Consider the following 60,948-nt stretch of genomic DNA (forward strand, 5'->3'; position numbering starts at 1 on the left):
AAGATGTGCAGAGAGAGAAGGATTGAGAGGAAAATAGACCATGGGTGCTCTCAGACCAAGATCAAACAGCTGGGAGCTGTTGCTGTGAACCTGCTTTTCAGTGATGAAGGATTCATATGTTCGTTCAATCCATAAAGAGCTCCAGAAACCTTCAGAGTGTGAGGGAGCTCATAGCTATGAGAGAACGATGTTTTGTTTAAGAGAAATACTGGCACCCATCTCAGTAACACTTGTTTCCCTGAGAGCCTCTGGAATTGTGACCTCCATCAGTGGTGTGATGAGGTTTTGGGGCTGTTTAGCCACCTGCAAGCTTCAGAAAGCATTTTGGTTAGTCACTTATAAAAAGTCTCTCTGAAGTTTCAGGGCTGTGAATAAACTATTGAAATATATATGGGAAGAGAATACATAAAGGAAGAGAAACAGTCTGTCTAGAAAAAGTTGCCACATACAATCTTGTCAATAACAAAGAAGGTTGAATTACCAAATCTGGTGAAGTTTGGTTAAGATATTAAATTAGAGGAAGATTTGATCAAGATCCTTTTATTTCCACAAGAGTATTTTCCACGCCTCTCTTTCTGTGCAGAGGAGAGGGCTCCTGATATTTGGATGAATAGAGTTCAGGGATATAAGCCAGAAAACACATACCAGGAAGAGGCCCATCAGAACGGATATTAATGATTTCATCTAAATTTACTTTCAATCTCTCCAGGTTTTCAATGTGCAGAGCAAGAAGCGGGGACAGCAGGGCCAGCACAGCGGTGAAGAACAGAGGACTGTTGTGATGACCAGCTGGAGAAAGAAAATACACAGTGAATCTAGGAATGTGAATCCTTTAGAGGAGAACTGATGTGTTGGGTTGTGGGTATTGCTGGTACCTAAGGATACTCAGGAGCTACCACAGGAGGGATAAAAAAAGCACAGGGACTGAAGACCTTGGAAAGAAAGGCAGGGATGCCCAGCTGCACACAGAATTCATCCCATCCCACACTCACCCATGCTGTCTCTGTTGGGATCCTGTGGAGTAAGGAGCAGAGTAGGTCTGGTCTGATGGTAGCTTTGCCAACCCTGATGTTATATAGGGCTCATCAATGAGGTGCAGCAGCTGATCAAATAGCAGTATTCATCCATTCCTGGAAATTTATGGGCTGTTTGTCCTCTGCAGGCACTTCTGCTCATGCACCATCTGTTGTGTGTCTGTGGTAAGGGTTCCCAGCTGCTGGGGTTCACACAGGATTCCACGAAATCAAGAAAAGCTCCTGATAACACCTTCCAGGACAATGGCAGGGGCCCCTGGGGTCAGCCAGCAGGTCAGGGTGGAGGACCTGCTGGTGTTGCCCAAGCACTGGATGAAAATGGGTACTGAAAACAGACGGGAAGAAAGAAGACACTCCAGCCTCCTGCTGAGGATTTACCAAAATATCCTGCACAGATATGACCCAACAGTTGCAGCTGCTGCCTGATGCACTGGCCATGAGAGAATGGAGATGCTCTCTGAGACAGCACACGAGCTGCGGTGATGCCCACCCACCCACATACAGTGGGGGAGAGCAGGTCAGCAGAGCTCTCCTGAGCCTGTTTCTCCCCCTCAGGACATATGGGATAAGGGTGGGGAGTGTTGGAACAGGGGCACTATATGACCACCAGGTTTTTGCTCAGAGCTGCCACAAAGCATCCAGGGGTCAGGGATGACCCCTGGGAAAGATTGCTGACCTTGGCCCCAGCCTTTGCTGGTGGAGGGAATGAGGCATCTGCCTGCAGCCCAGCTCTGTTTGTCAGTGAGGTGAGGTAGTCAATCCAAACAGTAGAACTCACCTGTTCCTGGAAATTTATGGTTTGTTTGTCTCCTTCCACAGACAGCTTTTCTCACGTGCCAGCTGTTGTGTTTCAGTGATAGGAGTTCTCAGCTGCTGGTGTTCACACCAAATTCCACGAAACCGACAAAAGCTACTGGTAAGAGTTTCTCTCCGGGTATTAATACTTATGGGGTTTGAAGCCAAGCCCTGTAGGGACAGTCTGTCACCTGGCCATGCCAGAAATCTCTGTTAGACACCCTCCAGATCTGTCCACCCTCACCTGGTGCATCACTCGAGGGGATACTGTGCTCTGACATTTCACATGGGATTGCACACACAGAGCAGCAAAAGGGGCTCATCTGCAGCCCTGACCCCTGCTTCCAGTGCCATATATAACCAGGGACTATAGCATTTGTCTTAGACACATTTCTGGCAGGCCAATTTCAAAACAGACGAGAAAGGTCTTCCCAGCCCTTCTAGCAGCACTCCCCATGCCACACAGGAGCAGGGCTGGCTCTCTGCACCCACCTGGGCACCAAGTGCAGCCCCAAAGCCAAGGTGCCAAGCTGTGCCTGACATCCCAACCTGTGGGCGCTGGGGTGGCCCTGGCTACTGTTGCCCTGTAGCCCTGGTTCCGTGCCTGAGGTATTTTGGTTTTCTGAAATTCTTTTCCCAGAGAATTTTCTGTAAACAAGAGAAATAGTTTTGTAACTGTAACTTGCTATTCATTCCTTTTCCTAGGAGGTACTTCTTCTTGATGTCCCTCTGGTCTGATCAATGTGATTGAAGAAGTTTGATTTGTTTCACCAATCAAATTGGTCTGTGTAAAATAGTATAAAAAGGAGACACATCCCCAAAATAAAAGAGTCTTTTTAACCTCCTGAATCTCAGTGTCTGTGTCATTGTGGTAAAAAACAGCATCAGTTACTCCTCAGTGACATCCTCATCCTACAGCTATAAGGGAAGTCCCTGCAGCTGGGACCCCATGATGAGCCCCTCCAGCCCTGCAGACCCTTGAAGTAGCAGTGTGGCCTGGATGGCATGGATAGCCTTGAAAGTGTGAGTCCAGCCAGGGTATCTTGAGGACACAAGGGAAGCTGAATCGTGGAAGGAGGGAGAAGAATGGACTGAGCCTCCCACAGATGGAGACCTGCAGCTGTCCCCTGCTCCTCCCCTGCCTTCACTGTGGGAGGGGGTTCCCTGCTGCCCAGGGAACCATCATCTCCCAGCACAGAGAGTGTACTGGAGCCAAATGGACATTCAGTACCGGTGACGCTCAGGGGTACAAACTGTTCCACCAGGACCACAGTGGGAGCTGGGGGGTTGTAGTAATGCAATCCCTACACACCTAGCAGGTGTTTCTATATAGAGGAAGTTTAAGGCTCACCCCTTAAGGTAAAGAACCTAGAGTCTTCCATAGCCTCCTGACAAGGATTGCTCGGGCCAACGCAGGGGCATGGATTGGGTTCTGAGAACGTAACTCAAAAGCCCTTGGTAATCTTATTGGCTGTTAGCAAGGTTATCCCTTCTAAAACATTCAGTATTTAAGAAAGAACACAAAAGAAAGAAAAGGCCTTTTGAGATGTCTGAGCAGGGTGCCTGAGGTTTTCTCAGGAGCCTGTGCACCGTTTATTCTTTGTTTTCTGCAACATTTTGTTACTTTGTTATTTTTACTTTATTAAACCCTCTGATTTACAAAGCATCTTCGAGCAGTTTCGCTAATTATTATAGCCATTTTTCTTCAAGGCTGGACCCTCAGAGAGCGTGGAATTAAACCCAGAGGAGGTCAGACGGCAGGTCAGGGAGGAGGACCTGCTGATGCCACTCAAGCACGGGATGAAAATGGAGACTGAAAGCAAAAGGGAAGAAGGAGACACTGGAGAAACTGTTGAGGGTTTACTGAAACAGCTGGCACAGATGTCACCCAATTGCTGCTGCCAGATGCACTGGCCACAAGAGAATGGAGATGTCCTCTCATAGAGCACCTAGGCTGAGGTGAGGCCCACACACATACAGTGGGGGAGAGCAGGTCAGCAGAGCCCTCCCAAGACTGTTTTTTCCCCTCAGGACATATGAGATAAGGGAGGAGTGTTGTGGAAGGGGCACTGTATAACACATCCCGTCAGAGAGTTCAGAGTTGCCACAAAGCATCTAGGGATCAGAGATAGCCCCTGGGAAAGACTGTTGACCTCAGCCCCCGCCTTTGCTGATGGACAGCACAAGGCCTCTTTGTCTGCAGCCCAACTCTGGGGCTGATGTCTGGGCAGCTCTGCAGGGAGAGGGCTGAGACAGATCCAGCTGTCATAGAGGTGTCGTGTCATGCTAGGAGCTGGGGACTTTTGACAAACCACTTGCCATAGGTGTTACTGTCTTTGATCTCCAGATGACACTAATCTTCCTTCCAGTTCATGCTCCAGCCCTTCTGTTTGCCTTTCCTCCCTCCTTCAGTTACTTTATTGACCTGCAGCAGTTGGTGCATCTCCAGGAAGATTTGAACTCCTAGACACATCCAATGAATTGCAGGTGATAAATGCCCTGCAGCTGGGAGATTTGGATTACTTTATTTTTCCTCAAGAATAAAATCTTGAGGCCTCTTTGTGGAATCTTCAGTAAAGACAAGACACCAGATTGTTACATGCAGTCATAGGTTGGAGACAGAAATCATGACTTGAGTCCTCTTGATCGTAAGAGAAGCAGCCTGTTTTATTGTTTGGAGCCTTCTTATATAGGTAATTCAAAAATCTCAGACCTAGACAACTGATTGGTTTGGGCCTTAACACCGCCCAGCTCCCTAGCCAATGATACATCTGCATTTAGGGTTGGAAAGGATTGGTTGAGGTCTCTGAGTTTAAATCTATCCTATCATCGTTCACCTAGGGACTTGTTTATTGAACTAGAACAGCCAAATTGTATTTCTTATTATAGCCAGATTTATCTGTCCAGCTACAGAGTAGCCGTACTGTGACACCAGATGGCCACACAATGATTAATGCTGTGAGATAATGTGCTCACACAGAGGAGGTGTGTGTAGGGACAGACTTGGGAGTGAAGGGACAGGGCCCAGCATGCACAAGGACACATTCATCTGACTGTGATTAAAGCCTTCACACCTGGAAGAGCTGCAGCTGCATGGACCTCACATCTCCAGGTCCTCTATGGTGATAATTGACAGTGACACCAACCCATTGCTGGAGTTTGCGCCATCATTATACACCCAGGAACACCTCACAGCTCACCACCCCAGCTTTGGTATGTTCCAGAACAGGACAGATCACCAGACCCTGCAAATGTGGCCATTTTCCTCCCCAGCAGAGCCAAACAGGCAGCCCATGATGGAATTTTACTCTTCAGGCAGCCTCTGGTGCATCTGGAGAACAGCTGCACACACAGTCCAAATGCAGGACTGCCATCTGCTGGGCACTGGGAGACAGTATACAACAGCCTCGGAAAACCATCCTGGAATAACTCAGAGCTCTTGAGGCTGAGAAGATGCTGCGATGGGCAGGTACCACTCATGAAAAGAAACCCAACCTTTGGGTGGCTTTGCAAGCAGCTGCAGGTCAATGAACGGCTCTCTGATGAGTGTGTGTTTAACCTGTGCCAAGAACTACATACAATTTTGCAACCTGAGAAATGACTGGGGGACACCAGACCTTTACCAGTCCTGTATTGACACCAGAGGGTTGCCATGCCTCAGATCCCAATGGTTTTCTATGGAGGAATAGGCATATGGCTTCCATGGTGGATGTGTAGGCACAGGCAGCTCAATCTCCCATCCCTCCCTGTGGTCCTGCCTCCCTCAGTTCCCTGCCCTGCCTCTGGCTCCCCTGAGGCTGCTCCCTGCCCAAGGACTAGCCCTGTGCCTACTGCCCCCCTCCCTGCATGCTGCCCTTCCCCAGGGTCAGACCTCTGATGTGAGCCCAGTGTCAGAGCTACGAAGTGGCCATATTCACCCAACACTGCCTTTCAGCTAACCATGTTCTTCCCAAGTTATACTGCTCCAGAGGTCTGTATCTGCTTCCCATTCTCCCACGGTTCATTACATTCCAGTTTTCCTTCTCCTCCCCACTTTGCCCTGCAGCCCAGAGAGGCAGACATACACCACGCAGAATTTCAGCTCAGGGACTCTAATTTCAGCTTAGGTACTCTAATTTCTGTCAAAATAACATGGAATGAAGCCAAGGTGAATGTGAAGTACCACAAGAACCTGTTTCACTGGCTGTGAGCTGATTGCACTTTCAAACAACTCCTACAGCACCTTACAGGGGTAATGGGAATCCTCAACAACCATTCTTACACTCACTGATGGATTTATGACATCATGTATCTGTTCCGGCACTAAATAGAATCACGGGATGGGATAGGCTGGAAGGGACCTGAAAGATCATCTTGTTCCATCCAAATCAAGGACAGGGACACCTTTCACTAGACTGGTTTGCTCCAAGCCCCATCCAGCCTAACCCTTCCAGGGATGGGGCACAACTTCACTGGGAATCTGTTCCATTGTACAATACTACTACTACTTCCAACAACAATAATGTAAGACTGAACACTTATGTTCCAGCATGATGCTTCTTTCCTGCCTATTTACAATGCTGTGGAAAATACAGTGGTACCAGCACTGTGCTCTGTGCTCCATTATACAACTGCTGTGTTCCAGGGATACTCACAGCACAAACTTCTTCCCAGAATTACATAACACCTCAAATGAGTGTGCACCCAGGGAAGTGAAATGCTTTTACTACTTCACCAGCAGAAATGATGGGATCCTCATTTCCATAAAGCAATCTAGTAAACACATAATAATAATCTGATTACTACATCTACAATCTGGAGAATAAAGTGTGAGATCCAGTTACTCTCCTGTCTGCAAGGGAAATGAATGTCACCGTTAATTCTGTTGCTCCAGAGCAGAACTGGTCCCAATTCATTCATTCCCTTGGGCCAAATCACACAGCATAAACAGCCCTCCACATGAACGGGTAATCTTAGTGTCAATCTGCCTGACAGAGGGCATGGTTACACAGTGTATTGGGGAAAAACATTCTTCCCTGTGAGAATGGTGAGGCCCGGGCACAGGTTGCCCAGAGAAGCTTGCCCCATCCCTTTAAGTGTCCAAGGCAAGGCTGAATGGGACTTGGAGCAACTTGGTCTAGTAGTAGGGATCCCTGCCCATGGCAAGGGTTGGAACAAGATGATCTTTAAGGTCTCCTCCAACCCAAATCATTCTGGGATTCTATCATTCTAAGCAGTTTTCCAGGGCTGCTGCTTCTCATCCTGAAGCAGCCAGAACAGGGCTGTATAATGCAGACCGAGTCCTCATTGGCATGAACTACACAAACTCAGGATCTCTAGAATAAATTTGCACTTTAAACACAAATCAGCTTTCCCAGTCCCAGAAGTGGTATGATACCACCACTTCTGCTTCGACTGCTTTATACAGGCAGTGCTCGAGCTGCTGCCTCTCCAATCCCCGGTAAGCGCTCATGCCACAAAAACTCCCTACTAACATTTCCTGTGAAGAAAAAATAAAACCATAAACGCACAAAATCCAACCCACAACTCTCGAATTTTTGTCTTTCCTCCATTCTCAGGAGCAGCATACACGAGGTGGCCCGGCCTCCCTCCCCACTGCCACTACAGCCCCCAGGCCGTGACTCCCGCCTTCTCTTCCCCCTCACCCGCCCCGGAGGCCGGCCCTCCGGAGCCGCCGGTCCGCTTCCCCGCAGAGCGGAGGGACTCGGAGCCGAGAGGACGCAGAGAAGCCCCACCGGCGGGCCCGGCCCGTGCCTTCCTCAGAGGGCGGCTGCGCCCGCCACACAAACCCCCGCAGCCCCACAATGCCCCGCGCCAAGCGCGGAGGACAAAGCCCGGCGCGCGGGCTCGCCTCGGTACCCGGATAGGCGCGAGGAGGGGCGGTGGCCGGAACGCGCTCTGATTGGCGGCCGCGGAACTGGAGGGGGCGGAGCGCGCTGTGATTGGCCGTGGCGCGGCAGGGGGGAAGGGCGGATAACGGGGGGCCACAAAATGGAGCCGCGCACTGCGCCGCCACTTACATAACGCGACCTCTCACCTCGCCGCGCCGGCGGGGCGGGGCAAGGCGGCGCGATCGACCGGCCGCGCGGCCAATCCGCAGCTGGCGGAGCGGGCGCCCCGCCAATAGACTGTCGGCGCCTCGGCGCGGGGGGTGGGCCCTGCGGGGCGGGACGGCGGGGTCGGGGCGCGCGCGCGGGGTCGGTCCCGCCGCCTGCCGTGAGGGGGAGCGGAATCTCCCGCCATTTTTCAACCGTCCCGCCCGGGCCCCGCCGGGTCTCACCATGGCGCCGCTACTCGGCCGCAAGCCGTTCCCACTGGCTAAGCCATTGCCGCCGGGGGAGCCGGGCGAGCGGTTCGTCATCCCCCACACCCAGGAGGCCTTCCGGACCCGCGAGTATCCGCTGCACCGGGGGCGCGGGGGGGATGGGGCGGGTCCCGGGGCGGTGGAGCCGAACAAAGCGGTGGTGGGGCCGAGCGGGGAGCGGGACCGTGAGGGGAGCGCGGCGGGCGCTGCCCCGGGCTCGGCGGGGTCGTTGTTCCCTGAGGAGTCCCGGAGCCTGTTCCAGGCGTGGGGGGGAGGGAAGCGGGACAGCGGCTCCACGGGGCTGGAGCGGGCGAGGAGCGGAGCTAACGGGGACTGTCAGAGCGGGCTGTGAGAGCAGTTCACGCACTTCTGGAGCGAGTGCGGACGTTGGGGTCCCGCGGGCCACTAAGCACACTGACACCAGAGGCTTCCGTAGTCCTTAATTTTTCGAGCATTAAACAGCAGCAGGAGCTCTCCTTGCGTACATCCCAGGCTTTCGTTCTGAGCGTGTCCCTTCCTGGGCTGCTTTTGCATAAAAACCAATTTATTTTAATTTTTTTTTTCCTTGCGTGTGACAGCTCTTGATCGCACGAAGTGGCCGTGGGCCAGGCAGGTGACTGACAGAGCTGCGCGTCAGCAGAGCCGCTGTCGGGGTCCGCGGCGGGGCTGGAGGGGCAGGATCTCGGCGCTGTAACGGGCAGACTTGCTTCTTCACGAGGCTGGGTCGGTGTTTGTGTTATAAACATCAGGATCTGAGTTGAAAAGTAAGGAAGTGCTGTAAGTGAGAGGAAATGCATGGATCTAGGAAGGAGGTGTTGGCAGTGTAGAAGACAAAGGGGCTCCAGGACTTCCACAGCCCCTGTGTTGAAGAGTGTCTTATTTCTGCAATGAGAAGAACAGGCAGAGGAAGCCCCTAGGAAGGATTAGGTGGCTTTTGAAAAGGAAATGCATTTCTTGAGTGCAGGTAGGCATCGTTAATGCACTCAGCCCAGTATAACAAGATTAGGTGGAGTGTTGGAGACTTGGTTTTTAATTGTGTTTCAGATTAAAACATTCAGTCCGTGACACCAGTCTCCTCTTTTGGTGTGTGCAAACTGAAAGTAGCTCTGTCATCCACCTGGCCGGGCAGTTCTTTCTCTTTCCCTGTGAGGAGCGATCAAAAAGACAAGAGTTTAAGCCTAAATTACTACTTTTATAAAAGAAAATGTGGCTTTAAGGGTCATCTGCCTTGTCAGAATAGCATTGGGGAGTTCTGGGGCTCCTTCTGAGAGCACCATTTTGTTGGATGTCTCTTGTGGATCTTGTGAGTAGGTGGAGGACATGTTTCTACAAACACTTGAGTGGTATTAAAATGAAGAGGGGGAAAAGATAATTTCTCATCCTGAGAGGGGAAAGTGTTAGCTGTAGGATCACAAGAAAAAAAGAAACCAAGGCAAGCACTGAGGTTCTAGAGAGATGGTCTTTTCTTGGAGGAAGTACTTCATGGGGTGCTGTGGGAGGCAGCCTAGCATGTTCTAGAAAGTTCATCTTGGCAGACATCATGAGGCTAAAAAGAGAAACCAAGCAATGCTAGGTTTCTGCTTTGCGTTGTTGACTGTGTATAATGTATGCTAGGCCAAAAGTGGAACAGAAAATTGCAAATGAACCAGTGAGCTGGAGGGAGATGTTACCCAAGGAAGACTTGGAGGTTTTTTTGGTCACTTCTATTTAACCTAAATAGTGTTGAGGAGGAGTGGCTCTGAAAGATAGGAAGGGCCTACTGAGAGTGTGCCAGCAGGTACCTAGGTCTGCATCCAGTGTCCCTTATGCCAAAACCTGACAGCATTATTTTATATCTTGGAAAATTATTGATCAGCTCTTCTCCTAAAGACTGTAAGTTTTTGTACTGCACAGTTACAGTGAGGCATTTGAAAGATATCAAAAATTCTTCAAGCTTTTTTTCGTTGTTATGATTTGCAGCTGCTGCAGATTGGGCTGCATAATAAATGGAGACTGTGGTGGTGCACATGAGGAGACACATCTGCCCCTTGGGTGTGTGTTATGGAAGTGTTTGGCAGCAGTGGGAGTGGAATAAACTGGTCAGCAGAGCTCAGGTGTTTATTTGGGCTTCTTTTTCCTTTGTGGCTTTACGTGGCTTCCTTTGACTGCCAAATCCTGCAAAAACCTTCTAAGAGAAGTCCTGCTGTGTAGAGCCCTTTGCAACCTGGCAAAGCCTTGTGCCCTGCTAATCATGTGGGTGTGGGGATTGCAGATCATGGGGCAGCAATGCACAGACTCATCCTTGCAGGAGCTCAGTGGGGTCTGTTCTGAGCTACCTGAGAAGTGTCAGGAAAATACTTTGCATGTGTGGGGTCCTGTCACCAGTGCAGTGGGTGCTGAGCATTTGCAGTCTCTCAAATACACAGTATGTGCTGTGGTGAACAGTCAGCTCAGCTGCGGGAATGTGGGTCTGCTGCAGCATGGTTTGGAAAACTGCTGCTGGATCAGGAAAGATGCTGGGTTCAGATGCCAGCCTGGGCTGCTCCAGCCAAAGCTTTCCCTCACCTTCCAGTGCATGGTTTTGGGAAGCTGTATTGTCTCATCTCTGAATAAAAGCCTGCTGTCTTTCTCTAGTTAAAACTTGTGTATCAACATAGGGAAGAAGAGGGTTTGGACTGCATTTGGCAGGGTAAAGGCTGCTGGTCACATCCTCACATGTGATACTGGCCAGGTAAACTGCCTGGAAGGTGGCAGCACCAGGGCACTGTTGTGTCTTCTCCAATTGCAGGAGAACTTCACCACACATCCAGAGAGTAGCACCTTATAAATGTACCCGCCGTTCTGGGAAGTTTACCTTCTTGGCTAATATAAGTGCAAACAATTCAGATAGAGTGAAACTTTTTTGGAGCTGATGTTAGTGGTCTCGCAGAAATTACTAACTGAGGAAGAAGTAAACTTTTTATTGTCTCAGCAGTTGTTTTGTGCAGTGGTAAGCTTGGTTACTTTTAAACATCTTTCTTTAAAAGGGTCCCTTTTTTCTGCTGTAATTTCGTTTGTACTTTAATTTTGCTAACTTACAGCATTGGGTGATCTGCAGAGGGATGCAAACAGATGTGATGTATTAACAGCTACACAGTGAGTAGTCAGTAGTTTCATTTAATATACATGTTAATTATAGCTTTTTGGGCAGTGTTCACAAGTAGCTTGTGTCCAGGGTTTTTTTATTTATTCCTGTGTTGGGAATTTCTAGCAGTGGAGGCTCCAGCTGTGTAGAGAGATGGGTTGGTTATGGCATACCAGGGACATGATGACTTGCAGTCCTGGATCAGACCTCCTGAACAATCTGAAATTTCTTGGGTTTGTTTCCAGCCCGATTGGAGAAGACAAACAGCATCTATGTAGTGGAAAGTTTGACTTATAGTAAACTTTGCAGAAGCATCCTCCTGCATTTTGGCTTTGTGCTGGCCCAGGAATTCAAAGCAGGACCTGACTTGGAGGTCTTGGTAGAGCACAAAGGCAAGGTCAGCACTGTGGGACAAGTCTGGAGCCCTGGGTAAGGAGTGTGCCCACGTTCAGTGTTAGATAAGCTGACAAGCTGGAGATGGAATTAAATTGCATGGAAAAAGCAGATCTGAGGTGAACAGGGAATGGCCATATCTGTCACTTCTAAATTCCAGACTAGTCTGGGAAATGTGAGTCCTGATATGGTGAGGTTAAGCCTATTCTCATAGGAAAGAGGAAAGCATTCATAGGGAAAAGTCTCTTGGATCTCCCTACTGATATGGGAAATGATGTAAGGGGGGAAAAAAGTGTCATTGAGTTATTCCACAGATGCAGAGAAAGAGGCCAAGGGGAGAATGCAGAGGGATTGCTGGATGAAGCTGAAGATGACCCGGTCTCCTGCATTTAAGCTCCTGTCTGCTTCGAGAATTGGGTTTGATTTTAATGCTGTTCTTTGTGGGAAAGGCACAGGAATAAAGAGTACTACAGGTGCAACTTAGTCATTATTAGTGATTAATTGAATTACTGAATCGTAGACTCTCAGAATGATTTGGGTTGGAAGAGATCTTAAAGCTCATCTTGTTTCACTGCCTGCTGTGGGCAGTGGCACCTATCACTAGACCAGGTTGCTTCAAGACCTGTCCTGCCTAGCCCCAGGGATGAGGCAGCCACAGCTTCTCTGGGCAACCTGTGCCAGTCCCAAGTTGCTGTAAATTCAAAGAGGATTCCTGGTTTCTTGTTTGATTTTATTTTTTTTTTTCTCTCCTAGCTCAGCATCACTACAACAGGCATCACAGTGACACTCCTGGCCTGGTTGGTGAGGCTTTGCAGATGAGCTCCCTGTGAGCTATGATTTTTCTTTGCCTCTGCTCCACCACAGTGATCACACTTCCTGCCCCTGAACCCTAATAGAACCTCTAGTTTCTATGAAAAATTAAGCATCTTTTAAACCCCAGGGAGGGTAAGAATGGGCCAGAGGGCTCGAATGAGGCGGGGTGGTGACTTGTCAGGTCTGCTCTTCTGCTGAGGAGCAGGAGACTCCACAAGCAGGACAAGCTGGGAGACCATGGGTTTTCTGCTGGATTTTGCAGTGTGCTTTAGGAAAAGGGAATACTGTGGCAGACTCTTGTGGAGTTGACTCTGTTACTGGTTAATATCCTTGCATAGTGCTGCTTGCTGTGTCTGCACATTACCCGTACATCAACACCCATAATGCAGCTGCTGTACCTTGTTATGCTTTACCTTGGGGTTGTGAGGAAACGTCTAAGGAAATTTGCTTTGCTGGAGTTGTAATTCCTAATAGGAGTCTTAAAAAAGGAAAAAAAAAAGGTTGGTCGCACTAAAATCTTCTTGAATGACGAAACGTGTGAGACACACTGAGCACTTTGCTGTGGCTGGTGTCTCTGCCTGTGCAGGAGTGTAGAGCAGTCTGCTGCTCCCAGAAGACTGCGCGAACTGGTGGTGGTGCGGCAGTGGGCTGAGCTGCGGCTGCACCCAGTGTGCCTTATGCTTCATGCTGCCTTTGCCACTGGAGAGCATGTGCAGGAGAAGCAAAAGATGCTTTGCTTGCTTCTCTTAGAATTTCTCCTCTTAACTTCCCATTAGAAGGCATGTTGCAACTTGATCACAGGGCGATTGGTGTGGATTTACACCACACTGATAATTGTACCTATGTATCTTCTGTCCATAGCGAATATGAAGTAGCTGCTCTCTGTTTATCCTGACCATTAATTACCACTCAGGTGGAGCAGAGAGAGCAGCCAAAGAAGCTCACTGTAGAGTGACTAATGCTCTCTGCACCCTGGTGACTTACCCAGGCACCCTTTAATCATGTAATTCCATCTGGAATAGCATAACCTTGAGGCAGGTTGTGACACAGGAGTGTTGGCATCTGAAGGGAGCCCACAAGAAAGACAGAGAGGGACTTTTTACAAGACCATTAAGTGACAGGACAAGTGGGAATGGTTTCAAATTAGATAAAGTTTGAATTCAATATTAGGAAGAAGTTCTTTGCTGTGTGGACGGTGAGCCCCTGGCACAGGTTGTCTAGAGAAGGCCAGGTTGGACAGGGCTTGGAGCAACCTAGTTTAGTCCCTGCCCATGACAGGGGGCGTGGAACAAGATGGACTTTTCTGTCCCTTCTGACCCAAACTGTTCTGAGATTCCATGAAGCAGGTGATGTAGTAAGTGAGAAAGATCCTCATGTTGGAATGTAAAAGGCTGCTCTTGTTGGAAACCAAAGCAAAAAGTGACCTTTCTAGGGATTTCAGTTTCAAGTGTTTTTTTTGGTTTGGTTTTTTTTTGTTTGTTTGTTTGTTTTTCCCCCAAAAAGATCGGGGGTGATGGGTAGCCTGGTAATTTGCATCTGGATTTTTTAACACCACTCTAAGGCATTGGTAGTAGCAGTGCCACAACAGTTATTGTCAGGGATTTAGCAGCAATCTATGCTGTACTTCCTGCATGTGTCTGCGACATTGATTGTGCTGTTTTCCAATGTATCAGCTCAGAAAAGCTGAAAAGTAAGCTAGCAATACTGTGAAACCTTCAGCCATCTGTGTTCTCCTTGTGCAGTGCAGCTGACCTATTGGTGGTCTGGAATCTTCTGAGCCAGGATGAGCAGGACAGGCATTTTGGCCTCAGAAACCACTGACACATTGGATTTAGTGCAGCATCCTCATCCCAGTCACAGGGTCAGACTGTACTGAGACTCTCCTTAGCCTTTGTACGCTCCCGTTATAAGAGTTTAATTAAATTTCATTGGTTTGTGCTATGGTGGTTGTGCTTTCTACTGCATAAATCCTGTTTTCCTGAGCTGCCATTCGTACAGAGAGTATGAAGCACGTTTAGAGCGATACAGCGAGCGGATCTGGACGTGCAAGAGCACAGGAAGCAGCCAGCTGACGCACAAAGAGGCTTGGGAGGAGGAGCAGGAGGTTGCTGAGCTGTAAGTACCAGTGGAGACGTGGGTTTGTGCCTATCTTTAGGTGTTGGAGCATAAGAGTGGGCTTGGGAAGGTGTGTGGCTAGTTTGTGAGATGAGGTAAGAAGCTATAAGGAGATCTGGGGATTCTGGAGCTGAAAGCAAATTAAGTCCAAAATTTACACCATCACTAATGCAGTTGGGTAATTTACTTATTTAGTGCTGTATCTTGGTACAACTTGAACCAAAATAGTTCAGCATATAGCTCTTGGCATATTTTAAACCCCCTGGAGTATTTGGAATATTTTAAAGGGAAAATTAACAAATCTTGAACAATGTAACATCAAAATAGAATAAATAGAGTCTGTTGAAATGTTTGAGATCAGCTAGCTCCACACCTGTAATTATTTTCTCCAGATCTGCATTAGAGTTGTTGCACTAAATAAAAAAAATGTAGCGAGATTTTGGGGAGTCTGCTCTACTTGAAACAACAAGAGTCCTTGCTCTGTGCAGATTGTGTTCGTCTAGGCTGCTGTGGCCCTGACCTCTTCCTCTAGCCCACAGAAATCTTTGGATGAGGTTCAGCATAGCCCTTGTCATAGAAGTGAATTTTCTGTAAAGGTGCAAGTCCTTGCCTCAACCAACACATACAATTTACTGTGTGATTACCAAATTGTAGGAATTACGCCATACAAGTGTAGTATTTCTCCATTCTGTCAGCTGATGACTTGGACTTTTGTGACATTTTTCCCCTGTGTCTAAACTGTGGAGAGTGTCAGTGGTACCACCGAAGAGGTGGAATTTTCTGCTGGCTCTCTTCATGTTTCTGATCCATTGGCAGAGTTCACAGCCTTCTCCTAAGGAGAAATTCACCATCATTTGTGGTTAATCGCAACCTTAAAGTCAACGAGTAAGAAACCCATTTGCTAATAGTCCTAATTTCTTTGAGGGGTGCTGCATTACTGCCTTCAGGCTTTGCTCTGTGGTGTTCTTGTTTGAGAGGGCAGGAGCAGTGCAGAGGCAGCTTCATGAACTTAAAATCCTGAGTCAAAACCTGGTGGTCTACTGCTACTTTCTTTTGATTATCTGTGTTGGATTGGTTGACCACTTCTGGAAACATTAAGAAATGTCAAAGAAATAAAAATGTGAGATTTCTCAAAATTCTCAATAACAAATTGAATGAAATGAGGTGAAAAGCTTCCCAGGCAGTATGTCTGCTTTAATACCTGACACTAAGCTGCATAAAAAAGTTCATTTAGACAGGTTGCTAAAGGTATAAATTTGCTTATGGCAGTTGTAACACAGGACATATAACTGAGGGTTCTCAGCCACGGATCCTGGAGTCTGGGGAGCTGAAAGTGCTTTGAAGAAATGCAGTATTTTGTTCCTCCTTATGGCAACTTGAAGCAGACTTTACTTTTTAGCCAGGAGGCTTTATACAGCATATTCCTTAGTGTCCCTCTCAGCTACCTGAGGTCAGCTCATAGAAGGGAAAGAAGGGAAGTAAATTTATCACAGTCCTTTCTTTTCTTGGAATGGAAAAATTCGAAGATCATGATGTGGTGAAACACACAAGATATTTTTCTCTGGCAAGATAACTTGATTGTGTAGACCTGCCCCTGTCATTACTGCACTGGCAGTCTGTTGGGGGAGAAGGAAATGCTAAATCTTCATCAGAATCATGGTGTTATTGGAAAAAATCATTTTAAAGTATCAAGCCCCAGGATAATTGCATCATCTTGATCTATATTTAATATCTAATAGAGAAGCAGTAATAACCATCATGAATGAGTTCACACTCAGTGGTGCTCTTCACGAGTGTTCACAGTATTCCTTCTGGGAAGGACCAGGATAATTGGGATTTTCAGGCCAGCTAATGCCTGGGGGAGTGCTGGGAGAAGGGAAGAGAGCAAAAAGCCCTTGGATGTTTGCATGCTAATGGGGCATCTGTCTCAAACATTGTCCTGGCTGTTAACAGGAATTTCTGGGACTGCGAAATGAGAGGATACTTTGCATTTGGGCTTTTATTCCCATAATAATGAGTAATGAAAACTTCTTCTGTGCTTGCTCAGCTTAAAGGAGGAGTTCCCTATCTGGTATGAGAAACTGGTCCTGGAAATAGTCCATCACAACACCGTGTCATTGGAAAAGCTGGTGGATGCAGCTTGGTTGGAGATCATGACCAAATTCGCAGTGGGAGAAGAATGTGACTTTGAGGTGAGGATATGTTTTCCATTTTATCCTATGCTTCTGCGTAGGGCTAATTCCAGATAGCTAAAGGCAGGACATGGGAAGAATATGTTAGCTACTCAAGTTATTAGAAGGATATGAAAATTTATTCTCTATAGAATCTCAGTGGCAGCACCTGCTTTTGGATGGAAAATGGTTCTCTAAGCCATATTTCTGGTGGAAGGTGTTCCTGTCCATGGCAGAGATTTGGAACTGGATGATCTGTAAGAGCCCTCCAACTCAAACTGTTCCAGAATCCTGGAATAATAGCAAGAGGAAAATGACTGATAGATGTGTGTGCATGGGAAACAGACAAAATTGTTACATTGCTTAAATATATAAGGATCTGTGATTTATATATAAATACATGATTTAATTAGAAGAAATTAAAAATTATGATCTGTCATAATCTTTTCACCTGACACATTGCCAGAAGGAGCAGTATTCTGAAACAAGTGGAGCTTGAAGTCAAAGCTTAAAAATCTTTAAGAAGACTCTAAAGATTTGAAAATTCCCTCCAAAACTGGTAATGTTCATGAAAACTCAAACTTTTTGAAAATGTGGAGGAGTTAGTGTTGTGCGTGAGCAATGTTTAGGACATAGTCTCTGAAGTGGGGTTGCTGAGAACGCACTTGCCCCTTGTACACATACTGTGTCTTTAGGCTGAAGAAGCAGCATTGGAAAATGTTGCAGGTTGGGAGTTTAGCTTTTAGGTCACCTTAGCTGGTGTTTTTCCCCTTCCTCATAGTGTTAAACCTGATCAGCTCATCTGTCTTGTTCTAGTTCAGTCTTCACCAATATTTCTATGCAGGTTGGTAAGGAGAAAATGTTGCCTGTAAAAGTTGTGAAAATACATCCCCTGGAGAAAGCTGATGAAGAGGCCTCAGAAAAGAAGTCTGATGGAGCCTGTGATTCTCCATCCAGTGACAAGGAGAACTCCAGCCAGGTAGCCCAGGACAACCAGAAGGAAGCTATGCTGAAGGAGGATGACAACAGGAGGGATAGTATGAGTAAGTAGAGAGACAGGATGGCAGTAGGTAGCACCTGGTGTTGGAGTTTGTGTACGTCTCGGGGTTGGGCTGTGAATGTTTAAACAGTGTTATGGGGTGAAAATCCAGGAGTTGTCCTTGTTAGTGGTGGATTTGTGAGGCATCAGTGCTGTTGGCTTTCAGCTGTTCTTTCCTGATTTAAAGCAGAAAATGTGCTGTCATTCTAAGGTGTAATACCAAAAGCGGTGCATGAAATGTATAAACTTCTAAAGTGTAACAAATGTATTTTAAAAAAATGAGGGGAACAGCAAAGGTTTGTTCAGAATTATAAAGTTCTGGTTTGATGTTCATTCTCAGAGGAAACCTCCCTAGTTCTAAGGTGTGTTCTTTTTGGAGTCAAAGACAATCTCTATTGTTAATTAATTAACATTAATTAATTGCTCTAATTAGCAATCTCTAATGCTCTTTGTCCCTGGTTGTTCAAGTGGAGTTTTTTCATTTCTAGTTTATTCTCTTTCCAATTTTCATATGTTGAGACAAAATAATTTTTTTTCCCCTAAGAGTTCAAAATAAAGCATCCTTTGAAACCTTGTTCCTCTTTCATATGCTTTTCCTTGATGCAGAGCTAGGTAACGATGTCCAAAGTTTTAACTCTGAGGAAGTACTGTTGAAAGAGAAAAAGAAAACAAACAAAAAACCTCAAACACATTAGGTTTGTCTTGTGCAACTTCTTAAAATGGAATTATAAGATTCTTTAAAACAGATTACAGAAAGTGTTTTCAAACAAACCAACCCCAATCCCACAACATAGTTCTAACCTGGAGAGCTTTATTTTAAAGTCTCATAAATAAATAAACTGTTGGCATTTGTAAATAGTGGCTCCAGCATATGGGAAAGTGTGTGTAATCTCCTCTGATGTGCGGAAGAGGAAACTGAAAATAGCCCAGCCACCAAATAGCAAAGTCAAGAGTGGAAAATAAGTTATACCAAGGTCTAGTCCTGAGCTTAAAAATGATCAATTCTTTCTGATGAGTACTGTTTTGAGCTTTTCTGATTTTACTTCAGTACTCTGTATAATCAGGAAGCAAAAAAAAAAAAAGTATTTCAGAAACAATCTGGCCTTATACACATCATTTGAAAACAGGGTGGTGCTTGGAGAGGCGCTAATGATGCTTTATTTATTTAGATGTGTATTTTTTAATTGAGTGGTGGTTCTCTCGAGATGCCCTGTAAGAGGCATGGGAAGTAGCTTTTACTTCAAAAATGCTCAGTGATCAAATTTACAGCAGCAATTTTGGATTTGGGTGTTTAAAAAAGATTTACCATGATCATTTGTGCATTGGTGTGATATTCCAGCAGCTGTGTGCATTGCCAGTGCAGCACTTCAGGATTGGATAGTGGTGGAATGAGGGTTCAGTCCCTTATTTCAGTCCCTGATTCAGTTGGTTCTGGCCTGTGTGCAGTCACCTCTGTAAGCTGGGACTGTCCTCCCCTTTCTGGAAAAGATTAACCTTAACATTTTCCAACTCAAGATGCTGGCAGAGTCAACCTAAGCAGTAAACACACATTCTTTTAATTCTTCTCCTTGTACATATACCGTTATTAAAAGGATATTTTATTGCTAATGCTTTTATATTCTGGGTTATAATAGAACATAGGTTCATAGTAACATCATTGAAACAAATTATTCCAGAGTGTTTTAATGTAATTATGTAGCATTTCTTAACAGTTATACCACGGGCTACAGAAGTAGGAAATGCTGAGTTGCATCCACAGAGGCGAGGGGGTTCTCAGCCACTGACCTGGAGTTTTCTCTCTAATTTAAAGTGTTCACATGTGGCCATGTGATGTGAGTTGAAGTCACTACAGTAGAGTGATTAATTGGAAGCAGTAACAAGCTCTGTATAATTGTGATGTAAGAGCTGTGTGTGCCTCTGTGTGCAAGAGGGGGCAGAGCAAACCTTGGCAGTTCTATTAATACTTGTGTCAAACTTGCTGAGTTTGTTGGAGGAGAAATGGGGCAGAGAAAGATAGTTTCAGTCTTTCTGCTTAGGCGTCTACTCTCCTTCAGAAGCTAAAAATAAGGCTTTATACTGGTTTTGTTGCATCATTTGTGCAGTTTGAAGTGACTTTATATATTTAGTTGCTTAAGGAATGAACTCTGGGGAATCTGCAGGAGCAAGGAAAGGCTAGATTGTCCTGAAAATTGATGGTGAATTGCTCAGGGCAGTTTCTGTAGCTTGAGCTGGACTTGGAACCTGTACTGCTCTGGAAAATCTGACACATAGTGAATACAGGAGACAATGCAATATAGATGCTTTAGAAACACAGAATCGGCTGTTTCGGAAGGGGCCTTAAAGATCCTTTCATTCCAACCCCCTTGCTGTGGACAGGGACACCTTTCAAGTAGACCATTTTCCTAAGAACTCCATCCACCTGGCTTTGAACTCTTCCAGGGATAAATGTGTATTTTATTACAAGAGAATGCAACAACAAATGAAGTTGGCTCTTTTAAATGAACTTTAGCATGGAATGGATAGTAATTTCTTATTCCTCACCCAGATATCCAGGTGCCGTTTGACGGAATCCTGTATATAGAAATATATGGAATTCCATATTTGTGAATCTAGAAAGTAAATCATAAAAGAGGTCACTTGGGTTTATACTGTGTTAGGTATAATGCTGCTGGAGCTTCAGTGCTCTATTATGTAATTCTAAGATCTATATTTAAGTTTTATTTAGGTTTAACATCAATTCATGTTCTCTATTTACTTAGTAGACAATTGCTCTCATCCCTCATGCTTCCTCATGCATTTGTTTTCTTTGAATGCTAGGAAGAAGTTCTTCCCCTTGTAAGAGTGTTGAGGCCCTGTCACAGGTTGCCCATAGTAGATGTGGCTGCCCTATCCTTGGAAGCATCCAATGCCATGTTGGGCAGGGCTTGGGAGCATGCTAGTCTAGTGAAGGGGGTGGAATGAGATGAGTTTAAGGTCCCTTCCAACTTTGGACTATTCTGTGATTCTATGGTAGCCACAAAAATAAAAACATTTGGGAATTACTTTCTTCTTAAGACAAAACCAAGTCAGTGATTCCTGCTATGTAAGGATTTCAAAGAAGGCATGGCAGAGGCAGACAGGGCTGTTGGCAGGAGTTGCTTAAGCAGGTTTACTTGGTTGGGTTATATTTCCCCTTCCTAAATCTTACAGACATTTTCTGTGTTTGCATAGGTGGTTACAGCTTACTGTCTGCAGAGATGAGTTTAAATGAAGGTGGTCCTATGTACTCCTTCAAGATAGGTGTTACCTCCTTAGTTCAGAGCTGGTCTGGGCCTCCATTCCCAGCCTGTGTCTTCAGGCTTTTTCTAAAACCCAGATAATGAGAACTAGGGTGCCCCATCCAGTGGTGGTCTGGATTTTTTAACTTTTTTTTTTTTTTTAAACTGTAATAATAAGACTGTGTCTCACTTTCTTTTATCAGATGATAGAGCACGTAGGTCTCCTCGAAAGCTTCCCACTTCATTGAAGAAGGAAGAAAGGAAGTGGGTTCCACCTAAATTCCTGCCACACAAATATGATGTCAAACTGAAGAATGAAGATAAGGTGAGTTGTCTGCTTGAGGCCTTTCTATTATAATATGACTATGCAAGTTTAATTAATCACCGCCAGTGATTATACAGCACAATTAAATACTTTCTGCCAGAGTCATGGCATTGGAAGCAGGATAGCTGTCTGTGAGGCTGATCTGCCTGGCTGTTTCTATCTGTAATTAGGTTTTGTGCATGGAAACACTTGGTACCACACACACAGAGTCACAGAGCTTTATTGTGGTTGCTGTTAAGTGCCTCATCTCTGGTCAGGCAGTTAATGAGACCAGTGAAATCATGAGTGGGAGTTGCTGCTGTTGTCCTGACTGAGCTGCTCTGGGTTGGAGGTGGCAGTACTTTGGTAAGCTCTGGGTAGCTGCAGCACTGCTCTCTGCTTTTTGTCTGCTCTTTGATAATTTGACAAGCAAGGCAGTGCTGGCCTCAAAGAGCACCATGTGCAGAGGTGCTTCTCTGGTCTCAGGAAAAAAATCTAACATGAATATGTAAAAGTTTTAAAGTCAGTAGCAAGCACAAGCTGGAGGGAAGTCAGAGATAAAACAGTGGGATTTGGCAAAAAAATCTGCATCATAAACTCATGGTTTTTAGTGTTTTGACTATCTCATTCTACCAATCTCTGTGTGTCTCAGTTCTGCAAATTCTGTTTGGTTTGAGTCTTTCCAAGAAAGCTTTGAATGACTGAAGAGTTTTTGGACATGAAGCACTACAATGATCTTGGTTCCTTATAGCCATATGATCTGTATCAATAATGTGGTTAGAAGTTAATCATTAACAGTGTGTCTGTTATGTCCAAGATCATCAGCAACGTTCCAGCAGATAGCTTAGTTCGTACAGAGCGTCCTCCAAACAAGGAGATCCTGAGGTACTTCATCCGTCACAATGCGCTACGTGCTGGCACATGTGAGAATGCCCCATGGGTTGTGGAGGATGAGTTAGTCAAGAAATACTCTCTCCCCAGTAAATTCAGTGACTTCTTGCTTGACCCACATAAGGTAAGAATTCCTAAAAGTGCCTGCTTTGCATTCCCATGCATTCCTTGGGTCTTGGCAGAGACCTCAGTGTGCTGTTTGGATTTTAGAATCACAAAATCATTAGGGTTGGAAAAACCCCCTAGGATCATCAAGCCTAACTGTTACCCAGTACCACCAAGGCCACCACTAAACAATGTCCCCAAGTGCCAATGCCGCATACCTGTTAAATCCAGAAAGGAGCAGAGCAGGAAAACCTACTCTTTTAAAGGTTGACCTTTTGAGAGGTGACATGGCTTGAACATCTGAAACAGTGGTCTGCTTTGAAAATTTGTGATGCAACTGCCTTTTAGTTTTTCCAAAAGTTTGCATTACTTGTCTACAAGTAAAGACCTGATTTCCTGGTGTAAGAGAAATGAGAGAGCTACAGTCTTTATGTGGTGGTGTCAGGTATTGGGCCCAAGACCTGGATACATGTGACTTCATGAGGCCTGGTTCATGTACAGGGCTACATGGAGTGATGGCAGATACTACAGATTTAGTACTGAATATATCTATAGCTTGAATGGGTTCTTCCAGCCCTTTCTGCTAACCAGGCAGATATAATATTAACCAACTAAATGCCATACTGTGAAACGTACTGTTCTAAAATCCATCTTTTGATGTAGAAAGCACTGTTTTGTTCATTCAGTAAACTCACTTTTTCATAGACTCTGTCAAGTGTTGTTTTAAAACTAGAAGATTAATATTTGTTCAGGACAAGGGAGAATGACTTCAAACTCACACAGAGTAGGCTTAAATTGAATATTGGGGAAAAAATTCTTCCCTGTGGGGGTAGTGAGGCCCTGGCACAGGTTACCAAGAGACGCTGTGGCTGCCTCATCCCTGAAAGTGTCCAAGTCCAGGTTTGACAGGGCTTGGAGCAACCTGATCTAGTTGTAGGTCCCCTGTGGCAGGGATTGAAGCAAGATGATCTTTAAAGTCCCTTTCAACCCAGGCCATTCTCTGACTGATTATGATTGCAGAAGCCTGTTACCCTTAATGCAATGAGCAATTTCATTAGAAAAAACATTAAAACATGGACAAAAATAATTGACAGAAAAAAGATCTAGATAACATTTATTTACCTTTCAATACTAATACAACATCATTCTTTCTTTTATTTTAGTATATGGCTCTCAATCCCTCAACCAAGAGGAAGAGCTCTCGGTCACCTGACAGAAAGCTTCCTAAGAAATCCAAAGCAGATGGATCTTCACTGGGACAGCCACTGAGTCCAACCCTGTGGTGCCATGTGCATTTGGAAAAATCTATAATTGGCTCTCCACTGAAGGTGAAAAACTCTAAGAACTCAAAATGTCCTAAAGAGGGGCTGGAAGAGGTGATGAAAATGGTGTCACCTGCTAAACTTGGTTCTAACTTTCACATTCCAAAGACAAGCCGACTAGGAAAGGGCAACAACAAATCCTTGGACAAAAAGCAAAGAGGCAAAAGGGTTCTGAATGGGCAGAAGTCATCAGGGAAGACAAAGTCTCCCAGGAAAGGTTTGAAGACCCCCAAGATGAAAATGAAACAAATGACATTGCTGGACATGGCTAAAGGTACCACTAAGGTGTCCAGAGCTCCCAGGAATTCTGGAGGGACCCCTGGATCTTCCAGGAAACCCCAGAAACACCTGCCTCCTGCAGCACTCCATCTCATTGCCTATTACAAAGAAAACAAAGACCGGGAAGACAAAAAAAGTGCTCTTTCCTGCATTATCTCCAAAACAGCTCGGTTGCTCTCCAATGAGGACCGTGCCCGTCTCCCTGAGGATTTGCGGGGTTTGGTGCAGAAACGCTACGAGCTCCTGGAGCATAGGAAGAGATGGGCCACTATGACTGAGGAACAGCGAAAGGAGTACATGAAGAAGAAAAGAGAAAAGCTGAAAGAGAAACTAAAGGAAAGAGCAAAGGAGCGGAAAGAGAAGGAGATGAAGGAAAAACTGGAAAAACAGAGGAGATTTGAGGACCAAGATCTGAAAGGGAAGGCATTGCCTACTTTTAAACTGGTTGATACTCCAGAGGGACTTCCTAACACACTTTTTGGGGATGTGGCCATGGTGGTGGAGTTCCTGAGCTGTTACTCGGGGTTATTGATGCCAGATGCTCAGTATCCCATCACAGCAGTGTCCCTGATGGAAGCCCTTTGTGCAGAAAAGGGAGGCTTCCTGTACTTGAACAGGGTACTGGTCATCCTCTTGCAGACCCTGCTGCAGGATGAAATTGCTGAGGATTATGCTGAGCTGGGAATGAAACTTTCTGAAATCCCACTTACTCTGCATTCCGCTTCCGAGTTGGTTCGCCTGTGCCTGCGCAAGTCAGATGTGCAAGAGGAAAGCGAGGTCTCAGATAATGTAGATGAAAGTAAGGATTCAGCAGCTTTTGAGGATAATGAGGTACAGGATGAATTTTTGGAGAAACTGGAGACATCGGAGTTCTTTGAGCTAACTCCTGAAGAGAAATTGCGGATCCTTGGAGCGCTGTGTCACCGGATCCTAATGACGTACTCGGTGCAGGACCATGTGGAGGCCAAGCAGCAGGCCTCAGCTGAGCTGTGGAAAGAGCGCCTGGCTGTCCTGAAGGAGGAGAATGACAAGAAGAGGGCAGAGAAACAGAAGCGAAAAGAAATGGTGGCCAAAACCAAGGAGAATGGAAAAGAAGAGCATATGATGGGAAGAAATGAAAAGAAAAAACACGAAATCATGAAAATAGAGCACCGGGTGGAGATCGAAGCAGATGATATGATCAGTGCTGTGAAGAGCAGGCGCCTTCTTGCCATCCAAGCCAAGAAAGAGAGGGAGCAACAAGAAATACAAATGAGAGGTAAGAAAATATACCTAGCAAGTAGAGTGTTTTGTGTGTTGTGGAATAATTTCATGGCAAAAATGACAGCCTGTTTTCAGAAGCATTGTCTGGTTTTAAGGGATTTGCTCACTGGAGATTTATAATTCATCTGCTGTGGTTCCTATGGCGGCTTAAACATTGTAAATTTAAGAAAAAACTAGTTTTTTATCTGTGATATCTTTTGTTCAGTACCGTTCTAATTATGGCAGGCCCAGAGGTTGGACAACACAGTATCTTTTTTAGGAACAGAAAACAACTGAAAATTTGTCTTGCATCCAAACATCCTCAGGTTCTTGGGTACAGAGAAGATATTTCCTGCCTAAAAGCAGTTCCTCCTGCTGCTGCTGGCCCTGCTGCTGTTCCTATGGTCAGGTTGTTGTCAGCAGCCCTTCTCCCAGATCAGGATTTGGGCAACAAATCACAGTTCACTATTTCTTGCTTTAAAGAACTAGTTATGGAGCTGCAAGTATAAACTGTCCACTTAAACCTCTAAATCATGAATTGCAACACCAGACTTGGTCTCTGTGTAAGTAGTGCTGTTTGAGGAGTGTGAATGTAAAGAGAGAACACTTTGGAATTACTGTTCAGGGGTTTTATTGGTTGTAAATGTGGCTATAGGGCAGATAGAAGTGGACAGTGTAGCTCACCTAGGTAGTTATTTCCCTTCTGAAACAAGTGAGGGATAAGCATCCCCTAGCTTTTGCACCTTAGCTGGAATGTGAGAGTATCTGTTTTGGGAGACCAGAAATCACAGAATGGCTTGGCTTGGAAGGGACCTTAAAATTGATCATGTTCCACCCCTGCTTTGGGGGCAATGACACCTTCCACTAGACCGGCGTGTTCCAAGTCCCATCCATCCTGGCTTGGCACAGGTTGCCCAGAGAAGCTGTGGCTGCCCCATCCCTGGAATTGTCCAAGGCCAGGCTGGACAGGGCTTGGAGCAACCTGGTCTAGTGGAAGGTGTCCCTGACCACAACAGGGGCTGGAACAAGATGATCTTTAAGGTCTCTTCTAATCTAAACCATTCCATGATTCTGTGATATGATGGGTTTTATCCAAGGTTTCTTCAGCCCAGTCCATCCTTACACCTTGACTTGTTCTTATATATACATATATTTTTTATTATTATTATTACTATTTTTAATTTTTTTTTTTTTAGAATGGCAGGCAGAAAGTAAACTGAAGAGTGTATGGTTGTAAAGAATTTTAACTAAAATCCCCAATAAAACTGCTTTTTTTATTCCCATGATGTAGTAAAATAAAAGACAATATTGATGTCTGCATACAATAAAGGAGAGCTAATGCTGGTCTTTGCTGATTCTAACAGTGAGGATGGAGAAAGAAGCAGAAGAAGAAAGAATCCGGAGGCATAAAGCTGCTGCTGAGAAAACTTTCCAGGATGGAATTGCCAAAGCCAAACTGGTGATGCGCAGGACCCCAATTGGCACTGACAGGAATCATAACAGGTGGGAAAAGAAATGACCGTGAGCTTCCATCTCTGCCCCGAGAGAGGGGCTGTGTCAGGTAACATCCCCCAGGAAGGGATTGATAGGGAGAGTATATGGAATTGTGGAGGAGAGAGAAGAGGAAAGTGTGTGTATATGTGGAGTGTAGTGACTGGTTATGTGCCCGGCTTTTTGAAGCCTTCCCATGGAGGTCAGGACTAGTGGAGGTTCAAGTGCTGGCATTGGGTGCTCAGAAATCTCATTACCATATTTTCTTGGTTTTTTTCATTATTCGTTGCACAGGCATACTCTTGGAATGGATTCTAAGCAAAGCTTTCCCTGTTTCTCAGCTGTGCTAGCATAAAGATATGCATTGCATTCAGCTTTTAATGAGTTGAGCACACAGATGCTTCTCCCTTCAATCCAAATAAAAGTGTGTGTGTGTTTAACTAGCCAGAAAAGAAGACAGGTACCTATTAACACACATTTCTTACAGGTACTGGCTGTTTTCGGATGAAGTTCCTGGTTTGTTTATTGAGAAAGGCTGGGCACATGACAGTATAGACTACAGATTTACCCTTGCCCACCAGAAAAAGGAAGATCTGAAGAACTACAGCCCTGGAGGTATGGTCTCTTGAGGGTATTTCCTCTGCTCTATCTGACTGTTTAAATGGAGTCATGAGTGTTGAAGAACTATCTAGTCCAAGTATTTTCACAGGGATCCTCTGATTTAAGCCTCCTTTTAATTCTACAAACCTGCACACAGGAGGTGCTGGTGATATTTCCTTTCTGCTGCTGCAGGTCTGGAGACTTGCCTGCAGTGTCCTACCTAAGGACCATGGGATACGGTCTCCTTTCCTACAGACAGCAAGGTTGATGTTGGTTGGTATCATCTCTGACCCTGCTGAGTTGCAGCATGTCAGACCCTTGCACAATTATCCAGTTGTGCAGTAGAGTGAGGATGTCCATCACAGTGCTGATACTCCACTGGTGCCAAGACTCCCAGATAACAAGCAAGGCAGTCTGTTAGATATGCATGGCTTTGCTGATTGAGGTTGTTTTGGCAAACATTCCTCTTGCGCTTCCTCTCAGCCTGCTCTTCACCTTTGCTGAACATGCAGGTAAAGTGCAAGGGACTTGCTGAACTTCTAGTTCAGGTCCTGGAGGCTTGCAAGGTTGAACAGGCACAAAAATCCATCTGTACAGAAGTAAACTTAACAGTTCTGTGTGGAAGTAGTTCTTGGGACAGAAGACTCTGCAATAATCTGACTCAGCTGAGTTTCAGTTGTGATCATTTCTTGCTTTTGGAACATCAAATTCTGTCCCTGAGTCCATCTACAGCAGTCCTGCATGGGAGAGCTTAGGGAGTTAGATCCAAGCCCTCACCTGATAGGATTGTCTTAGACAAGGGACAAACTAGACACCTGTAGAGGAATGGAACAGGGGAAACCTGCAGTGAGACCCTTCATCCAGGTGTAACTTTACAGTCACCTGTATCTTGGAGACTGATTGAGCTGGAGGTGCATCATTCTAAGCTCCTCTGTTGGGTATATTTTCTTACAAGAACTGTTTCAAATACTGACCAGCTCTCTTTTCTGATCAGCTCCTTGCTTCCAGCTGTTTTCATCTCTCAGCTGCTGCTGCAGCCAGTGGGCAGGATTTCAGCATGTTCATTTGGAAACTTAACAGTCAAAGGCCTGAATGAGCAAAGATTTAAATTCATTTCAGAGTGTTGTCTGAGATGCTCAGAAATAAAAATTCATGCTGCTTATACCTCCTTTGTTTTTCAAAGTGCTTTGTCAGTATACAGCTAAAAAGTGAAACTAGTTTTATGTATTTGGAATAGTAAGAATGCTGCTCAGGAATCTACCTGAGCCTGTGCTTTTCTTTTGCAGAGAAGCGGAAGAGCACAGGCAGTGACGGCCGAGGGAACAAGCTGCACCGCTCCATGCCCACCATAGACCTGCCTGCTGAGACCACCACTCCCAAGCAGGGCCAGAACTTATGGTAACACACACTTTCGTGGCTGCAAAGTATTCAAAGTGGAGAGGTCAAGGAGTCTAGACAGATTTCTTCTGCTAAACCCTGCTACCTGTTCCTCTTTTAGTGCTGCGCAGTTGGGTTGGTTCAGCTGCTCCCCAGGCCTCGGTTGCTGATACTGTTACCACCCTGCTAACAGGGCAGCTAGTCCAAGAGCCAGTGGAACCATCATTCAATGTCATCAATCATACAAAGCCAGTATAAATGAAGCTATTAAAATGCTTCTTTGATGTATTGCTTTTCAAATATTTTATTCTTCCATGTTGACAGCCTGTTATCCCTTTAATGCTTCCCAGTGCCAAGCAGGGTCTTCTGAGTGAATCAAATCTACCTTTGAGCATGTTTGATTGTAACCTGCTCCAGTAATTGGCCCCATCAGTGTCCTTAAAGAAATTCTCCTGTGTCGGATGTTGCTCTGTCTAGTAAGGAGTGCTCATCAGTGTCCCCATGCCAGAAAACCCTGGCTAAGCTTTACCTGTTAACTGCTGTGGAGCACTGTGTATTTTTCAGATAACCCTGAGGATAACTGTCACAAAGTATGTGGTGTCTGTCCTGCAGAGTTCCACTGCTGACACATTGAGTGGGGTTGCTTGATCTTTGATAAATAGAGTTCAACTCATCTCCAAAGAATAGTTGCCGGTCAGAACTACTTTACTAAACATGTACCTGCTCCCCCACCAGGAACTGTAAAAGAGGCTGAAATTGTGGGTGTCTTGATTTATCTGAATCATCAGCACTATGTGCTGACTCTTGGTATTGCTCTGTCACAGCAGCAGGTCATAGGATATCACAGAATTCCTGTGCTTTCATTCACTGCTCCCTCCTGCCATGACAAATCCCCACTGTTACCAGTCTGGGCCTTTGCACATCTTGCCAAAATTTAGGCAATTGGGCTTTCCTAGAGAATGGATCCTGCACAGGGAGTGTAATCCACAGGAAAATCCTCTGATTTTCATAACTGCCTCCTCTAACAATGGATCTTTATTGAGCAGAGATGGCAAAGTGTGTTCTAGGAGGACCGATTCCGTAAGGAAAACGGTAGCTTGAAATTAGAGAGCATATTGCTAACACTTGAGGGCGGCATAGAGCCAAAATGGATGAGTTAATTAACACAGAATTCCTTCAACTTGGACTCCAGGCTGAACTTGAAAAAGCACAGTATTTGATGTGCTCATTCAGGTTGGCAACTCCCAATAACATTCAGAAGGGCGATCAGTGTGATGACAGAGACAGGAGTGCTGTATGGAGTAACCAGTCACAGCCTGGGAGGAGCAGCTCTTGCAACCAGGTCCTGGACACACTCAGTGTTGAATTATATTCTGTCACTAAGAGCTGCTTTGTATGGAGTGACCATAATGGACAGTATTCTCCTTTTATAAAAGAAAGCAACAAAAAGAATTAAGAAGCTTCTTTATAAAAAAGCTTAAAGTGGCAGCCAGAAGCCCAAAACAGTTCCAAAAAGACTTGCCTTAGAGTTTCCATACTAAATGGTCAGAGTAAGTGCTGCCTCTTACCTTTGGAAAAAAGAAAGGCTAAGGAACTTGGAAACAAAACTGTAGCAGCAATAACAAAACATTTTGAGTTCACATCAGGATAAGGAAGCTGTTAAAAGCAAGAAAACCTACTTAAAACCTATGATGAATCTCAGTGAAAGAAATAAAATGATAAAGTGAAGTACAGACTAAGGGCAAAACAATTTTCTTTTCCCCTTGGGGAACAATCCTACTTCACAAAATCTGTTGTTACAGGGTCTGCCTTCAGAGAAGAGGGAAGCTCTTTGCATGAGAGAATAATTGGCTAAGAAATGCTAAGTTAATTATGGAAATAAACTAAACTTGTATGTTCAGCAGGGAGATGGAGAGTAATGCTGGAAGAAACTGGGGAAGTCTCCTAAAGAGGTTTTCTTTGATAGAGGAAAAAGGGATCAGGAAATAAAACTAGCAAATGGCTGTTTTGAAATAGAGGGGAAAGTGCTGCAGCTGAGGTACACAACTGGCTGCTACCAACTGCTGTGGATCTGTGAATTGCACCTGTTCAAAGCACCAGTGGACAAATTGCTGAAAGAGGAGTTCATTGAGGAGTAGGAAGCACAAAGGTAATTGTCCTGGCACAGAGAGGAGTCCTCAAACCAGCCGATGCTGGAGTCTGGAGGGGTAGGTTGAAGAACTGTGACTGCATACCTGCTCTACCTTTTTTCCATTCAGTCATCAGACACTGAGCTGCATGGAGGTTTTTTTGGCCTGGCTGTTATGCTACAGTGTCCTTAATTTCTGTCTTTTGTTGTCCCTGCTAGGAAGGACTTTTAAGTGCTGATAGTGACAGTACTTGCTGTTTTTTTATAAGGATCTTGTGCCTATGTGCACTGTTCTGCCAGGGGAGAGGTAGCAGTGCAGGTGGAAGAGCTGAGCCAACTGTGGGCCTTGAGCAGGGGCACAGAGGCAGCTTCTCAAAGGACACATAACCCCTTCTAGTTGAATGCTGTGCTGGCTGCCTCTCCCTGACTGATAGGGCACCCAAAGCCATGCCTGCAGCTAAGCAATAAGGTCTCTCAGCTGAAGGTTTTTCCTTAAAGAACTGGAATTCCTTAGTGTCTGTCTGCTAAGTACCTGTCTGACACCTGCCACCACTTGCATATAAGCATCTACAGAAAGCCAAGTGACAGACTGGGAGCTGTTACTTCAGGGGATAGCCAGGAACTAGAACTTCCCTCTGAGGAAATCCATATTCCTATTTCTGTATTTTCTTTTGGGGCTGTTACCATTGATCTCAAGGACTGCTCTGAGCATAAATGGTTGTGGAAGCATCTCCTCCTTGGCTGCTTTTTGCACATTGTCTTTGGACACCATGAGGAGCCCCAAGGCCACACTGCCGTCCTTGGATATCTGTGTGTCCTGTTGTTTGGATACAAGGACTTGTTCAGCTATTGCTCATAATTTTGGTATGTGCATAGAAAGTTTGATTTCTTTGTGTTCTGCTTCAAGTTCTGCTGTTTGTCTCTTTTCCTTAGTGGTATGTGGGACATGGGATTGAGTAGCCTCACGGTGCATATAGAACATCTTTAGCTTTACGCTTTTATACTTTAGAGTGATGAGACTTTGAAATTAAGCACCAAATTAACTCTGAATAGTATTATTTCTCAGTCCTGCCTCTTTTCCCCTTGAGAATGGGAGCTGGTAGGACACTGATAAAGGGAGAAATAGATTTATATTTCTTTCAAGAGTTAGACAAACAATATCTTGTGGAAGTGGTTCTGCTGTCAATACTTTGTCCCCAAAAAGAAGAGGGTCTAGTGTTCTGTCCTGAAAGTGCAGCATCATAAACACTTGGTTACTTCTGTCTTCTCCAGACAGATGGACCATTCCCTCTCTTCACCTTGTGCTGCATTTGCACAGATGTTGATCCTTATTAAAAAATCTCTTTGTTCTGGGCACATAGGCACTGAAGAAGTCTCTGTCCATACCGTAGTGCTTGTGAGCTGTGTACTTCCTGATCTTTCCTGCGAGAACCATGGGGCAATCAACGCCTTGGCACAGGCTATTAGCAGATGCATTAGCTATTGGTGCAGGAGATTTCTTGCTCATCCTGGTCAGAAAGGAATTGAATTTTGGAAACAGTGGCATCTCTGCAGAGTAACTGCCGTTGTTCTTCATCTGTTAGGAATTCAGCATGGTATGGCGGGTCCCCTCAGCAGACAATTTGAGTTAACCGTGAGTGGGTGCTGACAGACTCCATTCTCACGCGTATTCTCTACTGATGGAGTTTCCCCTGTTTCCACCAACCCTCCAGAGCAGGTACTGGTCCTGGGCTCCTCTAGATGTTGTCCTCTCAATTTCATTGTTCCTTAGTCTTAAGTTTTAGAGCTTTCTGTGTCCTTTGCTTGAGAACAGGTAGGAATATTCAGCCTGAGTGAATACTGGGAGCTCCTTTTGATTTGATGCTTGTGCCTTTTGTCCGTTCTGTTCTGGTTGCTGACTAATCTGTTGGCTTGTGCTGCTAGAAATGTCAGGAGAGATTCTAGGCTTTCTCTAGGAATGCAGGAAGCCCTTACACAAGTCAGGATTTCCCCCTTGTAGATCAGTTTGAATACCCCCACCTGGTCTTGACTTTCCAAAAGGGATCTTTCCCATCCCTCTGGAGCGTGTGATTAACCTGTGCCAGGCCACATGAAGGGCACCTACTGCGTTACCATCCCTCTCTGCAAGACTCGCTTTTGCCTTCCCCATTTAAAATGCCAGCCCTGTCTTTCTTACGATGTCCATGCTCCCAGCCTGGAGATTGTTGAGCTCCATCCAGTTGGATGTGCAGGTAGTTCCTACAGGTAGGGAGTGCCTGGAGCTAGTTTGGGAAGCAGGAGCTGTGGTTGCATAGTGCAGCAAGAGGTCACTAATCAAATTAACATGATGTCTCTGACGTGTTTGTATTTGGCAGATCAGACTTAGGTTCAGGCTTAAGTGGATCAGTTCCCTGACCGAGAAATCCCAGTTCTTACTCTCAGGGTGAATGGGAAAGATTTAAGTATTGTTGCAGGTGTTCTTCCTTCCCTGTCCCATGTCCTTTTCAGCAGGAACAAAGTTGTACCAGGGTTTAACTCTGGCTTTCTTAAAAAGGTGGGAGCTGCATTCTGCAGCTGCCCAGCAGTCTGTGTTGTCTTCCCCCAAAATACTGGAGAATAGAAACCCTACATGACGACTGTTTCCAGTGCCCTTTCCTTTTTGCAGTGTGACAAAACAGTGCAGTGAGTTCCTCCCTTTGATTTGTCTCCATGGGAGAAAGCAGGAAAAGCTCAGGCATGGTCATCTTGGATATTTTTCTAGCTGGATTCCATGGTGTATCACCAGCAACGTCAGATTTTTTTTTTATCACGACCTGGGCAACCCATGTCAAGGTGTCTGGGAAATACTCATGTGCTGGATATCTGTAGGGCAGATGGTTTGGAGTGTGATTTGCACCATTCCCAGGTGGTGACAGATTCTAATGGGTGGAGGATATCAGAAGCTGCTCTGTCCTGTTTCACAAGGAGAGATGCAGAGAGTAGTGGTGCCCAGAGGTTTTGATCTCACAGTGCAGAGTGAAGATGCTCCACAGGGTCAGATGTATTGAAGCATATGATGAGCTAAAAAACATCCTTCTTCTGTTATTGAACCATCAGTCCTATGTTCTGTTAGAGTAATAAATTTCCTAGCTGAATGTAAATTGTGAGTCCATTGCCCTAGTAGGACCATACTAGAATTATGAATTATTTTCAGATATGGTATTTAATAAGTATTTCAGTCAGAAAAATAAGCATTGTGGATACTGGTATTCCAAGAGGAGCCACAACAATATCTTTCTCTAGTTGTTGCTTGGCTCATCTGAGCTTGTGCCCAGGAAGAAAGATTAGATCTGGAATCTTCTGGTAAGGACCACAGAGCGGTCCTTTGCAGTTGTTTCCAAATAAGGTTGACTCTCCTATTTCCTGTCTTCCCTCTTGTAATGAGCAGTCCTCTTATAGAAGATAGGGAATTAGTCATATTTTCTGTAAACAACCTCTGAAGTTTGAGTTGAATCTGCATCCCATCAGATGAAGAGGCCCCATGGTTTCCTGGAATAGAATTGGAAAAAAAAGAAGGAAAGCGCAGAATTTCAGACCGTCTTAAAACTCATTTAAATACAACCCAGCATGCAAACGTGATTGTACTCTGGAATTGCAGAAAGAATATCTGATTTAGAGAGCTCTGTAAAAGTATTCCCTTTTTAGATTGGACTAACTGCTGATAGCCATTGCTGTCCTCGAGGATTCCTGAGCACGAAGGTTTCAAGCTGATCAATGTGGTTTTCAGATTCTGCACTTGAGCTTTCACATTTGGGCGGACTTAGAGAGGAGGACTTGTGCACTTGCAAAGACAGAGCCTGCACAGGCACACAGCTCCAGCAGCAGCAGTTGTGGGATCCCCTTTTTAATCTGGGAACTTCTGGTTAATGAAAGAAAATACTATTAAATTGCCATGCTGTCAGTGTGGTAATGTGTTAGTCTTTTTCTAATACATCTAATACACGAATTCAGATCACTTAAACGATCTGCAAAGTAGTGGATGGAATCCCTGGAGTAGACAACTAAATTCAAATGCCAACATTTTAATAAGCTTAATAGGTAAAATACATCTATAAACCATTTTTTGTGTTTATTTTGATTCTGTTTTTCTTACCCTGGAATTGGCTGCATTTGGGGACCTTGAAATGAAGCCAGCCTGAGTCAGAATTCTTCTACCAGCATTCCTGGAAGTGTTTCACCTTGCTCCATGGGGTCAGGATATAGGTTACCTCTTATCCCTACCTGTTGATCTTTGGGAACTATTTAGAAGAAATTGTATTGTCACAGAGATGCCCTATGTGATGTAGGTGCATTTTTCTATCTTTCAGGTTTCTCTGTGACAGTCAGAAGGATTTAGATGAACTGCTGGATTGCCTGCACCCCCAAGGAGTAAGGGAGAGCCAGCTCAAGGAGCGCTTGGAGAAAAAGTGAGCCTACTCTTTGTCTTTCTGCGTGTGCCTTCTCCAAGTCAGAGCGTGTCCTTGGCACAGGAAGCCTTGCTATTCCTGGGGCAGCATCCCAGGCTGGGGTTTAATTATTCCTTTGCTGAAGAGGGGAGAACATTCAGGTTGAGTAATTGCTGGTTTTTTGGGCAGATTCTTGTTAAATAACACTCTGAACAGTGAGGAAGTTCTGTCAATCTTTAAATTGCTCCTTGAATCCAGAAGCAAAGACAGTGCTGGTTGATCTGAGCCAGAACTGCCATGTGCTTTCATGTGTCTTTCAAAGAACGTTCTGCACTGGTAGAGCTCATAGCTCTCAATGCAGACCATTGTCCCAGAGCCTGGCCAGCTCCCAAGGCAGTGCTCTGCCTGTACTCAGTGTTTGGGTTTGATTTTCCAGGTATCAGGACATCACACATTCCATCCATTTGGCTCGGAAACAGAACTTGGGACTCAAATCTTGTGATGGCAACCAGGAACTGCTGAACTATCTCCGGAGTGATCTGATTGAGGTTGCAACGCGGCTGCAGAAGGGAGGCCTGGGATATGTTGATGTGACACCAGAATATGAAGCAAAAGTGAGTGAAAGGGCAAAATACTGAACAAGACAAGTGTGAGATGATATTTTCTGTGGAAGGTCTTGTCTTTTGGTCTCATCAGACAGGAGGAGCAGGAAGTCAGTTTTCTTACTTGTCCTTTAAACAATTATTTCAAGATTACACAGCTGGTGGCTTGAGGTGTAGGTGGGTCATAATGTTGGAGCTGAGTGTCAAGTTCAGTTGTCCTGTTTCCATATTCTTTCTGAATATTTATAAATAATCCATATTCTTAAAGAAAGACTTCTTTATGGAGCAGAACTCCGTAGCTGATTTTTTATCTTCTATATCAAAGCCAGCATGTCTTGTTGAGACAGCAGCAATATGCTGATTCCATAACCAGGTGTGGCAGGTAACCTCACTGCATTAGGTACCACAGGTGTCCATTTGCAGACCCACTTTCAAGCAGCAGAGAGAGTAATACCCAGTTGTTAAGGGGTCATATGCTCTTCCCAACAGGTGTACTCGCTGGAAAGCCTAAAGGATTTTGGAGAGTGTGTGATTGCACTCCAGGCTGGTATTGTTAAGAAGTTTCTGCAAGGTTTCATGGCTCCTAAGCAGAAGAGAAGGAAACACCAGGGAGAGGATTACATTACCAAGGCTGAGGAGATAGATGAAGACAAGAAAATGGCAGAAGAAGCCAAGGTATTGTTTACCTCAGGGCTCTGTTTTGGTCTTGCAGTAGAACTCTTTGAGCAGTAGCAGTATATTTCATGGGATATTAAATCTTGAGCAACTTCCTCCCATTTCAGATTTGTAGTTGAGTATGTTTGGTGTTTATGGGGCCAGGTGTTCCCTGTTTATTTTGAGGAGTAAATGTACAGTTAAAAATAACAGTGAGGAGTTACTTAATTTTCTGTCTGTGAATAGGAAATGGGTCAAGTTCCTTCCATGCAGTTCTGCTTAAATAGAAGTACATTATGGAGCATTTTCATAGATCTTAATAGGAGTTGTACCTGTCAGAAAGGACTGATGGTGCTTTGGTCCACAAAGAGAAGGAGAGACATGTTGAGGTTCTGGTGACTGCAAGGGAGTGAGAACTGGGTAAATACCACGTTAGGCAAAGGGAGATACAAGTTGTTGGATGTGTGGAGGCACTTAGGGAGATGTCTGGGCAAACAAGCTGCATGTTCCTCCAGGAGAAAAGTGATATTGTGGGTCTAAGTACATATCCCTCCTATTAAAAGGGGTGGAGATGAGCTGTAGAGGGTTGGGAATGGTACTGCAGGCGCTTGTGCTGCAGCAGTGTTTCACCTTAACAGGGGTACTTGTGTTCAGGGGTAGTTTCTATGCCCTAAGTTGAACAGGACGTTAATGTCCTGTGACAGGACTTGGTCCACTGCCCTCAGGTCTGCCCTGACTGATCACTGACTTCAGAAGAGGCAATGATATCAGAATTGGATCAGCAGAAGTACTTGAAAGTCCCAACATAAAAAAAGAAATAGTATTTCTTCACCTGTGTTTACCTGAAGGGAGCAGGCAAAGAAAGGTGGAGAAAAACTTATTTACAAGAGCATGTAGTAGTGACAGGACAAGGGGTAATAACTTCACACTGATGCAGAATGGAGTTAAGAGTGGATATTGGGAAGAAATTCTTCCATGTAAGAGTGGTGAGGCCTTGGTACAGGTTTCCCAGAGGAGCTGTGGCTGCCCCATCCCTGGAAGTGTTCCAGGCCAGGTTGGATGGGGCTTGGAGCAACCTAATATAGTGGTAGGTGTTCTTGCCTATGACAGGGTGTTGGGACAAGATGATCCTTAAAGTCCTTTCCAACACAAACCCTTCTGGGAATCTATGACTGATGCTGGGAGTAGTTTTATTGGTGTGGATCTGTGGTGTTTTTTTAAAGCTCCTGTCATTATATGCTGAACCCTTGTTTGAACATCAAGTCTTTGCTAAGCTGTACCATTGCTGTGTTAGCGGGTTAATTTGGATAGACACTAGAAATTTTCACATTCCTCAGTTGTCCTGAAGTATTTAAACTCTGCTAATTTTGAATCTTCCCTCCTAAGTGCAAGGGTAATGAAAGGATGCTATATCCTGAAAGCTCTCAGCAGAATGGAGTGCTGTAAAAATTGGTGAGGTCTGAGGCAGAAAAGGCTTGGTTCAGCACATTTCCTGTTTCTGCAGCAGCACTGTATTGTGCCTTACTCCTGTCTGCCTTAGAGCTGTAACAATGAGGGCTATATCTGTAGGGCACACTCAGGGTAGCATCAGATTTACTGCAACACAGTCCTAATGTGTGATTGTGCAGGACTCCCTCCCCCAAGCACTGGCTTTAGTGTGATGTCAATCTCTCTGGAGCATTTATTTATGCAGTGTGGTGCTTACTATCTCATTCAGACTTTTCTAGATCTTTGTGGTGGTACAAGCAATGTTCAACTTTTTGGGGGTTGTTCCTTGGTTTGTTTGATTTGGCAGGTTTTTTTAACCTCAGTTTATTTGGAATAAGCTTTCTTTTTATCAAAGCAAAAAAACTTTACAGATTATCTTGAAAGAGCAGCCTAGTTCTTAGGTACAGTTATCTGATGAAAATCCCTGACTGTTCTGAAGAAAAATCTCCTGCATAGGCCAAGAATTATGAAGCCTTTTGAGCCAGAACTGCACTGAGAGCACATAGCAGGTAAAATACAGCATAGCCACATGGGAAAAACACACTCAATATACTTCCAGACTGTAGAGGAATAATTGCAGCCCTGTGGTATGAGTATGTCTCAGTTTCCCTGTGAGAAGCAAGTTATGGCTTAACAGCCACCTGCTTGCTGACATAATTGTCTGCACTAAGGGTTCCTGCTGGCTCAGCTGCATTGCTGGACCTCACACTGTTGAGTGGCAAAGGATTGCACTGAGGCCTTGGCTTGTGGCTGCTCCTGAAAATCAGGCTGGTGCCTCTGTTGATGCAAACATTCTCATTTCCAGTGGCAGTAGCAAGCTGGACTGTCCCAGAACAAGACAGGGAATATGTGACTTCTTTGCAGCGTGACATTGCATCACAACAGCATGAGCAGAGTGAAGAACGTGGGTGGGTTACCACACTTGTGACCCACGTTCGGTTATCTGTGCAAGGGGAGAATTAGCTGCTCCCTCAAAGAGCAGCTTCAAAACCAAGCAATTCCAGTTTTAGCTTTTCCAAGGGGTTTCAGCTCAGGGTGTTAGGTGAGAGCCTTTGTGTTCGGAGGCTTGCCTACCAAATAAGTGTTTTCTGTCACTCTGAGGTTGACGTGACTGAGGACTTCTCCTTTTATTTTGGGGGTTGCTTTTTGTTTTGTTTTCCCTGCTAGGTTGTTCCTGTCCAGTCAGAAGGGGATTTCAGTAACTTCTTCCAGTCTCCCATTTTGCCTTGTTGGCAAGATGGAACTCCCTTGGTACTGATGCCAGTCACCTGATGCTTGGGAAGCAAGGCTAGAAATCCGTTAAATTCCAGAGACCTGGGGAGAAAAATCTCAGCAGAACTTGCCAACAGCTTTTGCAGATTTATCTTGGCCCAACAGTTACCCAGTATGTTAACAGCAAAACCCATGGAACAATTCCTTGGAAAATCAATTACACAGTATGCGAAGCACCTCAACAATGTTCTGCAAAGAAAGAGTACAGAGCTGGGTAACCTCCACAGTGGGCTGGGCAGCTTTCTGTTTGTCTCCAGTGGTTCTCCAGGGTCCACACCAGCAACAACAGTAGGGATGTTGGCATTTCAGGGCAGTTTGTGTCTTTTCCGAGCATCTAATATATGCTGTGCTTCCTCAAATTCAGTAAGAGGAGAATGTGCAACTCTGCAAAACTCCTGGGTTTTGTTTGGCTCACAAATTGCTGTCAGCTGCAGAGTTTAGATTTTCCCATCTGACACTTCACTGTTTGTTTTTTCATTCTCCTGGGGTAGAAGAAATTTAACTTGAGGCCTGTTATGTCTCTGTCATGACTGGGCTGTCACCTCATTGTTGCAGAGCACCAGGATTACCATTGGAGAGGGACATGGCTCTGCATAACTTCTGTCCTGCTGCATTTCCAGTTTATCAAAATCATATTTTCAAACCTCCTGAGCTGGATGTATGGTTTTCCATTGACCTTGCTCCATGCAGACCCTGGCAGCTGCCCTGGTGCCCTGGACATTTTTGATGCTGTCATCCTCATTTTCAGTTTCTGAGATTTCAGATAAACTGAGGCCATCCTATCTTGGGGAAGCAGCTGGTTTCATATTTGAGGGTCCAAATGCCTGTGCAGTGTAATTATAGCTGGTGGCACAGGGTCCCCTCTGCCACCTGAGCAGCTCAGGGACCACGAGGGTGTTGCTGAGGTCCTGGTGCCTATGTGGTACCCACTGGAGGGCAGCACAGGCCACTTCAATCCTGCTTCCACTGTAATTGCCAGCTGTTCCACAGCTTTCATCCCACATTTTACAGTGCTAGATTTCTGCCTTTTATATTCTTAGCCTACTGATTAATTGGGCTAGACCTTCAGAGCAAGAATTTAGTGGAGTTGATGTAGGTTGATTCAGCCTGACTGTGAAATGCAAAACGGTCGACTTTGTGAACAAACTGTCTGATCCAGAGAGACTGGATATGGATAAACCACAACCAGGACTGCTGAGGTGACACAGAAGGAAAGAAATACCAGAATTGAGCTTTGGTTATGAAGGGTCCCAGCTAAGGGATATAAAAACATCTTTAGACTGAAAGGAGCTGTGTCTGTGCATTGTTTTAAGCTGTTAAGGTCTGTCTGCAGGTTGCTTCAGCCACGGAGAAATGGAAGACAGCAATCCGTGAGGCCCAGACCTTCTCCCGTATGCATGTACTGCTGGGGATGCTGGATGCCTGTATCAAGTGGGATATGTCAGCAGAGAATGCCAGATGCAAAGTGTGTCGCAAGAAAGGTACACGTTCCTGCCCTATGGAATTCCTGTCTGTGCAACAATTGGATGCTGTCACCTCTCTGCTCTGCTTAGGCAATGTGTCCTTGTAGTCTGTCACTCTGAATGTGGCTGTAATTTAAGTTCTGAATGTCAGGATTTACAGTAAGCAGCATTGATCTCTCAGAAGTATTTGACCCTGACTCCAGTAAACCATTCTTACGTAACCAGTACACAGTATTGCAGAGTTGCTATCCCCTGGATATTTAGGGTACTTAGACAAAAGTCATCTACAAATCCTTCTGGGAACACTTGTTCAACTGGCCATTCCCTAGTTTCATTTTTGGAATGGTCTTTGTGTTTCTGAGCTTTGTCAGTTTATTCTGTCTTTTAGAAAAAGAGCAAGCAAGGAGAGGTTGGAAAGATTGTAATGGGAAAAGCGAGGTAGGATGTTGCTGCTCTGAGGCCTAAGTGGGAGCAGAACTGCTCAAGGAGCTGGGGAGATCACCGAACAGGTGACGAGGGCATACTTTCTCTCTGCACTGCAGAATGAAGGGCTTTAGAGTCTTCCAGGTGGTGGATGAAGTAGAAGGGGTGTCAGCAGAGATGGGGTGCTTGTATTTGTTCTGCCATAACCTCTCCTGTTGGATGGGTGCCTGGAGGAAAGAGCCTGGTGGCACATTCTGCTTTACCACTTCTGTATTTGCTGAAACTGTAGTGGCAAATGAGGGCAGGCAGAGCTCGGGGGACTGCTGGGCAGCTTTTGTTTACCACAAGGCTTTGCCATGCATCCCTTCAGAGAAATAAGGGCTGAACTGATGCAAAATCTGCTTTCACTGCAGAACTTCAGGGGTATTCCAAACCAGTGCCAAAACTATCCTACCTGCTCTTGAGAGGAGTTTCTAGGCAAAAGTAAGGGGGAGGCTCACCTGAGAGTAACACAGTAGTTTCACAGAAATTAAGAACTGAGATGTTAGAGAAAGACAAGCTGGCAAGCCCTCTGCACTTTCTTTTTCCACTAGAGTAAAAGAAGGCTGGCTCAAGAAAGCAAGCTTTCCCTGTTTCCCTTCAGCAATGGGAAGCACAGAGAGAGACTAGTCCTGCTGCATACTGATTTTTAGTGTAGCCTTGTTATCCTGAGTAAAAAGAAGATACCATGTAGGGTAACCAGACTGAATGTAGAACAAGAATAGCTCCATTTTTAGCTTACAAGTCTGGGACCCTGTTGGCAGCAAACTTCTCTTTCCCCATGTTTGTCTGGATGGAACCTCTGTGGCAGGTTTCTCTCTTTGCTTACAGTGAAATCTTTGCAGAGTGAGAGACTTCGCGTTGGTTTTGTTTGTTTTTAAATGCTGCTCTTCATAACTATAGTGGTAGAACAGAAAGAAGGATCCCCAAGGAAGGCCATTAGAGAAAAGGTCCCTCCCCTCAGAGGAGACCGCATCTTTCTCTTGCTTAGTCCTGCCCTCCAGCAGTGCAGCAGCTTATGCCTCTCGAGTTTAGTGAGGCTGTGGCCTTGTTACAAGTGAGCTGCACTTTCCTAGGTGAGGATGACAAGCTGATCCTGTGTGATGAGTGCAACAAGGCCTTCCACCTGTTCTGCCTGCGGCCAGCACTCTATGAGATCCCAGATGGGGAATGGCAGTGCCCGGCATGCCAGCCTTCGACAGCCCGGCGCAGCTCACGAGGCAGGTGAGTGACCTTCCTGCCTGTAGCCTTGTCATGGCACAGTCCTGGACCTCTTTTCGCAAGACCCGAATGAGCTTGGAGTAAAGCCCCTTTAAAAGGTTTGAAATCACCCAGTTAAAACAACACTGGAACAGAAGAAAAGCATTTTTTTCCCAATGTAAGTTTAGCATACCTGTGTTGTACTGGTACCTTACAAGTTCATGAGTTTTAATAAATAACTTGGGTTTGGAAATGAAAACATGCAAAACAACCACCAAAATTAGCTGCACTAAGGATTGTTACTTTCTTTGAGCAGCTGATTGGGTTGTTTCTTCATGTAGTTGATGGCTGCAGTTCTTTGGGTCTCTGGGCTGGGTTACTAGAGTGTTCTTGTAAGCTAGAGCAGACATTACTCCAGGCTGCAGCTCAATCTCTACTCTGCTACGACAAGTCAGACTACAAAATGCCATTCTAATGGTTTTCTGTACCTGATAATCTTGGCAAGACCAGGAGCATCTTACAATGTGACAAAGGGAACATGATTTGAGGATGCAGAAGCAGTCAGCAGATCCTCCCTGACAGAGCAGCAGCACAACAGAGGTGTGCCAGCGAGTACCGTGCAGGTGGTGTATGGCCTTAAAAGTATTATTTACTCCCTGGACACCATTTAAGAGTTCCTCAGGCTTGACAGGGCTTAAAGACAGCTGTTGTGGCCTGAGTTCATAGTTACTTTGATGTGGCAGAGTTACCTGCAAGCTGCTCAGCTCCTGGCCTAGAGCCATCAGGGAACACCTGTCCTGTTATCTGGGGAACACCTGTCTTGTTATCTGCTTTCTGCTCTTGTCTTCCTGGCTGAGATAGGAAAAGAATGTCAGCCTGGCAGATCTTTTACCCTCTGTGCTTTGGAAGTTTTATTCCTTTTATTGCTCAAGATCCTCTTTCTGCAGGGCGTTTAGACTTCCACAACAGCTTTGCCTGTGTCCACTTTTGCCTGTGCATGCTCATTTTTAATGGTCTGAATGGGGCCCCACCTGCAGTGCTGCCTGTAGCTCAGGGATCCCCAGCACAGGAAGGACATTGACCTGTTGGAGCAAGTCCAGAGGAGGCCACCTAGTTGATATGAGGGATGGAGCCACCTCTGCAATGAAGGAAGGTTGAGAGAATTGTGAGCCTGGAAAAGAGAAGGCTTTGTTGTGTCCTAATTGCAGCCTTCTAGTACCTGCAGGGAGCCCACAAAAAAGATGCAGAGAGACTATTTATGAGGGGGAATGGCTTCCTTGACAGAAGGCAGGGTTAAATTGGACATTGGGAAGAGATTCTTTCCCGTGAGGATGATGAAGCCCTGGCACAGATTGCCCGAAGAAGCTGTGACTGCCCCATCCCTGGCAGTGATGGAGCTTGGAGCAACCTAGGGCGGTGAGAGGTGTCCCTGCTATGGTCCTATGAGCAATTGAGCAGACACAGGTGAGAAGCCAGAATATGCTGGGCAGGAAGTCTGCGTGGCTTCTGACTTCAGCATGTGAGGAGCCTGACATTCTGTTCACCAATCTGTTTCCTGCAGTATAGGGAAAATATTCCAGCAGGAAAAAGCACCCCTGTTGAAACTCTTTAGGCTGGGCCTGCAGACCTGGGCAAATAGCAAATCATCCTCTTAGGGAGGAGTATAATTACACAGCAATCATAGTCTTAAAATCCCCTGTCCAGTGGTTATGGTGCCTAGAACACAAAAAAATACCCAGGTTCAGCTGTTGGGAATTTTCAGCCCATATATTTAGCTGGGGAAGTGGCCTTTGAGCTGTAGCTATAACTTGATACTTGGGAATACAGCAAACTACTTTGGGCTGAGCCTGGTGTTTATTGTACAGCCCAAATAATATCAGGGCCCCTGGGGCCAGTGATGCCCAGGCTCTGTACCACAAACACATATACCTGCCTTGTTCTAGGAACTATGCAGAGGATTCTGCTGAAGATGAAGGTGAAGAAGGTGAGGAAGCTTCTGATGAACCAGATGCTGAGGAGGAAGAGGAGGAGGAAGAAGACTATGAAGTTGCTGGACTAAAATGTAAGGCTTTGACCATGTAGGGAAATAACAGAAAATAGTAACCCTCCTGCCTTCAATATCTGATCCTCTTTGGGACTTGTGCTTTTCCTCATGCAAAGCAGCTATAAGCCTGGGAGATGTCACAGGGAAAGGCTTTGGCTGTGCTGTGGTTACATGGGGAGCTGGAGAAAACCCTTGGCCATTTGTGATGGGGTCAGCACTAGCAAAGATTGAAACTGCTCACTGCCCAGTCACTCCATGGGGACACTGATGACACTGTTCTGAGGGTTGAGAGGGATTAGTAGAGACTGCAGTGGGGTAGGGTGGTCAGCAGAACCCAAAGAGCAGTGGCAGCATCAGCAGTTCCTGGGGTTGGCAGTCTCTGCGCCTACAGGATTTGTTGTACACTGGAAGTTGTTTAAATATTTATGGCAGCTCTCACCACAGCTCCCTCTCCTTTCTTTTTTCTCACCAATTCATAACCCTTTGAGTGCAGGACTTCTAGTGATTTGGCAAGGATGCATTTTGAAGTAGAAGGACTAGGACTTCCTCTCTTTATTCCAGTGGGAAGACACAGTACTCCAGGTGTAGTGTGGCCTGGAGCACCAGCACACTTTGATTGTGTACAGAGACCACTTGGGATGCATAACTGGAGCATTCCTGGGCAACTGTGAGGAATAAAAGACTTGTTTTCTAGACTCCTCAATGTCTGCTTCTTCACCAAATGTATTTAGTATGTGTATCCACTTTGGTTTTAGGGGAATTTGATTCAGTCTCAGTTGGGCAACTTGCTGCACTGAAAAGCTCAGTCTAGGAGTGGCACACTGCCAGCATTTGCTTTCCGTCAAACTGTCCTTGACTGACATAACATTAACTGCACGTTGTCTTAAACAGAGCTGATGGAATCCAGAGACTGGGACTCAGAAGATTATCCCATGTTCTTTTGAGGGTTTCCATCCAGGCTTGAGCCTTGATTCCCTTACTTTATTCTGGTTTCAGGGAGGCTCACTGATACCACGGCTATGCACACTGCTTGTTGTCCTGCAGTGTATCCATGTCCACACTTGGAGTGTGTTCAGCCTGTGTTACACGGCCAAGGCAGATGAGCCAAGCTTTCCAAACAATAGCAAAAGAGGGTTACAGTCCCTAAAAATAAAGTGCTAAATGCAACCCCTGGCTTTAGAGAGCATTAACATGGAAAGGTCACTGTGGAAAACTTTTGTTTTAATAGAGAAGTCACATTGATCCTCATGGCGTTTATCCTCAGGGATCTAACCTAGAATGTTGGATTGTCAGACATTTAGCACGTGCTGCACGCTTGACACACAAGCGGAGTGACAGCAGGCGGACAGACGTCCTGTGGCCCCACCCCACACCCAGCATGGGAGGCCCAGTATGATGATTTATGGGACAGGGCTGGATCAGAGGCTGCAGCTGAGGTATCCAGTGTGCTGGATACAGCTTGCTCAAGGACTTGGGATCAGGTGGAAGGGGTTTGACATGGGAAGGCAGACACATTCTCCTTGTACAGAGGGTCATGGGAGAAACTTAAGACAAGGGAGTGCGTCAGCATGCTTGCATTGCCACCAATGGTGGAGCTCTGAGAGGCAGACTCACACAGGCAAGTGCCTTTCTGTAGGATATAATGTGGGAGCCCCACATTACATCCTACGGAAAGGCAGATTTTATTCTGGGGGAATAAAATCCCATTGTTTCCCCCTTGTAGCGTGTGGAGCAGCTCCCAGCTGTGGTAATTAGACACTGCCCCTGCAGACAGTTCCCTTCTCAGAGGGGCTTGCCAGCTGGCTTATCCCATTGTGTGGGCCACTTGGAAAAGCACCCGTCCCCAAAACCAAGGAGCAGCAGGAAATTAAAGAAACTCCAGGGTTCTGCTCCCAGTGCTTTCAGAGGGTATGTTGTAGTGCTGTGTGAGACAACTATCTGTCCTTGCATTGCTTCGTTGTCTCTCCCTCAAGCCTTAATATGTTGGGGTCTCTTGGTGCTGCAGGCAGAGGGGTTTGCTGTGACCTGCAGTGGATGATCCAGGAGCTCCCAGGTCTCCCTCGGAGCTTGAGGATCTGCTGTGTGTGAGTACCCTGTAGCAGCAAGCTGTTACTAGCCATGGCCTCTTCGTGCAGGAGGTGATGACCCACAATCCCTTCTGGAGAAGGTGTGAGAGGGCAGCTGACATGCAGGTGGTCCCTGGGCTCACCAGCTTGAGTGAGGCTCAGCCTGGTGTGGGAGGCAAAGGGCTGGTGGGTCCGCACCCAGATGCACTCAGGCCTCTAAGCCCGTGGCTTATCTGTTTCAGTGAGGCCCAGGAAGGCAGCTCGGGGCAAGCAGGGCTCCATGTACTCCTCGAGGCAGGGAAGCAACCAGAGGAAGAAGCAGACACTGCACCCTGCACGGGGACCCCGGCAGCGCACAGCACCTGTCAATGGTGCAGACATTGATGAGCTGGTAAGAGCCAAATTGCTCCCTGGAGACTGTTCACATCTTGAGTTATAAACCAAACAGGTGGCATGCTTCCTTCCATCCCTTCGCAGAGAAATACCCTGAGTCCTAGTGGAAGCCCAGGCATGGCTGAGTTAACAAAGGGGACATATCCTTAAGGGCCTACTGCAGATGGAGCACAGATATGCCAGGCATCCCTCCCCAGCCGCTTTCACACATTGTCCTGTTGAGCAGCAGGCAGCCTGCAGCTTGTTAAAAGGTTTTAAATAGTATCCATATGTCTCTGCAGAGAGGTGGGGGAACTGAGGAGGTCCTGGATGGCCAGGGAATGCCAGCAATGCTGGACCCTTGCTTTCCAGCCTTGGCCATTTTCTGACAGTTGTTGTCCGTATGGTCGCTCCCCAACTTCCAGAACATAATTTGGCTGGTTTAGGTTTCACTTGATATTTAAAGAACAAAACCATAGGCTCCTGCACAGTGCAGTCTGTGCATGCTGGGTGGGGGGAAGCTGCAGCGACTGTCTCTGGGAAGCTACACACCACAGGGGATACATGAGGATACTCCAGCCCCACAGCCATCACAATGCCTTGCAGATCAGCCATCTGTCCCACACTAGCGGTGCTGGTGTGTCCTGTCACTCTCCTTGCTCATGGTCTGTTGGCTGACTGCTGCTCATGCTAGGTCTGAGGGATTGGCTTGTGTTCTGTGTTACACACTGGAGGGCAATCAAGCCCAGCATAGGCAACCCAGCCAGCACAGAGGGATAGTCCAGTGGGGAGAATCTTACTGGAAGAGCACACTGGTTCAGAGAAGAAGACACTGCCAGGATTTATCATTTGTCCTGGGAAGAGACCAGAGCTGGACCAGAATAGTGAGTGCCCTCTGCTGTAGAGCCTTCCTGTCATTCAATGTTTTCCTCAGCAGTGGTGTCCAATGAGCTGTGCTCTGACATCTGAGGGGATGTCCCCATGCTGGGTGTGACCTGTGCTGGGTTCCTGGGCACATGACTGACCTTGTGCAGTGGAGGACTGCATGGGGACTTCAGTGCTCGGGGCACCAGCTGCTCCCTGGGATTTGAAGTGGCACAGTCAGCTCTGCCAGGGCAGAATGGCAGCACAAGTGCTTCTCCGTCTGCCTCGTGTGCTGCTTGCCACAAGCTCAAGAGAAGGCAGGGAGAGGGAATTCACAATTCTCCATTTGCTGGCATTTATTTTTTGGCTGCTTGTTGTGGCCATATTGTCTTTGAACTTATTTTGAAAGAGCCACCTGCCACCAGAGGAGAGCTGGGCAGTTCTCACCAACAGCTTGTGGGCTGTTCCCACCAAGCTCCTGAATGGGCCTGCTGTCTGAACCCAAGTGGCTGCTGTATGTCATAATCACAGAATAGCCTGGCTTGGAAGGGGCCCTAAATGCATCTCATTCCAACCCCTTTGCCATGAGCAGGAACACTTTCCACTAGACTAGGTTGCTCCAAGCCCTGTCCAGCCTGTACTTCTAGACTTCCAGAGATAGGGCAGCCACAGCTCCTCTGGGTAGCCAGTGCCAGCCCCTCACCATGTTCAGAGGGAAGAAATGTCCTGGCTGTACTAAGAACTAGCTCCTTTGGCCTCAGGGCTGTTGGCTAAACCCCAAAGCCTGTAGTAGTTCCCTCCTTTTACCAACACCCTTTGTGTGGACAGGTCCTTCAGACAAAGAGGACAGCGCGTCGCCAGAACTTTGAGCTGCAGAAGTGTGAGGAAATCCTCAGCAAGCTGATCAAGTACCGCTTCAGCTGGCCCTTCAGGTGAGGGCAAGTGGTGTCATCCTCCTCTGGGCAGGACTGGCTGCTGGCTGCTGGGGATGTGGGCTGGCTGTGGTGCAATCGTGCCTGGGAGACGTAGGGCTCCAAAAGCAAGCCATGTCTGGGAAGAAGCTGCTCCAGAAGAAATCACCATGTTCTCAGTCTTCTGCTGGACTGAAGACATGGTTCTCTTCTGAGGTAGCAGGCAAGGGGCTGATGCAGGAGGTCAGTGTTCTCTGCTGCCCCCAGGATTTTTAGAGCACTAAGGTGCTGTAACTGAGGGAAGGTATGGACCTTCCCCATGCCTGTATCAGCTCCCTGGGCTCCTGTGCTCCCATTCCTGTGCCATAGGGTTGATGTATCTGTAACACTGTCAGGGTGTTGCTTGGGCTTGTTGCACCACTGTGGGGCTGCAGGTCAGGGGTGCCACAGGGGCGAAGTGGTGCCAGGGTCAGCATTCCCTTCCTATCCCTGTGGCTCTTCCTTTGGCAGGGAGCCAGTGACCACAGAGGAAGCTGAAGACTACTTTGAGGTCATCAGCAACCCCATGGACTTCCAGACTATGCAGAGCAAGTGCTCTTGTGGCAATTACCGCTCCGTACAGGAGTTCCTCTCCGACATGAAGCAGGTGTTCTCCAATGCTGAGCGCTACAACCAGAATGGGAGTCACGTGTTGTCCTGCCTGGAGAAGACAGAGCAGTGTTTGATTGACATGGTGCACAAACACCTGCCAGGCCACACATACGCACGCAGGAAACGCAAGAAGCTCTCTGCCAGGTGCCAGGGACTGGAGGAGCAGGAAGGGGACAGTGAGTCAGAGCCCCTTGAACATTCCCGGGGGCGGAAAAGGAAGAAATGAGGGATGGGGAGATGAGGGGGAGAGCCAGAACTGGAGCAGGCCTTCTGGTGCTGCCAGGCAGTCGGATGGGTTCTCTGGAGGGAGATGAGAAGCAGCGGGCACTTCTCTATTAATCCAGCCTTCCCTTGGGCCCATCCTAGTTTTAATTTTTCTGCAATTTCCTCAAGTATTTGGTCATCTGTTGAGTGGCAGTGACTTAAAACTTCCTCCAAAATCCACAAAGCTCTTCATGAGTCTGTCCTGTCAGGAGGGGAAGGTGGGAGAGCAAGGGGAGGGCCTGACCAAGCTTGACTGGGCTGAAGAACACAAACCTGCTCCAGCTCAGGCACTGTTGGTTTCCTGGAATGAATCTCTTCCTTGCCTCTGCAAGCAGCCAGAGTGTGGTGGGACCGTCTGCTGCCAGTTGTGTGCACACCAGCCTCAAGCTGGTGCAGGGGGGAATCATGTACGGACCGGGTGCCATCAGGCCAATGGGCTGCTCGGGCTCGTATGTATATATTTATATGGTGTTAATTCTGAGCCCCGGTTCTGGGCTCTTTGGGGCAAGCAAGCACTTAGGTGTACCGTGGTCCGGCTTTCACCAGCATCCCAACACTTCTCCAAGGTGCTCCTGCTTTCCCCTCTCCTTGGGGAGCAATCCCTGGAGATCTCAGTCCAAGGAGGGCTCTGAGCTCAGCTCCCCACCTGTACATGCCAAGAGGAGGCTCTCTGCTCACCTGGACCTGTATGTGGTCGTGCAGCCCTTTGGATGCCCCAAGTGCCAGCAGCAAACTGGAGTGTGGGTGTCTGCACAGCCCAAGGAGAGCTCCAAAGCCACGGGAGCAGCAGAAACGTGCTGTGTAACTTTTAAAATTAATTTTTTAGTTGAAAGTGGCTTGTTTCTAGCTGTGATCTTGTACAAAGAACACCTGTAAGATACCCTTGTCTTGCTTTGGCACATGTACAGTTTATATAAAATCGTGTTTGCTTTATATTTCCCCCTCTTTAATACTCATTTTCCTACCAGTAGCAGGAGTTAGTTGCATCAGGGGACTTTGAGGGGGGAGAGGGGGGATGGATCTCAGTCCCTCTTGGCCACGCTCTCACAGCATTTTGTAGTAACACTCTTGTTCCTATGCCATGGCCCAGCACCAGCTCCTGCTGCCCCAGATGCTGACTTTTCCCTAAGAAAAGGGTTTGTTTTCTCATTCTCTTCCTTTTCATCATGGCAGGTTTGGATCATACAATCAGGGCTTGAACTTCTTATCCCAGAATTGTTTGAGTTGGAATAAATGGGCCATGGAGCTCTTCAGTGCTGGTTTTGTAACAGAAAAGCAGAAGCGGCTGTTGTAGCTCCTGGGATTTGAGAAGAATGATCAATTACAAATTGCAGCCCAGTTTTGTGAACGTTATAGGTTTGGGGGTTTTTTTAACAGGTACTTGTTTTCAGTTCTGGACTGTCAGTGACTGCAGATGAGGCAAGTTTCCAGCCCCTTCCCTCTCCTCAGCCTCACTCCCTGCCCCACAGAATAGCACTGACATTTGCATCTCGCACATCCCTTCAGAGGCTGTTTTGTCCTGTTTCCTAGAGAACATTTCCTGCAGGTCCTACACGGTGGAACCTTTGGAACTGCACGTTTTCTAAAAATCAGTGTCATTTGCGGGGGGAGGGGGTTTCTGCAAAGGGCTGTACTTGTAATAAATTGGAAACTTAAGAATAAACATTATGTACTTGTGTTTGTAGATGTGGCTTGTGTAAGTTTTTTTGTAGGTCCCTGTGTTGGAGTAGGATTGTCTGAGATGGCTCTCTTCTGCCTTCCCAGAGCCACCACTGGACATTTATGGAGCACAAATGGAGCTGTGGAGTAAAGGAATGGTGAGTCAGGATCAGATCAGCTTCTTTCTGGGACTGTGCTGGTGTGTTCTCTCCCTTCCCAGGGACAAGGAACAGGGCTGTGCTCTGCCTGCCCCTGGAGCGGGCAGCAGGCCTTGTTCCTTCTCCCCTGCAGGGTGCCAATGTGACACTTGCCCTGTTTCATTCAAGGTGGCACTGGGTACCCCTGGAGGGACTACAAAGGGTGATGGCTAGGTGGGATATCTCTACTCTTTCGCCCCAGTATGGCCTGGCTGCCCCCAAAGCCTCTTCCCTCATGTTGGAGTGTGTTTTGCAACCCAAAGCCATGCTTGCAGTAAGGATTATTGCTGCTGTGTCCCAAGCCCCCATCCTGATCAGCAGCCCAGCAGGGACACTTGGAGCTCCAGGGGCAGCATGGCTGGAGCAGTTGATGTGCCAGTGCTCATGACAGCTGTGAGACAGGGTTTGGCCGAAGCTTTGCTGCTGGGAGGATGAGGGTTCCTGGATGTCTTCGTCCTGCTCCTCACTCCAGATCTGAGCTGAGAGTATTCCAGCCAGGGGCCCATACTGCTAGGCAGAGAAATCCTGATGGGTTTGAGGACTTGAAGGCTCTTGGGCACGGGCAGATGCTGTTTTCCCTGGAGAAGCCTTATCCCCTTTCCACAGGAGGTGGTTTGGCTTGCTGGCCATGCAACAGGACCTGGGTGAATCTGAATGACTCCAGCTGGGACATTTCCAGGCTTCAGTGCGGAGATCTCGCAGCAGCATCTGCTCCAAGACCTTTTTGGAGACTTGCTTTTTATAGCAGCCCCTCCATGGCATCAGTGTCCTGTGCTGTGCTATAAATAGCTGTCCTCACACCTGGCAGGGCAGTGTGGGGGCTTGGCAGGCAGCCAGGGCTCTGCTACCACCATCATCAGCCCTACTGCAGTCACTGCCTGTAACAAACACCACGGGCTCCTATGATTGCTGAAGTTCCAGCATGGCCTTGGGAAAACAAGACTTGACTTTGGTCTCCTGAGTTTCCTCTTGGATTAACTCTCAATCAGAAATTAATATTCTGGATAAAGGGGGTTTTAGCAAATTCCCAGAGCACAGGGGCTTTTCTTTTGCTACTCAAACCTGGAGGGAGTGTCCATCCATGTGAAGGTGGATAAACTTCATGGCTCAGCAAGTGACAAGACTCCACTTCATGCTGAGCTGGACCAGGACCTCAGGGTGTCCTGGCCTATTCTCACCTAGCTGGCAGCCCCAACTCACTCTCCACAGGCATCCCACCTCAGTCTCCACAGGCATCCCAAGCCAGGTGCTGCCCTGTGGGGCCTGCGCAGTGCTGAACCCCACTTGTCTCTTGCTAGGTGTTTATTGGATGCAGGTGTTTGGTGCCTTTAGGGCTGCTCTGAGGAGAATGGAAATGGGCTGCAGGGATGAGCTTGGGTGGGGCTGTACAGAGGAAGGCTGAACTCCACAGCACGGGGTTGAAAGAAGCAGTGACTAGGAGCCACCAGTGTCCCTGGGCCAGTCCTTCCATGTGACAGCACTGCTTTGCAACAAGCTCTGTCGAGTTTTCTCCCAGCCACACTCAGCTCTCAGGGCTGGCAGCCGCCAGTGGAGCCAGCTAGGCTGCCGGGGCCGATAGCGGGCAGTGGTGGGCGCCGGTGGCCTCTCTTGGGGCTGATAGCAGGGGCCCGTTGGGACGGGTGAGCACTCCAGAGGCAGCCGCTCCTTGGCAAGCGCTGGGTGCTCAAGGGCAGCCTGTCCCCAGGGATGCCGCCAGCCGGGCACCAGCACTGGGCCGTGTGCCTGTCACACAAGGTGAACCGAGCTGGCTCTGGGCTTAGCAGCTGAGCCAGAACACAGGGAGAACACACTGCCCTGTGCCCTCTTCCCAAGCAGCCCCTGCCCAGAGCCATGCCCAGTGCCTCAGCTGGACTTTGGAGCCTGTCCCGCAGCCAATATTGACTCTCCTGCCCCAGGTCACAGCTCTTTTCTCTGCCCAAAACAAACTTTCCTGTGGCAGCCAAGGAAGCTCTAGAGGCTGCAGCCCACCAGTCCTGGGGCCAGGTAAGGTCCCTGCTCTAGCAACATCATCATCACTAGCCTGGGAAAGGGGCTGGATGCCCAACAGCACAGCCAGAGGTACCCAGACCTGGTGAGACACCGTCTGTGTCCCCCCCAGCGACGCCACATGGGTACTGGGCGCCTCCTTCACACCGCATCCACCACACCAGCTCCTGGGGGAGGAAAAGGCTTTTCTCAGCTCAGTGACCCTACTTGTCCTGCCTTCCTGGCATCATGGGAGTGGCAGGGAGCAGATTAAAGGTGCTTCACCACATCAGTCCTAGCATCCCGGCAGCATAAAGCCCTGGCACGGCTTTGGGGGTGAGTGAGGGGCCCCGACCCCAGGCCCTGCCCCCACTCCAGCCGTCAGGAGGAGTCTTGCCCCTGTCCTCCAGCCACAGTTTGATAGTCTGAATCCTAAGGGCTTCATCAAATGGGGACTGAGGGCTGTTGGGGTGAGCAGTGGGCGCCAGATTGAGTGCTAGAGAGAGGGTATGTTGCTGGATTGTTGCTCCCTGGACAAGGGTCCACACTCCCTGGGGCCCAGTATTGCCCACCCTGCAGGCTGGCTGAATAATGATGGACAAGTCTAAGCATCACTAGAGCTGTGTTGCCCCTAGAGGTCCTGACTGCCACAGATGCTGTGCTGCCTATGTCCCTGCCACAGCCCCCTGCCCATTTCTCTTCCCTAGCACTGGGAACCCCTGGCACATGCCTGGGGACAGCCAGGCAAAAAAAAGCCCCACCAATCCCCTGCAGAGATGAGCTGGCCCCTACCAGCACCTCAGAATGTCTGAGGGAAGGGTGGGCAGTTTCCCCCCTCCAAGCCCCCTGCAGAGCCACCCTCCTGCCTGCCCTGTGCCTGCCAGCCCCAGCTCCCCCCGCCAGCCCCACCAGCTGAGGCTTGAATTTCCCTCCGGACAATGGGGAAGGCGAGCTGGAATTGTAACCAGAGCGGGGGATAAATAAAGCTGCCCAGAAGTTTCCATTACCCGCACCTCGGCTTCTGCGGGGGATATCAAAGCTGAGCCCTCTCTGCCCCAAGGTCCCATGCCCCCAGCCCATCTCCCTGGCCCCTGGCCTGCCCTCTCAAAGCCCCCCAGCCTAGCACCGAGGCTCCAACAGCCAATGGCACCAACACAAATCACCTTCAGAGAATGGAATGGAAAAGATGATTTGTGACAGCACAGGAGGGAAAATTGTCCAGGGAGGAAGGAGGGAAAACCCTCCTCCTTCCTCCTTGCCGGGAGCCAGAACAGCCCCCAGAGAAGCCATGGAGGGGAAACAGATGTTGGCACCCACTGGCACCACACTCCTGCCAGAGACAGAGGCACCCCGGCATGGCCTGGCCTGGCATGGCTTGGGCTGACATGAAAACCCCCAAACTGCGGTGGGGTCCCACGGGGGAGCTCTTGACCTCCTGGAATCCCTGCTAACAGCACCAGGCTCGGATCAAATAACACATCCATTTATTGGTTTTTCCATTTCTCACAGCTAATGATCAAAAAAAAATTTAAAATAAATTACAGAATTAAATAAACATGGATGGATTTTTCCTCCCTGCCCCATCCCCACCATCCCCCAAAGAAAGCGTTAGAAGAGTCACTGGATTTGGCAACAGCAACAACAAAACAACCTCTAGGAAAAAGCAGCTACTTGTCAGTGAGTGGTGCTGGGGGATCCTGCAGCCTCACCCCCCTAAACCTGGGAGTGTCCCTCCTGCCACCACACAGCCCTTGCCCTTGTCCCTTACCCAAGAGGCCACTTCTCCCGGCGTAGGGGGCAGCCCCCCTCTCTAGACGTGAGTCGGGTTATCCAGGTACGGGTCCGTCTTGGTCATGTGCAGCATGACGGTGGGGGCTTTGTAGTGGCAGTGTCCCCCGCCACAGCTGACCCCACTGCAGGGCTTGCCCCGTGTCCTCATGCCCAGCCGCCTGTTGCACAGGTTCTGCCAGGTCTGCAGCGTTTTAGAGCTCCACACCCACACCCCGCTGGTGATGCCCACCACCAGTGACATGAAAATCTTTAGCATGAAGACAGCCACAGTAGGCACTGAGGCCTCAAGGGAGCAGTTGGCGGCACGGCGGCCAGGCAGGCGCAGGCAGCCATGCTCCAGCGCCCGCAGCATCCAGTAATCCATGTTCAGCCGCTCATAAAAGTAGCAGACAATGACACAGGTGGCTGGGACGGTGTAGAGGATGGAGAAGACCCCAATCTTCACCATCAGCTTCTCCAGCTTCTCCGTGTTGGTGCCACCTGTCTTCATGATCTTCCGGATGTGGAAGAGGGCAACAAAGCCAGTGAGGATGAAGGAAGTGCCGATGACCAGGTAGCAGGAGAGAGGGATGAGGACAAAGCCAGTCAGGGCGCTGACATCCATGCTCCCCACATAGCACAGCCCCGTGAGCTCATCCCCTGCCACCTTCCGCATGGTGAGGATGACAATGGTCTTCATGGCTGGGATGCCCCAGGCGGCCATGTGGAAATAGCTGCTGTGGGCCTCAATGGCCTCGTGCCCCCACTTTTTCCCGGCAGCCAGGAACCAGGTGAGGGTGAGGACAACCCACCAGAGAGAGCTAGCCATGCCGAAATAGTAGAGGATGAGGAAGACAATGGTGCAGCCTGTGCTCTCCAGCCCCTCCTGTATGATGTAGAGCTCACCATTCTCCCGGTCGCAGGCAATGCTCTCAGCCCCGGCCACAGAGCGGATGATAAAGGCCACAGAGTAGACATTGTAGCACATGGAGAGGAAAATGATGGGCCTTTCAGGGTACTGGAAGCGGTGAGGGTCGAGCAGAAAAGTGAGCACAGTGAAGGCAGTGGAGACAAAGCAGAGAGTGGACCAGACAGCCATCCAGATGAAGGCAAAGTCCTTGTCTTCCCGGGACCAGTACACGTCCACCCCGGGGGAGCACCTGGGTGCGCAGGAGAGGCTCTTCTCCACGTACTGGAACTTCTCAGGGTTGCTGCAGGCCCCCAGCCCATTGGGTCCCCGTCCCTCAGTAGCAGTGCCAGGTGGCCAGGGCCGGGGGGCCACGGGCAGCATCCCCTGTCCCTTGTGTGGCTCGGCAGCTGAGGCGTTTTCAGGGGCCTCCATGCAGAGGGCATTGGGATCGTTCTTGGTGGGCAACCTGCCACAGTCAAGTGACTCAGGCCAGCCGAAATTGAACTGTTCCATGATGGGGACGCACTTGTGGCGGGCCTGCTCACACATGGGGCGGCAGGCGGGGATGCTGGCGCTCACCTGATCGGTGCACATGGGCGCGTAGAGGGAGCAGAGGAAGAAGCGCAGGTGAACGTGGCAGCCGTACTCCACCAGCGGGGCGAACTCGTGCAGCTTCAGGGCGGCCTCACGCTGGCTCTCGTGCCCCAGCAGATTGGGCATACGGGTCAGGTTGTACCCGATCCCGCGGCACATCGGGATGTCAACGGGCTGGCACCGCGCCGCGCGCGCCCGCGGGCCCTCCAGTCCCGCCAGCTCCAACCCGCGACCGCCCGCCCCGAAATGCCACAGCACCCACAGGGCCACCCGCAGCCCCGCCGCCGCCATCGCCCGCCGCCCGCACCGGCCCCGCGGCTGCTACAGCTCCGCCATCGCCCGGCCGCGCTGCCCCCGCCGCCACCGGGCCGATCGCCGCAGTGCTGGAGGCGCCGCGCCGGGGCAGCCCCCGGCCCCGGCCCCGGCCCCGGCCCCGGCCCCGGCCCGCGCCATGCGGCGGCGGCCCCGCCGAGCGCCCCGCGCCTCCCGCGCCCGCCGACACCGGCAGCGCCCGCCGAGCCCCGCCGAGCCCCGCCCCGACGGGCGTGTCCGGGAGGGGCCGGACGGGACGGGGAGGGGCGGGGGGCGGGACCCGGAGATCCCGGCGCCGGGACACGGGGCGGGGGAAACGCCGGCACACACAGACACACACAGACACAGAGACACACAGACACAGACACACACACACACACACACACAGACACAGAGACACACACACACACAGACACACACGCGCGCACACACACACAGACACATGCACACAAACACACACGTGCATAAACAGCACATTTACACAGGTATAGGTACACACGTGCGCGCTCCCCCACACACTAACGAGCGCGTGTCCATGTGCACACACACACACACACACACGTAACACACACTGACAGACGTGCACACGCTGCCAACACGTTAATACACACACACGTCCACATACACGCATGTGCACACACTAATGTGCGTGTGCCACACACGCGTGCACACACTACCACACCATCACACACTAACACGTGTGCACACACTAACATGCACTAACACAGACACACATATCTATACACTAATGTGCACACACACACACACAGAGTGACACACATGTCCACACGGTGTGCACATCCATGTGTACACACACGTGCACTCACATGCACATGTCCACGCATGCCTAGACAAGCACAAACACACTAACACAGGCACACACACATGCACGTAAAAGCACACACATACACTGACATACACATGCACATATATTCACAGAGGGACACACGTGCACACCAGCCACCAGGCCCCGCAGACCCACAGGGGGATGCACTGGCACAGGTGTACACACACACACCTGGGCACAGAATCACACCTGACCTCAGGGCTGCCCAGAGCGCTGGGTGCTGCCAGGCCCCCGTGTGCCCACAGGGTGTGTGTGAGTGGGTAAGCACACCTGGGCACACCCCAGGGCTTGCTGTCCCTGCGGCAGGGACCCTCATCCCTCAGTTTGGGAACACAAACCGCCGCTCTGTTGGTGCTGCTGACAACTGGGGAACTCACAGTGCATGGCAGTGCCATGTGCCCCTCGGGCTGGGGACGTGGTAGGACAGTGGGGACTCCGGGAAATGGCCCAGCTGCGGTGCCCACAGCACAGGCCAGGAAAGCCGTGTCCCTAGCTGAACGACAATTCAGGGCAGGCACAGAGCAGGGGACAACAGTGTCACTGTAAGGCCAAGGCAGCTCCTGGGAGATAAGTCAGGGTGGTCAGGCTGGGGCTGCTATACCCCAAAATCCAATGTCCCACTCACAGGGTGACAAATTACATCCAAGGCACAGGGAGGTGTTACAAACACTCTGGGGGTGACAGCACCCCTGAGGACAGGCTGTGCTGCCCAGGCCACCATCAAAAGGTGCCACTAGCAGCCACCCACTCCTACGAGCTGCCAATCCCAGGTTGGCCCAGGTTGGTCTGTGTCATCTCCAGCACCCGTTTTGGAGCAGCTCGCCCACCCCAGGATGATTCCAGCCGGGTGCTGTGAGAGCACTACGGGAACAGTCGGCATCCAGTGCCTCGCTGTCGCCAGGGGGTCTGGGCATCCCGCCATTCCCAGGCATTCCCACAGCCCTGTGATTTCTTTAGTAACAGCATAACAACCTGTCAGCGCGGCCCCTAATCGCTGACACCCACTGTGCAGGATCCAAACACCCTGGTCCGGCGCTATAGGGAAATTCCATGGGAGCTACTTATCAGCCATGTTACAGAGCGGGAGATAAGGCATCACCCTGGAATTTCCCTCTAACACGGGGTGTCTGCACAATGGGCTCCAGGGCCCTGGGAAAAGGGTTATTGGGGGATATTTGCGATTGTTTGGGATGTTGGGAGGGTTTGTCACCTTGACCACCAGCTCTGGGTTGCTCCAGAAATCACTGTCCATGTGCCCAGCAACATGGAGCAGCTTCAGGGGGCTTTGTGCCATGGGTTAGGGCCACATGCTCTAAGAAATGGCTGTTTGGGGGTAGTTTGTGCCATAGTGTAGTCCTGGGGACAAATCGTCACACATGGCTGAGCAGCAAAGTGATGGGAATGAGGTGGCACCCGCAGTGTGCTGGGACCTTTCCCTGGGTCCCTCATCTCTCCACTCCCAGACCCAGGACACGTGTCCTGTGTGAGGTGAGAGACCCAAGGCTGTCACTGCTACCACTCCAGGGCACCCCAAACACAGCTCTGGCCACTGAGGCTTCCCTTCAGGGAATTGTTTGCTAAGGAAAACTGGGAAGCATCACTTGGAAAACCTGAAATGTCTCTGACCCAGCCCTGGCTGCCCAGTGAGGGTCCTGCATGGGTGGTGGGCACAGGCAGGGGCTGGATGAGACTCAGAACTCTGGCCCTGCCTTCCTGGTTGACCCCCACGAGTGCCCTCCACCTGGACTATGAAAGGTTAAGGGGGGGGGAGGGGGGGGGGGGGCGAGGGGCACAAATAAATTTATTTTAATTTAATTTTGCTTTAATATGTAGAACTGTTGCTCTTGGCTCCTGTTACTGCAGCCTGGCCAAGAGCAACACAAGGATTTCTGGAGTCAAGGGACTCCTTATAGAGGTGCAGCTGCCCGTCACCTCTGCCCTGCACCTTGGGGTGCTCCTCCCTCACCCCACACCCTTCAGGGTGTGGGTGCCACGGGGTGCCCAAGCCCTGCCTGAGCCTCAGGGACGTTCCCGGAGCTTCATCCCACCCCAGAGGTGGGCAGGGGTTATCGGAAGGTACCACCAGCACCCCAAGCCTTGCCCTTGCATTGCCCCACTGCCTGCGCTGATGGAGGTGACCTGTCTCTGCCCGCCCGCAGGCCCGGGGATCGCGGGGAGGGGGCACTGCAGGAGTGAAGACACGCCGGCCACGCAGAGAAGCCGAGATCTCCAGCAAGTCTGGGAGCTCCACAGTGAAAACAAGAACCCCAGGTAGAGCAACACAGAGATTTACGGTCTTGGAAGTGGCCCTGAGCTGTGCATCCAAGATCAATAGCAGAAAGAAAGGGCTCTTAGAACTGCACAGGAATCCTGCCCGGGAAGCGGCCAGGCAGGCGAGCGGGACGGATCGCCGGAGCCCGGGAGCCTGTGGTTCCTGGCAGAGCTTTGCCCCATTTCCTTTCTTCCCGTCAACAGCGCCTGAAACCTGTGCGAGAGCCTCGGAAAGGGGAGGGGATGGAGGGGAAAAAATCCACTGGCTGCCCCCCCGGGTACAGGGGGGCTGCAGCAGTGCCCCTCTGGCCAGCCATGGGAGGAGGGAGGGTGTCTTCCTGGGGGGAAGGGCTTGCGGAATCCCCTCGGCACCAGAGATGGGGACAGCCCTGGTGGGAGTCGGGGAAGGGCAGTGGAGGTGGGGAGGAGGTGATGGAGCAGAGGTGGAGCAAGGGAGTGGATGGTGGAGCTGGGCAAAGGGTGATGGAGCAAGAGAGGAGGCAATGGATGTGGGGAGAGGGAGGGGAGAGAGGATGGGGAAATGACACTGGGCGAGTGATGGAGTAGGGAAGAGAGCTATGGAGGTGGGGAGGGAGCAGTAGAGTAGAGGAGACGGTGATGAAGCTGGAGGGGGGGGGCAACAGAGCCTGAGAGAGGGTGATGGAGCAAGGAAGGGAGTGACAGAGCTAGGCAAGGGAGGAGGTAATTGATCCAGGGAGAAGGTAATGGAGCTGGGGAAGGGCAGTGAAGGCTGGGAGGAGTTGATGGGGCAGGGGAGGGGGCAATAGGGCAGGAGAGGGTGTAATATGGCAGGGGATTGGAAAATGAAGTTGGGAATTGGGCAATGGATTTGGAAGAGGGTGGTGGAACTGTGGCAGGACTGTGGGTGCTGCTCTGCTCAGCCTTGGCCAGGGCAGCAGGAC

General features: G+C 48.3%; 2 protein-coding genes across 3 annotated transcripts; one reads left to right on the forward strand and one right to left on the reverse strand.

Moving 5' to 3' along the window:
• The first annotated feature begins 8,085 nt into the window (after positions 1–8,085).
• On the forward strand, positions 8,086–52,062 carry BAZ1B (bromodomain adjacent to zinc finger domain 1B). 2 transcript variants are annotated; one of them, XR_014591389.1, is made up of 20 exons: positions 8,086–8,223; positions 14,441–14,557; positions 16,605–16,749; positions 17,573–17,771; positions 21,228–21,349; positions 22,146–22,343; positions 23,488–25,183; positions 26,532–26,670; positions 27,146–27,273; positions 28,545–28,656; positions 35,089–35,187; positions 35,603–35,780; positions 36,258–36,443; positions 40,516–40,663; positions 42,184–42,331; positions 44,251–44,369; positions 46,660–46,808; positions 48,482–48,585; positions 49,075–51,296; positions 51,942–52,062. XR_014591389.1 is itself a non-coding variant. In XM_083875057.1 (19 exons), exons 1-19 carry the CDS (start codon positions 8,111–8,113, stop codon positions 49,439–49,441), a joined length of 4,467 nt encoding a protein of 1,488 aa, XP_083731183.1. In that variant the 5' UTR covers positions 8,086–8,110; the 3' UTR covers positions 49,442–51,311. The 2 variants fall into 2 exon arrangements, 1 of the variants encoding a protein (XP_083731183.1); XM_083875057.1 differs by lacking the exon at positions 51,942–52,062 and having other exon boundaries at positions 49,075–51,311.
• Positions 52,063–54,809: 2,747 nt separating this feature from the next.
• Positions 54,810–56,964, reverse strand: FZD9 (frizzled class receptor 9). The gene has a single exon (XM_083875518.1). The coding sequence runs from the start codon at positions 56,884–56,886 to the stop codon at positions 55,132–55,134; it is 1,755 nt and encodes a 584-aa protein (XP_083731644.1). The 5' UTR covers positions 56,887–56,964; the 3' UTR covers positions 54,810–55,131.
• Positions 56,965–60,948: the final 3,984 nt, after the last annotated feature.

This window comes from Zosterops lateralis (genome assembly GCF_965231275.1).
Source record: "Zosterops lateralis genome assembly, chromosome: 19".
Taxonomy (NCBI): Eukaryota; Metazoa; Chordata; class Aves; order Passeriformes; family Zosteropidae; genus Zosterops; species Zosterops lateralis.

Excerpts from the sequence above, each read along its gene's own strand:
- BAZ1B (XM_083875057.1), top strand. The coding sequence starts at position 8,111 with ATGGCGCCGCTACTCGGCCGCAAGCCGTTCCCACTGGCTAAGCCATTG. Across the intron at positions 16,750-17,572 it reads GAGAAGAATGTGACTTTGAG|GTTGGTAAGGAGAAAATGTT; the intron begins GTGAGGATATGT and ends ATTTCTATGCAG. Across the intron at positions 25,184-26,531 it reads ACAAGAAATACAAATGAGAG|TGAGGATGGAGAAAGAAGCA; the intron begins GTAAGAAAATAT and ends TGATTCTAACAG.
- FZD9 (XM_083875518.1), bottom strand. The coding sequence starts at position 56,886 with ATGGCGGCGGCGGGGCTGCGGGTGGCCCTGTGGGTGCTGTGGCATTTC.